This window comes from Rhipicephalus microplus, chromosome 7 (genome assembly GCF_043290135.1).
Source record: "Rhipicephalus microplus isolate Deutch F79 chromosome 7, USDA_Rmic, whole genome shotgun sequence".
In the NCBI taxonomy this organism is placed as follows: domain Eukaryota; kingdom Metazoa; phylum Arthropoda; class Arachnida; order Ixodida; family Ixodidae; genus Rhipicephalus; species Rhipicephalus microplus.
The window spans coordinates 44,543,414-44,615,502 of NC_134706.1; the positions used below are offsets into that span (position 1 = coordinate 44,543,414).

General features: G+C 45.9%; 1 long non-coding RNA gene across 1 annotated transcript; it reads left to right on the forward strand.

The window, feature by feature from the left end:
- The first annotated feature begins 10,932 nt into the window (after nucleotides 1-10,932).
- Nucleotides 10,933-37,018, forward strand: LOC142766916 (uncharacterized). The gene is made up of 3 exons (XR_012884659.1): nucleotides 10,933-11,062; nucleotides 24,865-24,988; nucleotides 36,865-37,018. It is a non-coding gene; the product is annotated as an uncharacterized LOC142766916 (long non-coding RNA).
- Nucleotides 37,019-72,089: the final 35,071 nt, after the last annotated feature.

Here is a 72,089-nt window from a genome sequence, read left to right on the forward strand (position 1 = left end):
TGCCACGCATCCTCGTGCTTGACGCTCTTTAACGTCGTCATTCTTGTTTAAGCAGCACCGCACGTGCACTCTGGTATTTCTCCTTTTGTTTTTTTTTTTTTTCCGTGACGCGCACTTTTCGAAGGCGCGCACTTTGAACGCGCACCACACATCACAGGGGCAATGTCACGGACGGCCATTTTTGGCGACACCGCGTCACGGCAATTAACGGGCGCCATACTCCCCGACTGACCGTGAGAACGGCGGCACATCAAAGGGAGCCGAGAAGTGCAGAATGGGGTGCTCTTCTTAGAACGTCACCGCCGACGTTTGATCCTTTGGAACTGCGGCGGCGTCTGAAAGGTCGTAGAAGGCCGCGGTATACCCCGAACAAGGATTAGACTACAAGATGCACCGGCTGAGAGCCAAACGTTTGACCATTCTCACGAGGAAAAGCGTGGGAAACGCTCTGGTGGCCAAGCCGTATGACAACAACCCGACAGGTTGTCACTCTCGCTAGTTGAGGGCCCTCTCCCAATTAAAAAGGGGTCGGGTCAAAATATTTTTAGGGCGGAGTTTCCCATCAATTAAACGCGCATGATTGGACCCAGGTAGAGGTCTTTTGTCCCCAAGGAAGAGAGCGAGGAGACACGAGGGGGATTTAAGCGCAGGATTTTGCCCTGCTAGGCAGACTAGTCGCTGACCAAGATGGTGTAGAAACAGATCAACAAGCATCTCTTCTAGAAGTTTTTAGTGTGGAGCTGTATCGGCTGGCCACCTAAACTTAGCCGTTCGTCTAGTTGTGACGCGATATTAACGTCTGCAACGTAGACATCGGGACTTCGCCTCGAGTTAGCTCAACCTGCTCGAAGTCACCGGCAAGCACTAGCCTCCCGGAGCCACCAGCGTTGCAACACCGCCGACATCGCAGTCGTGCCAGAACTCTCTTCGACTTCTCGCATCCGATCGTCGGGGACGCAACGCTGCCGGTCATCACACGTATGCCTTCACCTGTTTATATCTTCGAAATTTCTCTTCCGTCGTTCTATTCTTGTTAGTTTGTGTAGTTTGTAATAGTTCTCTTTCGTAAGCTGATTTATTGTTTCTGTTATATATTTTTTAGTTGTATCAAGTGTTGATGTAGTTTGTTAGTTGTATTGAAGTGTTGTATTAGATCCTGTGTGCTGCAATATCACTACAGTAAAGTTGTTTTGTTTTCTCACGTCTCTGATCTCTTCACTGTCTCTGCTTGCGTACGGAACGAACCAACCTGCTGTCATTCCCGTCGCTGACTTCGCGCTGGCGACGCTAGAGTGGCAGCTTGTAACACTGGAATACATGTTTCTTGTATCTCTGCCCACTAATCTATTCGTCAAGACGTTACGCCTTAGCTTTTATTACTGCCACCATGTCTTCAGCACCCAAATCGCTCAGGCCTAACCAACTATATCTTCACAACCAAGCACGATCATGCTACCTAATTCAAACGATGCCATCGCAGACCAAGCCTACACTTTATCCTCGACCTGTTTTCCCGCTGACCCCTGTTTTGCCACCGACTATAAACTGTGCGCTGCTTCTCTACACTGAGTTTTCGCCTTCGTTTTGCTACCCATCTTCTTCAAGGCCTGTGGTGTCATTGGACGCGTGACACGTCACTTATGCTGATCTTCATAGATACAGTTTAATGTTTACTGTACATTAGTACTGTACATTAGCTTGCGCAATGTCTTGGATGAATACACGTTGAAGCTTAGTCATGCGTCTCCATATGATCACTAACGCTTATTATTAATGATTAAAGAAACACTTGTGGCCAATGACGCTTGGGGCAGCTGGAGTAATTAATGGAGAGCGGAACCGGTGAAAGCGATGTGACAGCCACAAGAGCATGACTGACTGGCCGCCTAACTTGAGCTAAGCCCGCCTACTTACAGCGTGAAGGAGTTATTAAATGTCATTGCCCTAATAGGGAGAAACGCAACGCGCGTTGCGTCCTCGCACTTGGCCGGTCACGATATAACACAAAGTGAGGGAAAGCGGGGAATGCGCAGCTAAGCAAGGGGAAGCCAGCAGAAGTCGCAGGGCTAATTTTGGTACGGAGGAACGCAATGAGAGGCACCGACGCTTGGGGTACGGTCGCCAACCGAGAGGGAGCTAAGGCGTTTACGAAATTCCGCTTCGCAAGTTCCATAGACTCTCACGCCGCCCCGCGGCTGCCAGCGTAAATTTAAAGACCGTAGTCTTTCTTGGGGACTTTCGACGCAAAAAATTTGGTCTGTCTGTCTGTCTGTCTGTCCGTCTGTACATTTGTATGTTTGTCCACTCTTACCGGCATCGGGTACTTGAAGCGACCGACCCCATCCGCAGCGACCCCCAACGTTGCTCAAGGTTGAACGTTCATGCTTGTGCAATTGTCAATTAAAAAAAAATTGCAGCATATCCCCAAACTCTAACCAAAGCTCGCAAGTACTTCCCAATTGAATACACCCAAACCATTATCTGGGCGCCAGGGCATGAGGGCGTCACCGGGAACCAGTTTGCGGATGAGGCGGCTCGAGGCTTCACAGATTACCGAGCTTCTTTGCACACTGCAATAGAGGATCCAACGCCCCTAGACCCTAACTTTGGTGCAATTCGTCAGTATTACAGGGACAATAGAAAAGTGTATCCAGCAACGCATAAGAAACTCACAGCAATGGAATCGGTGGCATTACGCAGAATCCAAACAAACACATACACGAACTTACACAGGCTGCATGTATTCTACCCCACAGCATACAAAGATATATGTCCGTGGTGTGGGGCCACACCAACTCTGTTTGACATCACGTGGGAGTGTACGCATCACAATGAAGAACACCACAACATGAACAACACAGAGGAACAATGGGAGGCGCTGCTGTCCAGCTCGGCCATTGTTGGTCAGCGCTGGCTGGTCCAACGGGTAGAGATGATGGCTAGGGCCAGCGGAGCCCTGGAATAGGCGCCCGACCATTTGGAATGCTCCGCGTTATGCGCAAATAAAGTTTTCTCTCTCTCTCTCTCCACGGAGTTAATGATCGAGAGTGGGGCGAAGCATTCGTCCGTCCATGTATGTATCCGTCTGTGTGACCGTCCATGCGTCTGTTCGTGCGTTTGTCCCTGCGTTCGTTCATGCATCCACCCCAGCGTCTGTTCATGCGTCCATCCATGCATCTGTCTGTGTGTCCAATCGTTCATCTACTCAACACTCCAAGTCCCACCATCTCGCATCTTTTTATCATATATTCCCCATATAGAAGCACAGCCATTCAGTGGACATTCCAAGGACTAAACGAGAGGTGGCACACGCACACTTTCTTACAGCTTGCGCTTCGGGTCTACTTCCCACCTTCAACCACCTTGAGTTCATGGTATATACTAGTCCACTGTATTCATGGCACTGCGGCCCAATGCTCGCTAAACCTTTCTAAAACCAAGGAGGTTACGCCCAGCGGGTATAACGTAGCAACCTTTTACTGTCAGATAGTGCTCAATGTACATGCCAGTGGCTGCTAATGTGCAATGAGAGACAGGAGGATTCAGCTTTTAATTTCTTACGGCTTGCGCTTCGTATCTGCTTCCCCCCTTTAACCACCTCGAATTCTTTCGTGGTATATAATAGTTCAATGTATTCATGGCCCTGCAGCTCAACGCTCGCTAGACTTTTCTAAAACTTAGGAGGTTACACCCAGCGAGTATAATGTAGCAACCCTTTCTTGTCCGATAGTGCTCGATGTACATGCCAACGGCTGCTGATGGGGATCGCAGCGTGCGCGTTGACTAAAAGCCGAATGCTCCTGTCTCTCATTCCCCATTAGCAGCCATTGGCATGTACATTGAGCACTATTTTTTATTGTTAAACAACGCACAAAAGAAATCTTTCACCGGCACCACCTTGGAGGTCAAATGTCATACCTATTTTGGGTATGTGCCACTGGTGGTTACGTACTACGAAGAACGCCCAAGCCACGCCATAAGCTTCGCTTATGCGGGCTTCTTCACTCTCGGCTGCAGCTTGGCGCTGTAGACGTGCGCCCTGTGCGCACCCTGAGGTGCTAAGGTATGCACGCAGAGCTCTGCTTCGTCCTCCAGGCTCGCCTGCCCACTCGCTGAACTCTATAACCCCAGCTGCAGCGGGTACGCGCGACTTTCAGGAATTCACTCAACACTTTGAGTCAATAGCTAAATCTGGTGCTAATGTCTGTTACCCAGGATCCGTTTCTTCGCATCCTCTACTAACAGATTTACCTCATGATTCCAACATGTCAAATGACGTCCTCTTATCACCGCCATCTGATGACGAAATCAAGGGCGCATTAGACGCAATGAAAAAGGGATCGGCCCCAGGGCCTGACGGACTCCCTGCAGAGTTTTATGTACAGTTCTGGCCTATCATTGGTCCAACTATGTCACGCGTCATTCGCAAGTGTTTCCAAGATATTACGCTTCCAACTTCTTTCCACAAAGGCCGTATAACACTAGTTCCCAAGAAAGACCCAATGTCTACGCGACCAGAAGATTGGCGCCCTATTACCCTGCTCAATGTAGATTACAAGCTCTTGGCTAACATTTTGGTGCGCCGAATCAGTCCATTTCTTGCAACATTAATCGCTCCCCACCAGGTCTGTTCTGTTCCGGGCCGAGAAATACACACTCATACGTGGTTAACGCGTGACATCATTCAATACACCATTAGCCGATGTGCGCAAGGACTGTTGGATTCATTAGATCAAGAGAAAGCTTTTGATTTCATAGAACATGGCTACATACTAAATGTCTTACATGCATACGGATTCCCGGATAAGTTCATTGACCTTATCAACGCGATGTACACTAATTTAGAAAGTACCCTTTACTTAGATTCCCGTGAGAGTCACGCATTTAGAGTGACGCGTGGGGTCCGTCAAGGGTGTCCCCTCTCCCCAGTGGTATTTATCCTTGCATTAGAGCCCTTCTTAAGGGCCGTTGAACATCACCCGCAGATTCGTGGCTTACCTCTACCCGGTAACACTCAAGTAAAAGTCGCTGCATATGCAGATGATATCACTCTATATGTACATAATGAACAGTCGCTGCAGCATGCTCTTGATACATTCCATGATTTCGGTATTATCTCCGGTGCAAGGTTAAACTTTTCTAAAAGCCAGTATTTTTTCATTGGCAACCCCAGCGGTCGCATCAACATTACGTCGCCTTTACAGTGGTCTCCTGAGATTTCAATACTCGGAGTTACTTTCACTGTATTTGGTATACAGGATGGCATCTGGTCATCCGTTGTACAAACTCTTCTAAATGATATCAAAGCAGCCAGGTACTTCGAATTCCCCCTCTTGGAACGCCGATACTTAACTCAAACGGTGTACCTAGGAAAATTTTGGTACCTTTGCCATTGTGTTAAACCACCGCTCCACGTCTGCAGGAAAGTGCAAAGCTGCATCAGTTCATTTTTTTGGTCTGGTGGCACAGAATTGTTATCGCGTCCAGCGTTAGCTCAACCGCGAGATCAAGGCGGTTTTGCATTCCCCGACGTTTCCGTCACGGCTTCTACATTGTGCCTCCGCACTCTATTGCGAATACTAAGCAATGATGACATGCCCGCTCAGACACTGGCTCGTTACCATCTGGGGCCATCACTACGTGCCTTCTTGCCGGATAGCCAAATAAACAAAGGTCCCCAATCAACTGAATTACCATCTTTGTATCGAGCCCTTCTGGCATTTCACCGACGTTTGGAAGCTACGTGCCAAGAGATAGAGGTGACCGATTCTAAAGTGGTGGACACAATGGCCGCCCTTCTACGGCCCTTAGTGCCCCAGCATCGTCAATCTGTATTGAACCGCGCTTGGAAACCAATAACTGCCGCAGTGTTGCCGGGGCATCTCAGAGACTTTGTCTGGAGGTTGGGCTGGGGCTTGCTCCCCACGCGAGATCGGTTGCAGCGATGGCAGGTGGTTCGCACTTCCACTTGCCCCAACTGCGTCATGGTAGAGACCAATCGACATGCGACGTTTGAATGTGTGGTTTCCCGCCTTTTTTGGCGTGCGGTTAATGCTGGTTTTCGGGGACAGGGTGTGCGAACTTTCGTGTCCAACGGCCGATTTCCGCGTAGCCGCTTCTCCGCTCTGTTAATAGTTGCGGGGCTGTTCAGCCTTTGGAGAAACCGATGTGAGGCCGTAGCTGCCAATTGCCGCCGAAGTGCTTTGTGGCCGATACTGGGGAGAATGAGACGAGAGATCCTCGCGTTCCTCTCCGAGGAGCTTTTCTTCCTCGGGGAGCAAGAGTTTCTGCGGCATTGGTCGTGCCCTTTCGTCAAGGTGGAACACGAAAGGATACAACTCATTTTTCAACCGACTTGGTGCTAAGCAGCACCCGTTGAGTTGTTATATATGATTTCATTTATTACAAATTGTGTTTCATTTGGATCTATTGTATCGTTATACCCTTGTATCGTGATATCACATTGAATTTTTGTGTAGATGTATGCCAACATAATCATGTATATTAGAGCAAATGTCTTCAATGTAACGTAGTGATGGTAGTCGTGAAATATAGATGTGCCGAAGTGTATGTGCCCTGTTACTGGAATGGTATGAAGCCTTTGTGTTCTGTACATGCTGTAAATAAACTTTTTCTAAACAAGCTTCGCTTTGAGTCAATAGCTAAATCTGGTGCTAATGTCTGTTACCCAGGATCCGTTTCTTCGCATCCTCTGTTAACAGATTTACCTCATGATTCCAACATGTCAAATGACGTCCTCCTATCACCGGCATCCGATGACGAAATCAAAGGCGCATTACACGCAATGAAAAAGGGATCGGCCCCAGGGCCTGACGGACTCCCTGCAGAGTTTTATGTACAGTTCTGGCCTATCAATAATCCAACTATGTCACGTGTCATTCGCAAGTGCTTCCAAGATATTACACTTCCAACTTCTTTCCACAAAGGCCGTATAACACTTGTTCCCAAGAAAGACCCAATGTCCACGCGACCAGAAGATTGGCGCCCTATTACCTAGCTCAATGTAGATTACAAGCTCTTGGCTAACATTTTGGGGCGCCGAATCAGTCCATATTTTGCAACATTATTTGCTCCCCACCCGATCTGTTCTGTTCCGGGCCGAGAAATACACACCCATACGTGGTTAACGCGTGACATCATTCAATACACCATTAGCCGATGTGCGCAAGGACTGTTGGTTTCATTAGATCAAGATAAAGCTTTTGATTTCATAGAACATGGCATACTTATCCGGGAATCCGTATGCATGTTTTACATGCATACGGATTCCCGGATAAGTTCATTGACCTTGTCAATACGATGTACACTAATTCAGAAAGTACCCTTTACTTACATTCCAGTGAGAGTCACACATTTAGAGTCACGCGTGGGGTCCTCTCCCCAGTGTTATTTATCCTTGCATTAGAGCCTTTCTTAAGGGCCATTGAACATCACCCGCAGATTCGTGGCTTACCTCTACCCGGTAACACTCAAGTAAAGGTCGCTGCATATGCAGATGATATCACTCTATATGTACATAATGAACAGTCGCTGCAGCATGCTCTTGATACATTCCATGATTTCGGTATTATCTCCGGTGCAAGGTTAAACTTTTCTAAAAGCCATTATTTTTTCATTGGCAACCCCAGTGGTCGTATCAACATCACGTCGCATTTACAGTGGTCTCTTGAGATTTCAATACTCGGAGTTACTTTCACTGTATTTGGTATACAGGATAGCATCTGGTCATCCGTTGTACAAACTCTTCTAAATGATATCAATGCAGCCAGGTACTTCGAATTCCCCCTCTTGGAACGCCGATACTTAACTCAAACGGTGTACCTAGGAAAATTTTGGTACCTTTGCCATTCTGTTAAACCACCGCTCCACGTCTGCAGAAAAGTGCAAAGCTGCATCAGTTCATCTTTTTGGTCTGGTGGCACAGAATTATTATCGCGTTCAGCGTTAGCTCAACCGCGAGATCAAGACGGTTTTGCATTCCCCGACGTTTCCGTCGCGGCTTCTACATTGTGCCTCCGCACTCTATTGCGAATACTAAGCAATGATGACATGCCCACTCAGACACTGGCTCGCTACCATTTGGGGCCATCACTACGTGTCTTCTTGCCTGATAGCCAAATAAACAAAGGTCCCCAATCAACTGAATTACCATCTTTATATCGAGCCCTTCTGGCATTTCACCGACGTTTGGAAGCTACGTGCCCAGAGATAGGGGTGGCCGATTCTAAAGTGGTGGACACAATGGCCGCCCTTCCACGGCCCTTGGTGCCCCAGCATCGTCATTCTGTATTGAACCGCGCTTGGAAGCCAATAACTGCCGCAGTGTTGCCAGGGCTTCTCAGAGACTTTGTCTGGAGGTTGGGCTGGGGCTTGCTCCCCACGCGAGATCGGTTGCAGCGATGGCAGGTAGTTCGCACTTCCACTTGCCCCAACTGCGTCATGGTAGAGACCAATCGACATGCGACGTTTGAATGTGTGGTTTCCCGTCTTTTTTGGCGTGCGGTTAATGCTGGTTTTCGGGGACAGGGTGTGCGAACTTTCGTGTCCAACGGCCGATTTCCGCGTAGCCGCTTCTCCGCCCTCTTAATAGTTGCGGGGCTGTTCAGCCTTTGGAGAAACCGATGTGAGGCCGTAGCTGCCAATTGCCGCCGGCGTGCCTTGTGGCCGATACTGGGGAGAATGAGACGAGAGATCCTCGCGTTCCTCTCCCAAGAGCTTTTCTTCCTCTGGGAGCAAGAGTTTCTGTGGCATTGGTCGTGCCCTTTCGTCAAGGTGGAACACGAAAGGATACAACTCATTTTTCGACCGACTTGGTGCTAAGCAGCGCCCGTTGAGTTGTTATATATGATTTCATTTGTTACAAATTGTGTTTCATTTGGATCTATTGTATCGTTATACCCTTGTATCGTGATATCGCATTGAATTTTTGTGTACATGTATGCCAACCTAATCATGTATATTAGAGCAAATGTCTTCACTGTAACGTAGTGATGTTAGTCGTGAAATATAGATGTGCCGAAGTGTATGTGCCCTGTTTTTGGAATGGTATGAAGCCTTTGTGTTCTGTACATGCTGTAAATAAACTTTTTCTAAACAAGGAGCTTCGCCCCTAAAAGCAATTATTGCGCATGTCTGGGGCACCATAAGAACACGCATATATTTTGCATATGCATCTCTTACTAGATTTGTTGCTATCGTGTTCATTGCTTTGCCTTTGTAGCAAATCAGTTACATTTCTCAAAAATGCGTCAAAAATATCAGCTACAGACCTTCACGCCTCAACATGTGATGTCTTTGGAATCGAGGACCTCTTCGAGGCATTGTATCCGTGTTTCTGAATCTGAAGCGTCTAAGTGGCGCATAATATGCGACTGCAAAAAGAATAGAGTCATCACAAAACACCCACACACACACACACACACACACTCCGGGCAGGCGACATATTAGCTCATCGACTTCAACCCCAACCGATACTGTCTGTGGGCGCCATATTGAACCACCCTGTGCGCCCTCTATAGGCGATGAAATTTGCGAATTCGAAACGCAACGAATGGGATGGTTGCTTAGAAATGACGTGAAATGTTAATGAAATAATTGTTGAAAGAACGAAGGTGGTTCGAAAATTTCATAGAGAAACTTGTAAATTCGTTTGCAAAACGTCTGATTAGATAGTTCCGAACTTTTCATCAGTTAATTAACGGTGTTTTTTCTGCTAATTACAAAATAATACCACGTGGCAAATTCACTGGGGCCCTAATTCTGGTTCCCCATAAGGTTTCGCGGGCGAACGATATGCTTCCTTCGCACTAGCTCATGACAGCGATAAGCAGTCGCAATGACTATCGTAAACGTGTCCCTCGTTAAGCCACCACTCGTCGCGGCCGTGTCGAGACAGCGCCATTGGGAAAGGGCTTTGGTCATTGGTACGGGGGACTTTATGGAGAACTGGAAACATCGTGCGCACGGCAGCGCGAGCGGGCTCGTCACGTGATATTGGTTTTGTATTTCACTGGCATTTGTAACGAGCGAAGTTATAGCTAGCACTAAAACGCTAAAATATTATACTTAGAAGTTACATTCTTCTAAGGAGACGTTTTGAAGACCAGTGAACAGCTTTGGTAATGTATTTTCAAGTCTTGTTCAATTGCTTGAAAACAAAGTTAATAAAACTGGCATAACTAAGCAAATAATCACGGTAGAAAAAAATAATCCGACTCATTCTAGCCAACAGTCAGAAGGATGCATTGAATGGTGTCGCCATTGCGTGGGTCGGCTGTGTTTAAACTCTAGCTCAAGATAGCTGTGGCACCCCGCATATTATCATGCGTCCAAAATGCAGTATACCAGCGCACTTTGAATAATAACTACCGTAATAAGAACGCTAGGGTAGTTTTTTAGGAAGATATGGTACGGCTGATATTTCGTCATTCACCCCAAAAGCTGGAGCTCAGCTCTTTTGTAATCCCGCCGACCTTCGTGTCTCGCTTGACAGCACCATGACAGGTCTTACATCAATGACAATAGAGCTCATTTACTTTTTTTCACGTTTCGTATCAGTCGAATATAATAAAAAGATGCATGTACCCCATGTTAAACTCGTTAAATCATTACGATCTCTGATTACAAGTACACGCCGTTGTTTTTATTTCATTCTATTTATTTCTCATCTCGTGCTATTGCACAAGTGTTCCCGCTTCTGTTGAATCCCCTGACAGGGCTTTCTTGACTAGTACGCGCTATTGTGCTGCTTTCCTAGAGTTTTCGCAGATGTTTGCCATATCCGTTTGTCGCTTATAAACTTCATCGAAAAATAAATGACAAAATTACGAAAACTATCAAAAGACAGTCCCTATAGAAGGGCCAGCGAGGTATATAAATGCAGACGCTGCTTAGGAAGTCCTCTTGCAGCACGCTTAAATTCGAGTGGACATCAACATGGCCAAATTAAGCACATGCCTCTTGGTCATAATTGCAATGACGCTATTTTTGATCGAACTTTCTCAGCAAGCATTGGAGTACAGGTTTCTTCCTTTCGAAAACGGTATGTCCTCAGTGCCATTTCACATGTTTGTGGTCTGCTTTGACGTGATTTTACAATACAAATGGATCTCTATTACCTATGGTGATTGAAGATGTTATCGTAAAAAAAACATGAAACATTTTAACGAATGGTTTGGCAAACAACGTGGTTTTTTTAGACTAAGTGTATCAAGTTTGTCGATTTAGAAAGAGAGAGACCATTCCTTTCTTCAATTTATCACCTAAATGAGACCAGTTAAAGTGAATACACATTAGTGGTATCAAACACGCGGTCAGTTATCATTTAGCGATCTCCACAGCCCACATACGGCTCATTTGTCATAATGTTACACAAGGTAAGGTAACTAAATGGGGGGGGGGGGTTAATGGGCCCTGAGTCCGCGATCACAGTATAATGATGATGATCACCACCATGACTCGTACCCACTCAGGAAAATCGCGGTAGAGGCAACGTCGTCTTCCTTTTCTATCCGGGCTTCCCTCGTTTTTTCTGGTAGTGATACCCCGTATCATTCCTCCCGTTTCAGACGAAGCCCTCCGGGCGAGTCATTCTTGCATCCTTCGAGTAAACAGCTCCAGGCGGGCAACATGCGTCACCTCTGTCTTGCATGAACGTCGGCCACTAGTGGTGACACGTGCAATTTCATAGTTGACCTCGCTGAGACGACGGAGTATCACGAACTGACCGGCGTAGTGTGCCAGTAGCTTTTGGCTCAAGCCACGTCTGCGTATTGGCGTCCACACCCACACTAGATCATTGGGGGCATAGGTTACATGCCTTTGTTGACTGTCGTAGCGAATTTTGGAGGACTCTTGCACTGCCAGTGTGCGTAAGCAGGCAAGTCGACGTGTCTCTTCCGCACGACACAAAGTGTCCGCAATTGTTAAATCGTCATGGACGGCAAAAGGAAAAATAGTGTCCAGCATATGTCGAGGTGAGCGAGTGTAGAGCAAATAAAAAGGGCTGTAGCCTGTCGTTTCTTGTTTCGACGTGTTCAAGGCGTACGTGACGAATGGTAATACTTCATCCCAGTTTTTGTGGTCGGAGGCGACGTACTTTGACAACATGTTGGTCAACGTTCGCTTTGTGCGCTCAGTGAGGCCGTTAGTTTGTGGATGATACGCAGTTGAGTGTCGGAACTTGGTGGCACACAAACGAAGTAATGATTCGACAATATAAGCGGTAAATTGTCGTCCGCGGTCACTTATTATCACGCGAGGAGGTCTGTGTCGGAGGATGACTGAATGCAACAGGAACTCCGAAACCTGGAATGCCGTGGCGGAGCATATGGCAGCCGTCTCGCAGCACCGCGTCAGGTAGTCGGCGCATACAATCATCCACCTGTTACCTTTTGAGGAGCGTGGAAATGGTCCCATCAGATCAATACCGACCTTTTGGGAGGCTTTACAGGTTGCAGGTGACCAACTGGACCCGAGGAGGGCCGCTTGTGGCTGCTGGCCACGTAGTTCTAAATCGTTTTTCTCATTTTCGGCCAATAGAACCGCTCTTTCGTGCGACTAAGTGTTCGTACGGTGCCTAGATGGCCAGAGGTGGAGTCATCATGCGTGAGACGCTGAACAGACGTTTGGAGGGACGCAGGAACAACCAGCAGAAAGCGGGTGCCCGCCGTGGACAAGTTTCTCTGGTAAAGAAGACAATTTTGGACACAGAATCGGCCTTCGCCTAATGAATTTCTCGCTTCAGGGAAGAGAGCTTGTAAGCTTGGGTCATTACACTGCTCAGCGGCGAAGGTGACGGCATCGGGAAAGCCAGACGACAGAGAAGCGATAAGGTGGTCAAAGTTATCGGCTTCACAATCTGTCGATGGTAGCGGCATTCTGGAGAGGCAATCCGCATCAGCGTGTAGACGGCCAGTCTTGTATGAGATGGTGAAGACATGTTCTTGCAAACGAATGGACCATCGTGCGAGGCGGCCGAATGGGTCACGAAGGTTGACCAGCCAACACAGGGAATGGTGATCTGTGACGATAGTGAACGGGCGACCATAGATGTATGAGCGAAACCGTTGCACGGCAAAGACTACCGCTAGGCATTCCTGTTCGGTCATGGTGTAGTTGCGTTCAGGCTTGCTTAAAGAACGACTTGCGTAAGCCACAACGTGTTCCTTCTTGCCAGAACGCTGAGCGAGAACGGCACCGATACCGATGCCACTTGCGTCTGTGTGAGTTTCCGTGGCCGACGAAGGATTGAAGTGCCGAAGTATTGGCTGTGAAGTTAACAAACACTTCAGCTTGTGAAAAGCGGCATCACACTCGGAGGTCCACTGAAACAGGCTGTTCTTGCGTAGAAGGCTCGTCAGGGGGTGAACGACATCCGCAAACTTGGGTATGAACCGGCGGAAATACGAGCAGAGCCCGATGAAGCTACGCAGTTGTTTCACAGATTTAGGATGCTCGAACGATTCAACGGCCGCTGTCATTTGTGGGTCAGGTCTAATGCCATCTTCGTCGACGAGATGTCCTAACACCAATGTCTGTCGCTCGCCAAAGTGGCACTTTTTTGAATTCAATACAAGGCCAGCTTTTTCAATGCAGCCGAGCACGAGGTCTAGGCGAGTGTTGTGCTCATCAAACGAACGTCCAAAAATTACGACATCATCAAGGTAACACATGCATATATGCCCTTTTAAACCACGCAATATAGAGTCCATAAATCTTTCGAATGTCGCAGGAGCATTACATAATCCGAATGGCATAACATTGAACTCGTAAAGTCTGTCGGTCGTAACAAATGCCGTCCTTTCTTTGTCAGCTGCGTGCATCGGAATTTGCCAGTAACCTGATCTCAGGTCGACATATGAAAAGTAGGACGCGGAATGTAGGCAGTCTAGAGCATCATCGATGCGCGGCAGCGGATAGACGTCTTTCTTGGTAACAGAATTCAGTCGGCGGTAGTCAACGCAAAATCTCCACGTACCATCCTTCTTCCTCACTAGAATGACGGGAGCAGCCCACGGACTTGCCGATTCCTGTATTATTCCCTTTTCCAGCATTTCTTGGACTTGCTCGTTGATGATCTTGCGCTCCGATGGTGCCACTTGGTAAGGTTTCTGCCTAATGGGATAGCCGACTCGGTGTGGATCTGATGACGTATCCGGGACGCTGGGATTAAGGGCCTTTGGCTATGTTTAGAAAAATCGAACACTTTCGAGTGCTTAGATAGAACGTCGAGCAGAGTATGACGTTCGCTTTGATCAAGTGACTTGCTGACCATTTGTAGCGATTGGGCATCTTCTGAATCTTCTAAGCCTAGATGTTTATTTTGGCTTGTAGCATCAACAAGCGCAACCAGCGTCGTACATGATTCGGTCTAAATACTGCAAGTTTCATGCCACCAGGCAGAATTGCAGGCTCCATGGAATTGTTCATTGTCCACACACCTGCCCGTCCATCAACGACTGACATTATACAATGGGGAATGAGAAGGTTCTTTTTCAGGCATGCCAAGAGAATCGGTTCGAGCGTGGCGTCAAACGTGCCACAGTTGTTGCTGGAACATGTCACGGGAACACACATGGCAGAAAATGCAGGAACGACTGTGTCCACGGAGACGAAAAAGATGCATTCCTCCGGAAAGGAATTTTCTAAGAGCGCCGTTGGGAAAGTACCGTGTATAAAAAGATGCCCACTTCTGCAGTCTACAGTTGCCCCACACTCACACAAGCAGTCAATACCCAAGATAACGTCATGTGTAGACCGCGGAATAACCGTAAACTCTGTGCAAAACACCTTGCCACACAGCGAGGCGTTCACAGTACAATATCCCACCGGACACAACACGTCACCACTTACACCACGAAATGTCACCCCACGGTTCAGACAAAACATCACTTTTGGCCCTAGCAGGTTTTTAAAATTTACACTCATCACCGAGACTGTCGCACCTGTACCCACAAGTGCCATAGTACCACTCCTTCGACAACTACATGAACTTTGTTCTTCAACATAAACGCTGACGGGGGTATATCTGTAGATAGCACCTGTGATCTCGCGGCCGCACCCCCACTGGCCGCACCGACTAGTTTTCCGGCGGCGGTGTACGTGCCCGTCTCCGTGGCGACGGCGATCGTGGAGCACGGGGAGCTGGTGGTGGCGTCAAACTTCGATTAAAGGCTGGCGAGGGGTAGCGTGACCCGGTAGCTGCGCGTGGTTTCCGTGACGTGGAGAGCGGATAGTCGAAAGGTTGGTGAGACATGTGCCAAGACTCTCGCTGATATGGGCGATGGTCACAAAAACGTGCAATGTGACCCGGGATGGCACAGTTGTAGCATACCGGAATTGGTCGAGGGGCACGTGGCTGCTCAGAGTAACGACTCCTCTAGGAAGGCATGGGATAGTGGTGCCGCCCTTCGGGGGCACTGTAGGCAGGCGATGTTGGGTAAACAGGCGGGTGAAAACTTCGTTCGTAGTTGGGAGGTGTTTGACGGGGGAATCCAGCCTGCCGTGTGCCTTGATATGCATAAGCGTCTTCTGCGTAGATCGATGGTTGCCATGGTGGAAGAGAAACATGAGTCCGCACTCGTTCTGGTTCGCTTACGTACACGTCCTGAAAATCGCTGGGGCGATGATAGGTCTGCTGACATCGAAGCAGCTCTTCTCTGACAATCTGCCGTATGGTCAAAGCAAGGTCGTTAGGCGGCACTGTTTCAACACTAGCCACAGTGGGGACGTTGGACAGGCGGCCGAATTTCGGAGAAATTCGTCACATCTTGGGGGATTCAAAGGAACGACAGTGCTTCATCACGTCGGACACGGAGTTCAAGCAGTCTTTCCCAATTTAGAAATTGTACACGTCTTCGGCTATACCCTTGAAAACGTGTCCAATCTTGTCTTCTTCAAACATCCTCCCATTCACGATCTTGCACAGCTTCAATATTTCTTCAATGTATGTCGTACATCTTTCTGCTGGAAGCTGTGCCCTCTGAGGCAATGTCTGCTCTGCGCGTTTCTTCTTTGAGTCCGAATCACCGAAGAACTTATGCACTTCTTCAACAAAACGTTCCCAAGTCGTGAACATGTCCTCGTGGTTCTCGTACTACATGAGGGCGGTGTCAGTTAACGAGAATACGACATGATTGAGCTGTTTGTTCGAGTCCGAGCCATTGCTTCTGCTCACCCGCTTGTAGTTCTTGAGCCACACGTCGACGTCTTCTCCTGAGGTCCCGCCGAAGTTTGGTGGCACTCTGTAGTACGGCACGGAACCCATTTGAGTTGGCCTCGAAGCGTTGGATGGCTGCTCTTGGACCATTATGATCGGCGAAGGTGGAAGTCCGGCGAGGCGGCGGCTGCGACGAAGTCCTGGTATGGAAGCTCCCGTCTTTGGGTTCGTCCTACTCCGGCACATCCACCAAATTGTTACACAAGGTAAGGTAACTTAATGGGAATGGGGGTTTTTAATGGGCCCTGAGTCCGCGATCAAAGTATAATGATGATGATCTCCGCCGCCATGGCTCGTACCCACTCAGGGGAATCGCGGTGGAGGCAACGTCATCTTCCTTCTCTATCCGCGCTTCCCTTGTTTTTCCTGGTAGTGATACCCCGTATCAATATTTTCCTTCTATTTTCGTAATGATTCGTGACTTTCGAAGTCGCAACGATCATCTGCCAACAGTAGAAAAAAACCGCCAGAGCTGTGCGCAGCACTGTCATGGTGAAAGCTCGAACAGCATTGTATGAGAGCCTTTTTTAAACACTGTTCGGGTAGCTGCTGCTAGCATGCTTGCAGGGCACCCACTACGCTATAAATTATTATGTAGTAGGCAGACAAGGTCAGCCGTCAATCTTCGCAGATTCATGGTACCCGCTACACACTTGCAAGCATTTTTGGGCAGCATTTTGTTGTCTTGTGACGGTCGACGATGAAGATTTATGGCAGAACCTTTTGTAATCACTACAATTCCTCAAAGTGGGTATGCGCCACAGGTAATGGTGAACAAGATCAAGATTTTGTTAAGTAATAGAGCACTCCACTACCCACTAGTTGCGCAATTCGCATTGTGTTACACAAGGTCGTTCCTTTGCTGTTGTAAAACGCTTCATCGCTCCTAATAACAAGATTTCTTTCGACGACTTCAAGCCTGCCTAAGGTCAGTTTCCGGAAACGTCCGCAGCACCAGCGTGAATCAGGGGTTTATAATAGGCTGGCACGCAGGAAACCCGGTTTCGTATCGCGTTGTGTCCTTGTTCTTTTTTTGCAATTCTGGGCTTTTGTTTTCTTTTTTTCGAGTGATACAGGTTACGGACACTGATGGCGGCGGTGGACAACTGCAGCGCCGCACAAGACTGGTGTAGTGGTGTCATAACAGCTTTCACTGTAAAAAAAACGGAGTGCTATCTTGAACACTACAAGATCTATCTGGACTCCTTGGCTGGTTTCTGACCTGATCGCTTTTCCATCGACAATGTATGACCTCGTTTCCTGCGTTCAACACAAAAAGTCCCCGTAAGCTACTATATGGAGCTATGTTCCTTAAAGAGAAAGGCACGTACGACAACGTATTACATGATGCCTTTATTGATGACCTTGCGGTGGTTTGCCTCGGTGGCCGAGTTTTCTTAGTAGATTGCGAGTCATTTGGCTGCAAGGTGATGCTTTGTGTCAACAGAAGATGGCCCAACTTCACGACGCTATAGTACCAGGGCCGTGTCTCAAGACGTAGTTCTCTGTGCGACACTATTCAACCTCGCACTTGTTGGTCTTGGTGACTGCTTACCAACTGCCATCAAGCTTTGAACAGATCCAGACGAAATCTGTGTCTGAACTTCGGCAGTCACGCGTCCTCAGATACGTGGACGACGAATCAACGGGCGGCCAATTAGTTATGCGAAAACTCACATGTTTTTTTTTTTGCGTAACTATAGAGAGGAACCTCTGTTGGAGTCCAAACTTGGCCTGAATGAAGAAGCGCCTGACATCAATTTGCAAACTGTTCCATTTGTTGGCAGGCAATAGATGGAGAATGCCATAGAGGCAATGCTGAAACTCTACAGAGTGGTGTTTCACGGTTTTCTGAGATATAGCCTTCCAGTGCTGAGCAAGAATTACAAGAAAAATGTTAGGGTTTCCCAGGCACCACAAGCGCACGCGCTAAAGGAGTGCCTTAATTTGTCCGAATATACGTCAACAAAGGCAACTATTGCTATTGCTTATGACGGACGATCCAATGGAAACTCACAATACGGTGGAAGGCCTCAGAACGCACGACAGACATATTTTACGTGATCCTTGTCATCATCTTGCCACGCTGCCTTCAGACAGGCCTCAACCATCGTTCTCTCAAAAGGGTACTGACACAATAGCCTTGGCCTCGCGTTTTTCTGCTGCAATGCGTTGCTAGGAGCCTGTTAGTCATGACACGACACATTGTTTACTGCAGCACGCGACGGATAATTAATTACAGGCCCCTCAATATCAGTCCGTTTCAGTTTCGGTTTGAGAGAGTTCCAAAAACTGGGTGCAGTTGTCGCCACCTAGCATGTGCAGCTCTTGACCACGTCAGCACACAAAAATATAACGCACTTCCACACTGCCCGCATAAAGAATTACTTTCGAATAGATGGCGGAACTGCAATGTCGCCAAACACATACCTTTCTAAGCGTTCGCCACGGCCACGCACTTGCAGCCAGACGCCGAAAAATATGGACAGCGGGAACTAACGCGGCAAAAAAAAAATGGGGGCTATGACGTCGTCATAACTTCTCTTGCTGACCGTAGCATGGTGACGTGATGAAATTAGGGAGCCGCCTCGGGGTTCCCTCCGATGGTGTCTATAGCGCTACGGAGTCGGTCGCTCACGCAAACTTCAAAATGAATTTGAAATACCTTCCAAGCAATATTCGCTTTTGATATCTTGCAGATGATATGCGAATGTTCACGAGAATCAACCCCACAGGCTATCTCGGCCCCGAAATTTTCGCTCAGTACTCCTTTAGGCCATCGGGAAGTGTAACAAACTTCTTTCGTGCTTCAGCACTGCATCTAAACCGTCGGTGACTCTTGGTGTCTCATTCGGCCCGCAGTACATCTCAGTGTGCCAGGAATTCGAAAAAAAAATGTACTGTCGTCGCCTATGCTGAAACAACTGTCTCTGCTTCTCTTGCACGACAGGTATGCGGGCAGCTTACATATACAGAATGTTTGTTCCAGGTAACTTGAGCCAGAGTTTAAAAATATGCCGGCACACGCAATTACGACGCGACCAAATGCATCTTGCTCACCATTGTCTGGAGTTAGACTATTTTCAGCTCTCAAGTATTGTTTAATTGAATCGGTTTAACTAACTTTTCAAGAAACAAAGATTGTAAAAAAATTTGATGAGAAAGTCGTACATCGTTTCGCAAACCTTCCAATTAGATAATTTTGAACTTTATATCTGTTAGGTATTAGCGTTTTTCTGCTAATTACAAGTGTCCGCAAAATACAGAAATACCACGTTACAAACCCGCTTGTGCGTCAGTGCGCACGATGATTTCAGTGCTCCCTAACGTTCCGCGTACGAACGATCATAACATCTGCCCCGCGTGTTGTTCGTACTTGAAATGTTAGGGAGCACTAGAATGATCGGGCGCACATAGGCGCGAGCGGGTTTGTCACGTAGTATTTTTTGTATTTCGCAGGTACTTGTAATCAGCAGAAAAACACTAATACTTAACAGATATAAAGTTCAGAACTATCTATTTGGACGTTTTGCAAACCAATCTACGAGTTTATTATTGAAATATTTTATCCATCTTTGTTCCTTCAAAAGTTAGTTACTTAAACAGATCTAATCAACAATATTTAAGAACACAAAAATAGTGTGACTGACTCCAGGAAACGGTGAGCAACATGCAGTTGGTCGCGACTTCATTGCGTGCGCTGGCATCTTTTTTACTCTGCCTAAAGTTACCTGGGACACACTGTATATACTGGTAGTTCAACAATTCAATGTCCAGTCTTCGTCCAGTGCAGTGTTAGTCCCAGCAAAATCTATCATTATCAGCTTTAGGACTGACCATCCCACGACGTCAATAGCTGCTGAACTAGCCGCTGAGCACGCTGCACTTTGTGTCGTTCCTTTGGAACCACCTCAACAATGGTTCATCTTCAGCGGCTTGAAGGCACTCCTACTATATGCGCTATTAGCTCTACATTGCAGGTCATGTGAGCAGCTCGTGTTCAAAATTCGATGTCTTCTCCATACAGCACATGAGAAAAGACACCACGTGACGTTTAAGTGACTTCCAAGTCATTGCGGCGTGATTGGAAACGAACACGCTTATGATGCAACTCGAGCAGCTGTTGAAGGAACGCAGAAAGATACCATACCATTTTCAAGGTCTGACAGAGCCAGCAGTCATCGAAGGCTTCTACAGGAGATCAGGCTATCTCAGTGGTACCCAAGAAGCAGCGTGACTACACCGCCTGTGTTCTTTGATCAAGATTCATGTACTAACTGCACTCCGTCGGAGAGATGCCACACTGCATTGTCGTTTGTGGCTAGGTGTGGCGTTCACCAAAACTTACTCCTTTCACATTAAGATGGCCGACTACGCTCTCTGCGATGCTTGTTGTTTTGAGAAGGCGCTACACCACATGAGGCCTGACTGCCCAGTACACCATGTGGAGGGACAGTGACTGGCGTTTGTTTTAGAGCTCCGTGACAATATATGAATGCCTTTTCTGATCATTGTGTTGTGTGATTAGTCTTTCTCCGTCTCGTTTTTGTGCTGTTCCCTTCAGCATCAATAGAATAATGTCAGTTGAATGTATTCTTGGGAGGACATCACAGCTGAAGGCAACCAAGCAACTCCTGAAGTTGTTTAGAACAACTCATTTGGACAAGCGGCTGTAACAGCGATGTCTAGTACCCCACGAGCGTGATGGACCTGTAACTGACTGCATTTTTGTGTGTTTGCTGTGTTACTTGTTTCATTCATCTTTCTTTCCACTCTATTCTCTACCTCCCCTTCTCGTTACCCCGTGTAGATTGGCAAACCGGCTTTTCTGGTCTGCTTAACCTCCCTGCATTTCCTTCTCTACCCTATCTTCTTTCGCAATGCGTAGTTATTGTGACCACTACGAGACGCCGCCACCTTTCAGTTAACGCTCTGGCAATCATACAGAAAGTAGCTCGCTAATTCCACGAAAAAATGAGAAGAAGCTGCTCAAAATCATGAAGTGAGCTGGCGAAGAGGCACATTTCCTAGCCTTTACGTTGTTGATTCCCAGCGCGGTTTCAGTTTATAGCTGGTATGAAAGGATAGGTGAAACGTTTAAAGCGTACGGAAGATCGCTGTAACATCGCTCCTACTTGGCGGATAGTATATATGTTCATGGTAGACGCTATTTTGATCAATAAGCTCTTTTTATGAAGCCATTACAGCACTACTTGAAAAAGTGTTGCAGGTGCACCCTATGTAATGTAGGAAATATGGATAGTAGACGCATACTCATGACAATCAGCACAAAATTAAAAATCATATACACGGAAAAGCATGGTGTGGCACTTCCTTGCTTTTTTCTGTCTTTTTTTGCGCTGATTACCGCGAGGTCCGCCTTTAAAATGCATTTAGAACATGTGAAGGAAATAAGAGTTTCTAACGAGTGCAGCCTTATCTATCTGTCTATAATTATTCAGTGGTCAGGTCATAACAATCGGCTGAGGTCTAGTTTTTGTAGGCCCAGTTATCACGAGCGAAATGTATGTGCGCCTGGTTTTTTTTCGATACTATGCCCTCAGCCTTTCATTATAGACTGTTGCAAATGTTAAGTAGGACCCACACAATTATACGCAGTTTACCCAATAGGTTGCATTTGCGTTTGAGCCTACAGTGAACACTGGCACAGTTACACGCATTTGGTACTCGAAACGCCACTCTTGTTGTGTTAGCTGTATTCTTCTCTAAGTTTCATTCCTCGATTTGCTTCCTTACCGGGTGGGTTGCAGTAAGCGCAGTCACCACACGCAACTGCCAGCGAATCAAGTTACGTTTAATTTTTGTTCTCTTGCAGAGAAAGGGGACTGTGACAATATAGCTGCGTATCACATGTTTCTCAACCCTGGTTCACAACACCCTCTTCCACTTCATCCCCCCAAAGAAATGAGCTGATCAAAAAAAAAAAACTGGTGCAACTTGTACTCGGCCACGCTAGGTAAAAAGACGGTGATAATAACAATATTGGGGGTTATACGTTCAAACTTTTTATACGGTCATAAGAGACACCGCATTCAAGCGCTTCAGAAAATTACATCACTCTGGTGATATTTAACGAGCACTGACAGTGCCTGGAAGACGGACCTGTACCGTTTTCGCTCCATCAAAAAGGCAACCGATGCGGCCGGGATCCAACCTGTCACCTTTGATTCCGCAGGTCAGCATCGTCGCTAATATACTGCCGTGGTAGACCTTCGTGCATTTCTTATCTGTTGTTGAACGAACTCAAGAATTTTGCTGGTAGTGTCTCCGGTTTTTCTGGGAGTCTGTTATTAGATACCTTATTATATGTGATAGCGATTATATGAACACTCTCCAATAGATTTTGCCGCTGGCATCGGTGTCGCCGTCACTCACAATATATCTATACGTATCCATATGTATGAAAACGCAAGAAAGAAAAACAATCCAAAAAATGACTCCGGCGCATGAAATCGAACGTGGAACCTCTGAATCGTGAATGCGAGGCATTATCCACTGAGCCATGAAGAAGCACCTCAATTAACTTTCAAACAGCAAGCTACTTCTATCTATCACTTACCTCTAGTCGACCAAGTGCTTCATTCTGCTAAAGAGTATTGAGTAACCGTGAGTGCCCTCCGGCAGGCCACACACCTTCGGAACGTATCCTGACAGCCCCGTGGTGTTTAGACCGTCCAAACCTACGTTTGACAGGGCCAGGAATTTGAAACAAAGTCGGATCTCTTGACACCAGCGTTCAAACAGCTGACTCTACATATCCTGCACGAAGTATACAATTACCACGCTAAACTTTATACGGATTGTTCGGCAAATGTTAGGAGATCTGCAGGAGCTGTGATCTTCCCAGGAGAAGCCGAAACCATCCAATTTCGAACGGCTCATTAAACAATACCGACAGCCACAGAGCTCGCAGCACTCCGCTGTGCACTCGGCAGGATTGATAAAGAAGCACCCCTAAAATGGAGCATTTTCAACAATTCGAAACTAGCTGTGTATTGTATTCTAACTGTGCTACGGGGTGGACCTCAAGACCAATTGGTGGGTGGTGGAAACAAGACAATTGTATCAGCAAGTACTACAGAAAGGACACGATGTAACTTTTCAACGGTTACCAGGGCACTGCGGAATCATTTATAACGAGCGTGCCGACGCTGCAAAGAATGCTCACGAAAATGGCATGATGGATCGCATTCCACTGTCAAGAAGCGATGTAGCAGCAAGGATTAACACGCTCGCGCACGATGTCACCAGGTCTCTGTGGAACATGCCCAGATTTATACACACACGTCTTCACCGTCTGGACCCATACCACCGACTTTTTGTCTTTTTGTTTGTCACTATGTCCGTTCATCTCTCCATTCGTTCATGCGGCCATCTTGGTGCTTTGCTCGCTTGAGCTTGCTCGCTGGTCTATCCGTCCATCCGTCTGTCCATCTGTCTGTCTCTATGCCTGTCCCCCTGTCTTTTTGTCCGTCCCTATGTCCGTTCATCTCTCCATCCGTTCATCCGGCCATCAATTCATAGCTCATGAATGATACCAGACTTTGGCCGTGCCCTCAAGATAAAATAGAATATTGGCCAACATGAGCGTCGGGTCAAAGTTGTATATAGTGCACTGACCCGTTCGTATAGCTGAAGCCATTTTTCGACATCCTTGTCGTCGTACCCGGAAAAGGTGCTTGGGTCATGTGGAGTCGTCAGAACGACGGTGCGGTTCGTTACTGCTGGATGCGACGCTGTTGGACGCTGCGTGGTCTGACGAGGCACGCTTGGGGAAGGTGGCGACGAATGGTCGTTCTCGTCGCGATCAGCCATCGTAGAGGCAGCCAAGTAACACCCCCATTGTAGAATCGTTGTGGATGTTGATTTTGGGAGGACCCGCACTCTCCACCAAAATGTTACGGGGAAAAGGCGTCGGAGAAATATGTTTACCATCGAGAAAAACAAGCAGGCATACAAGATGGAACCCAGTCTGCACGAGAGCTCTGACATCGTCCTCTTCCTTGTCGAGTTTCGAGTTATCCGTGGCGCTACGTAGCAATACGTACATCCTGGCATAGGCGAGCTAAGACACTCCTAATTGTTTTTCAAGTTTATCAGACTTGTTCGACCGCAGCCGGGCTAGTGCGGCACGCGCACTGTGTGCAGGTGCCGCTCCTAATACACCGAATGTCTTACAGATGCGTAGCGGTGTCCACACATATACTCAGGAAGTGCTTTGTCTCTCTCACTCTTTCCAACACAACAACAAATAATAGAAAAGTTGGTGTTTGTCGCAATACTACTTTACAAAAACTGGGATTACTTATGGAATTATAACCGTACTGCTGGACGTTCCCCCCCAAAAGTATACAGCTTTTTCTGCAAAGGCCACTCTTCAAGGGTTTGCTGTAAGTGGCATAAGTGGCTCTTTTTTGTGAGCTTAATTTTGGCTGAAATAATTGAGTAGGTAGGCTGATCTTAAATTGTTTAAACCCTCTGTTTTTCTTACCAATTGCGTCTTTATTATTTCCTAAAGGAAAGTGCATCTTCAATGGCGAAAAAGTCGGCGTTGAACAAACCTCTGTTTTTCTTACCAATTGCGCTTTTATCATTTCCTAAAGGAAAGTGCATCTTCAATGGCGAAAAAGTCGGCGTTGAACAAAGCACGTACGAGATAAAGACGTGCATGCAGTGGACTTGCTATGGGAAAATCAACAGCACTCATGGCAAAATGAGGGGCGCATCGTGAGTCAATATTCAGTTGATTTTATATTCTATCACACACAGGCTGTCTGATTAGTCTTCTGACGGTTACAATTTTGAATAAACTGCGAGTTAACACCGTTTCAATACATTTGATCAGACGCGATGACGGTTTTGTGACTACTTTTCATTATAATTTTGCTGAAAAAAGCATTCACCTTCACTTGTACGCACCCTTCACCTAAAAAAAAATCAACTTTTACGTGCGACTTTTTTTCCCTTGAACCAACTCGAGCTTCACGCGAAAGCTGTTATCATTTAGGTGTACCTGCTTAAATGTATTCAAACGTGTGAACAATCTAGTTAACAATAAAAATTACAGCATGTATGCCGTCATAAGATATAAATAGGTCACGAATTCTCATAAGAAATACTTTTTTCAGGTTGTCATCGAGAAAACATAGTGCCGAATAATGCCAGCCACATTTTTAAGGCATCAGAAAACTGCGAGTGACATCACAAATGTGGTTGTGTTTTGTTTTCTTGTAGTATGCAGCAGTTTCAACACTATTGAGAGCTAGCTCTTGACAATAGTTACCTATATCACTGCTATTGCTAATGAACTATAGAAATTTTACTGTTTAAGGAAACAGTGAACTTTCCCTGACGAATATAGTTACCTATATTACTACTACTGCTAATGAACTATAGAAATTCTTTTGGTTAAAGAAAGAGCCTGCTTTTTCTGACAAATTCAATCCTAAAACTGGTGGTAAGGCATTTTGACTCAATATATGTAGGTGCTAGTTTTATCCACCGTATTGTTTCTGGTAGAGATTTGTTTAATAAATTACTATATGCATAGATACACGATTACGCGAGGTCACCTGACTCAGTGACTGCGAACCCTAGCTTTTATGCCACTAGCGTGATCTTCAGTGCTAACCAAAGTGAAAAATATGCTTTGAGTTTCTTCCTGCTGTTTTGAGAGAAAGTGTAGGAGCCCGAAGCAGAATTCGCTCATATAGTCAAAATGGCTTTAAGTTGTGGAAGTTGGTAATTTCCTATACTTAGCGTACGGGTGTGTATTACAAAGAGGCGCTGAGGAAGGTAAGGACAAGCGCATACTACCAAGCGAAAGTTTATTCAGAAATCTGTGACATATATCCCCTTATAGATATTGGTTTAATGAAAAAATACTAAAACATATACGACAAAATGAAACAAAAGGTGGCGGCTTATCTGCGTGTTTCGCTGGAAAAGGTCGCCGAGAGACAATAGTCTTCTTAAACAGCTTAAGCGCAAAAAGGTAACAACGAACTAAGAGAACAACGAGGACAAGCTAATAGTCTTCTGTCTAACAAGAGAGCATAAAAAGGACGTTCTGCGTGAGTAAACAATTGAGTAGGCGCTGCGTCATACATGAACGACCTCTAGAAATAAATTGGAGTAACGTAGTTTTTTTTTTTCCTAAAATTCGAAGCCACTGGTACGTGGCAGCACCATGTAGTTATAGTGAAGCGTAGGAAACATCCGTTTTCTCGATCGTAATAACGTTGCATTGCCAGCGTCACGTAATAAGCAGTGTGGTCCTTACGATTACGCATATATGCATTTTAAAAATGAAGTAACACACCACCTAATGCTCCCGTATTGATTGTGTGCCTAAACATCTCCAATATTCGTGTTTAGATTGACAATCTTGACTAGTATGAATCAGGCCAGCTGATATAGATGGGTAGTCGTTCAGAAAGGATTTAAACTATTGCTCTAATGGCTGGATTGAGTGACAGAAAGAAACAGAGGACCGGCCCACAGGTATAATTTCTGCGTCGTAGTATCCGAAGACTATCGTCTTTAAACAACCAACAAAACCACAAATCCTCTTTGAAAAAAGGCCTCATTGCTGCTAAAATAGATCACAACCAAAGTTTAATGACTCCAATATAAAAAAATGGCCCCGTATCTGAATGTTTCACTGCGAATTTCATTGAAAGACGATAGTCTTGCTTCTGGAGAGATTGCGAAAAAATTGGGAAGCTCCCACTTACCTGGGAATGGACGTTATGCGAAGCATGCGGATAGAAGTTGACCAGGTTGCAATTTTCTACTGAGTGATACCACATGAAATGACGCTAAATATATGTACTAATGCTGCACGAACAGACATGTGTTGAAGGGTTGCAGATGTTTATATAACCAGTTGTTCACACTTGCACAACGATTCCAACTGAAACATGCGTAATAGAACACCAGAAGCTGATATGAAGCGCTGATACTCGCGAAGATGCTGGCCTGGACGCTGCTAACTAAATAAACTTCAGCGCATACCAACTAACCACAACTGACGTTAACCCGACGTGACAGCTGTATCAAAGAAGTACATATGTAATCTTTATAAAATTGGGTAGGCTGCACTGCAACCCCTATTGACGTTTCACGAAGGTTAGCGTATACTTAAAACGTAGTTCTCGGACCTGGCTTAGCTCTGTGGTAAAATGCTTCATGGCAACGCAAAATTATCGGATTCGACTCCAGCTGGAACCCTGACATTTATTCTTTGCATTCGTCGGGTCGACGCTCCCGCTGTCGGGTGTTTCTTAACGCTCGCGTGTTAAAATTGTCCACGTGTGTTTTCGTCGTTCCTAGGTAGATTCTAAGCGTCAATCACCTGTGGCACATACCCTCATACCAGCGGCACGTACCCGCCCATGGGTTTGTGCCACTCTCTGGCGGGAAGTGTTGGAGGACGTGCGTGACAGGATTGTGACATTATTCGTGTGTTGGTCAGCGCGTCATATTCGTTAAACCACCTTACCCTCCCATGTTAATTTTGGCTCACGCCAAGTTAAGGCAGTAATCACGAGGGCACCCAAACATAAGCGGCTAAATAGATAGATAGATAGATAGATAGATAGATAGATAGATAGATAGATAGATAGATAGATAGATAGATAGATAGATAGATAGATAGTTAGATAGATAGATAGATAGATAGATAGATAGATAGATAGATAGATAGATAGATAGATAGATAGATAGATAGATAGATAGATAGATAGATAGATGATAGATACACTCAAAGTCACCGAAGTTCACCAAGAAATGCTTCACATTAAACGTTTATTATATGTTCTGCGCGAAAAATAAGAGAAAAAAATTCGTGGCCCCACCGAGGTGGTCTAGTGGCTAAAGTACTCGCCTGCTGACCCGCAGGGCGCGGGTTCGAATCCCGGCTGCGATGGCTGCCTTTCCGATGGAGGTGAAAATGTTGTAGGCCCGTGTGCTCAGATTTGGGTGCACAGTAAAGAACCCCAGGTGGTCAAAATTTCCGGAGCCCTTCACTACGGCGTCTCTCATTATCATATCGTGGTTTTGGGACGTTAAACCTCACAAATCGATCAAAAAATTTGTGAACGGTATTCTAGAGACGCTACGTGAGTGCTTCGATGCGTGTAGGGGAGGCGAACGAGCGCATCGAGGCACGTCACACGTGAGATATCAGTGCTATCTGGCAGTTATCTTAAAAAACGAAGCGCGCGGCGTGCGCGCCCGTCCCAGAGGCGATAAAGTGTAGAACGCAAAGCAACGGGTAGGTGTCATCACCGTGTTGTCTTGGAAAAGCGTTGGAAACACTTGCCTTTTCGAGCAAGCGTTGCATTGTCAGCACAGCGTGATAAATGATATGGACCTTAAGATTACTTAAGTATGCTTTTTGTGTTGTAAAGCCACACATACACAATATTGACGTGCTGTTATGGTGCCTCATATATGCGCAATACTCACTTTTATTTGACAATCTCGCAAGTATTGATTGATTGATTTGTGGGGTTTAACGTCCCAAAACCACCATATGATTATGAGAGACGCCGTAGTGGAAAGCTCCGGAAATTTCGACCACCTGGGGTTCTTTAACGTGCACCCAAACAATCTCGCAAGTATATACGCTGAAACTTGAGCAATGCTGGTGGGCGCTGCGGATCTGGTTGGCCGTTTTAGATATTGTTTGGGTCATTTGGAGAATCGTTACGGCGGACAAACAGGCAATTGTACAGACAGAAAGACAGACAGACCGAAATTTTTGCGTCGAAGGTATCCAATAAAGACTATCGTTTTTAAATATGCCCATCCCAGGTATACGTTCTTTAGCGTACATTATGCGTGCAAGTTTTCCTACGTGACCACACTTAGTTTTCTGCTTCAAATGCACATTGAACAATACTAAACAACATCCACACTTTACCGAAACCTGCACTGTTTCGCATGCAATAAAGGCTCCCGAGAAGTAGAGCAAGCAGTGGGCGGTAAATGTTTGCTGCAAGGAAATTCCAGATTTCTTATGTATGATGCTTATGACATGTGTCATTTTCCAGCAGCCCGCGCTGTCTGCAAGGCAACGCCAGCATCGTCAAATTGGGCAGTTATACTTGTGTCAACTGTTCATTTGGTATATTTTTCGATGTCTTCCCTTTTCGTATGTTCATATGGAAGTTAACCTGTCAGTATCTACGTGTGACAGTTTTCTGAATAAGCTTTCATGTGGTAGTGTGTGACCACAGACATTGTGCAAGGTTTTAACCTCTTCCCTATGTCCAAACCTCCACAAAAGTATACCATTTAAGGCAACAAGAGAGAGCAACACTAAAACATTTATCGAAGATAATACCAACATATCCACAACGTGAGTTAAGTTAGACGAACTTGCTCGCAGATGATAAGGTAACCCGTGAGTCCTCGGTACACATTCCCACCTCCATATATAGACCTGACAACGTAGATATATGTTTCGGGACGTAACCGCAGCGTTTTGGCGGTGAGCCCAATCAGCTGCTGCGAGTTCACCGCACTGCTGCCTTGGCTTCGGAGGTGTTGATGCGGCCTAGCGGTAAGCGAACCGTATTCACTGCGTGAGTTCCCGTCGAACACTAAGAAAGAGCATGGGCCGAAAGCAAACGTGCCGTCTTGAGTGGTAGCGCACCATGTAGTGAGCATTCCTGAGATCACTAGAAAGCAGATTATGATGATGATAATGATGATGATGATGATGTGGTGCCGTTCCCTTTATAACAGGTTGCCGCTTGTGTGGCGGCTTCGCAATAAAGAAAGAACAGGAGTTTAATCCCCCAGCTAATGTAAAAAGAAAAAATGGGAAAAATAAACGATTGAAGAGGATGTGAAGAACGACCTACTCTAATAAAAAAAGAAAAAAAGAAAAAGAAGAGGGAAGGAGTCCGTTCATTTCACGACCCTCTGAAGAGATACGCTTCTCCACCTTTTCAAGCGCCGCTTAGTGTGCTCCCCCGCTCTTCTGTTCATCTCCCCCCGTTCACCCTCAAAACTTAGTGCGACATGCAACGGAGTGTCTCCTCTACGTTCGACTTCCTTGCACTGCACCACAATGTGTTTGGTTGTTTCGCTCACGCACTCACAGACTGTACACAACAGATCCTGCTGATCACAATCTATAGTCAGCTGGCGCTCCAAGGTGCATAGTGTCCTAGCTCGCGCCCCGACGAGAAGGCTGATTTCAAGGCTATTCTTATATATGGACGCCCTGCCAACAGTAAACTTGTGTTGTCCATATAAGATAATGGAGCTCCTATACCTTTCCCCTGCAGTCACACCTCCTCTTCCTTCTCCTCGACATAGTCGCGCACATCCTTCACATATTGCTGCCATGTGTCCACCTGTATAGGTGCCGTAAAGAAGCTATATTTCTTCTCAAGGCGGTATATGCGGTTTGTCCAATTGGTGAGCATACACGTCGCTGAGAGGCAGTCAAATACCAGTCGCGCGAGTCGCTCTTTCCGCAGAAAAGGCAAGTGGTCATGGTAGGTCAGTTTGTTTGCCACCTTCCGTGCCTCGAAGGTGGACCACCGAAAATTTCCTTGAACATCCTCAATAGTTACTGCTTCATGCAGACCCAAAGCAGTGCGGCCGACCTCTCGCTGCCATCGTTCCAGCCATCACCTGGTCACTTGGGAGAGGCAGACAACGCATGGCATCGCAAAACGTTAGTGCCGGCACATGCGCAAGCTTCCACATGTCGCGAATTATGAGATATCTGTTGAATCCCCATATACTTCTGTACCGAAGAACACACTGTGCCCACAGTGTGTTCTGACTATTTCATCGTGTTCCCTATAAATGTCGCCTTCTGCACACAGCGTCACTCCGGGATACTTGTACGATGAGGCAACCCCAGTGCCTTTCCAGACAGCGTCAAGGTTTCGTTGCCCAGTGTCACACCCACCAGCTGTACTACAGTCGTCTTCTTGGCGTTTTATTGAAGCCCACCTTTTCGACTTCCGCTGCACAGGCTTTTAGGAGTGCCTGCATGTCTCGATGATTTTCCGTCATTAAAACAATTTCATATGCAAACGCTAGTCCCGGTATCTTGCGATTTTCGTCTGTACATGTAGTACTGTATTTTAAACTGAAGCCAAGGGAAGAGCTCTATATCACTCGCTCAAGTCCGGACACAACAATAGGTATATTATCAGCGATAGTGAGCAGCCTTGATGAAGTCTCTTCGAAACCTCTACAGATTTTCTCATGACCCCAGCAAAGAACGTTGTAAATGTGTTATTAAGTAATCTTTCCGGGAGACCCAGGTCTCTCAGGCAGTTAAAGATACTGGCATGCGGAATATTGTGTCACATGCTTTCTCTACATCCAGGAAGCAGCAAAGTAGTCCACGGTTTTCTTTTCTGGCAATCTTGGCGCACCGCGTAATCACGAACAGGTTGTCTTTCAGCCGCCTGCCCTATCAGAAGCCAATCTGTAGTTCAGAGAGGAAACTTTAAACTCCGCGCACCCGCAGGTGATAAAAGACCTAGTCTTTTATCACCTGCGTGAAGCCTCTTTATAGCGTGCAGGTGCCTGACATTGGTCTGTAGTGACTTAGACGACCTGTCTTGCCTCATTTCTTGAGGATCGGCACTACTCTGCCGAGTCGCCATTCTACGGGTACAAAACCATCCAACATGTTGGTGAAAAAAACTGGCCCACTGTTCTTTACACTCCGAGCCTAACCACTTAGTTAGGGTAGCTGGTACGCCATCCGGTCCAGTGGCTGTGTGCGTCCGAAGACGGCAGATTGCCCGTTCCACACTTCTGTATGAGAAAGCCGAGTTTGTCTCTGAGAGGTGCGGAGTGGTCGGCACACTCAGAGTCTTAGTTGTACGACTGTCTTTTGCGCTTGCTGGACTACACAGGGCCTCTAAATATGTCATCACATGCCTTTTAAGGTCTACAACCTGTTGTCCTGTTTCACTGCCCATCAATGGAGCTCCGGCTGCTCTTTTCTATCAAGCGATTGGACATAGTTCCAGAATATTGCAACCGTTGAGTTTCCCTCCTCTCGCAGGTCCTGTAACATCTGTCTATTGGCATTGACTAGCTTCATTTGAACAGGGCCTGCATTCCGAGATTCAGCTTGACGTAGTGCTGCATTTTGTCATTACATACCTTGGGCTCTTTTGCCTTGACTGCACGGTGGTGGGCACGGTTTGCCTGTCGGCGTGCCTTCCATGTCTGAGTGACTTCGTTGTCCTACCATTGTTTGTGCGCGTGGCGCACGGGGTTCGTGTTGCGGGACATGTGCCATGGCACAGTGCTGAGCCATATGTCGATGTATTCTTCGTACGTTTTTGCCTCTCGTCGCCGTTCACTGTCCTCAAATGCTGCAGCCGCCGCTTTTATACTTTTAGCCGGAAGGTGCATTTGACCATCGAATGTGATGCGGCGCTTCGTTTTGAGGTGTTGTGTGCGAGAGGAATCAATTCGAATACGATTATAATCGATTCCAATGGAATAACCTCCTACTTCATCGATACCGATGGATTCGAGGAGACGAGTTAGGTTTTGAGATAAGAGGACAAAGTCAATAGATATTGCACTGTCTCGCGCACACCATGTGTGTTTTCTCTCGCATCTGGAATTAAGATTTTCAATATCCAGTTGTAGTCGTTCCGTCAACTGCATCAAAAGGCTCCCATTTGCGTCCGTGTAACCACTCAGTTAAGACATATGGCCGTTAAAATCTTCAAGGATCAAAACTTCCCGGCTGTTGGTCATGCACTTTGAGTCCTCGTACACACACTCTATCAGCGCCTCGTTGGCCCCTAGCCGAATACCCTTGGCCCCTAGCCATCTCTTTGTGAATACCCGCCAGGGCTGCATTTGTCATTATTGATAGCATCACTCACTCCAGCATGTAGAGTGACTAATCTTCCGGCCCACCATAGACGCCTTTAGCGCCAGTGCTATCTAGTGAGCATTTCGAAAATCACTAGAGAAGTGGACGAGCCATCGACACTGCCGGACAAACAAGCCTTTGAAAAGAGAGTTTGTAGGTCGAAGCGTCACCCCGCTAGATGCTCTGCATGCTTTGTCCGGGACACTGAATGACGATGCCTCATCTCGTACTCGTCTCACAGAGTCAAGACTTCTACCAGGAGCAGTTGGCACAGGCAATCTCCAATGCAACTCTGGATGAGGCGAAAAAAGGGGTGGGTTGGGATTTTCGTGCACGCCCGGGCCACGATAATTGCAGGACAGAGTAGTGTACCTGTCTACAGCTGTGGCCCCGCCACGGTGGTATAGTGGCTGAAGTACTCGGCTGCTGACGAGAAGTTTGTGGGATGGAATCCCCGCAGCAGTGACTGCATTTCCAATGGAGGCGGAAATGGTTTAGGGCCATGTGCTCAGATTTGGGTGCACGTTAAAGAACCCCAGGTAGTAAAAATTTTCGGGGCCCTCCACTGCGGCGTCTCTCATGATTATATGTTGATTTTGGATGTTAAACCCCACAAATCAATCAATTATTCAATCAATCTGCAGCAGCTATTAGGTTGGCTACTTGGACCTACTCAGCCGCTTTGCAAGAGCGATAATATGAAATAATTTCGCTGAAGAGCAGCGGTGGTGTTTAGGGCTCCGTGTCAAGAGCTGGGGTGAGAGCCCGGAGGCTAAGCGCTCTGGCGGCCACGACAGCAGCCTCATATCCTCATAAGCCCTGCTAGTCAGGGGCACGAATGATATTTTCAAGGTACGAAGGGCGGAAGTCCGTCTTGTAATTTGGCTGGCTAAGGAGGATCTCTCCTCGCCCCGCCGCGGTGGTCTAGTGGATAAGGTACTCGGCTTCTGACCCCCAGGTCGCGGGTTGAAATCCCGGCTGTGGCGGCTGCATTTCCGATGGAGGCGGAAATGTTGTAGGCCCGTGTGCTCAGATTTGGGTGCACATTAAAGAATCCCAGGTGATCTTAATTTCCAGAGCCCTCCGCTACGGCGTCTCCCATAATCATATGGTGGTTTTGGGACGTCAAACCCCACATATCAAACAATGAGGATCTCTCCTCTACTCAGTAAATGGCACATGGTTCTCCGGAGTCCCTAATTATGATAAGCTTTTCGAAGCATGACCCATTGAAACTTGCGCCGACGACCCTTGCGGGGCTCACCGCACAAACAACAGGATCGGGCTGCAGCGTCTCCGCTGTGCAGTCCCTGCAGCGGCAAGGTGCCGTGCGCTCCCTTCCGTATTATGGCATAGTGGCTGGAGTAAAGCACCGATTGTTGATTTGTTTCTGTGACTAAGCCCCTGCCACGGGCCAGGCCAGAAATTCAGTCAGCGGAGCTGTTGGCTCCACGACTGCCGGGGCACATTATCGCGTCTTGTTGAACAAATGACCGCCCGTGGCATTTAAAGAAGAAGAGGTGGCGACAACTAAGAATTGCGCGGAAGACGGTGGATTGTACGCGTTGAAGACTGATCTGGACGTCTAGTCTTTAGCTTTCGAGAAAAGTGGGTCAATGGAGACCGCTAGAGGCTCTTCTGCACAGTTCTCAAAGCAATGCGTGTTGGTCATTAGCAAACGGTTCGCTTTGTCGGAGCATGACCCTCATAGCCACCCATGTTCTACGCGTCTTGAAGGAGCTGGCCCGTTGCCCTCTCCCAAATTTTTGTTTGTTTATTTGTTGCTGCACTTATCTAGGAGCAAGGTTTTCCCACTGCTCTGGACTGAAAAGGTGGATGTCCGATCCCGGCTGCGGCGGCTGCATTTCTGATGGAGGCGAAAATGTTGTAGGCCCGTGTGCTCAGATTTGGGTGCACGTAGAAAAACCCCAGGTGGTCAAAATTTCCGGAACCCTCCACTACGGCGTCTCTCATATTCATATGGTGGTTTTGGGACGTTAAACCTCACATATCAATCAATCAAAGGTGGCTGTCAGGCTGACAGGTTCACTGACAGGAAAAGATGTGTCAACAGTCACGATTGCCACAAAGGGGTGAAATCGAGACCAGCGAAAAGCGACCATGGGACCATGACCGCGAAGGCGGCTTGAGGAATGAAAAATTGATGTGAGAGACAATGAGATGACTGAGACATATGATGGACGAGATGGTGACGAGGCGCCGAAGTTTTGGAAGGTGATGGCATAATTTGTGGTTTTAAAGACGATATTCTTGTTTGGGTACGTTTTCTTAGGTATTCTACTCAAGTCAGCCTGGCTTGTCTATTTGCAGACTTGGTCAGCCTGGCTGGTCAATTTTCAGACTATTTACTAGGGCGCTGAGAGAGTAAAAAAGTGTGCGATGACGACCGCTATCGCAAATCTGTTTTATGTCTAGCTGGTGCTAGCTATAGGCGATATGGGAAAGGATTTATTGGCGAAAAGGTTGTCTTTACTTTGCAATTTCCAAGCAAGATACTTTCGTCTGCCTTTTATTACACGGTACGTAGGGTTTTTCTTAACGACGAAATCCACCTGTGTCACTCCCTCTTTGACTGCGTATTGCCACGTTCCATTTCACAAGTTTTTGTTATCGTTCCGAAACACCACACGATTCTCGGCGCAAACCGCGCCTGCAGGTTTCGAGAAGGTTCCGGACTGTAGTAGATCATTTCGATAAGATCACGCCCACTGTGCGAACGGTACAGATTGTTCTGGGACCTACGCCACCGCCAGCGATAACGCTAGAACATTCGACGGCAAGGGTATAAATGCCGACGCGCTTCGCCGCTTGTCAGTTGTTGATCGAAGGCCGACGCTGCGTTCGCCGCTATCAGTCCGAGACTGCTATCTGTGGAAGACTGCTGCTGTAATTAGACTTTCCCTTTACCGGGCACAGGTTCGCCCAAATAAACAGTTAAATCCCAACACGAAGTTTCCTGTCTTTGGCCACGTCACGACCCCGTGACAGTATAGTTCTATCCCTTCCGAACAAGTCATCGCTCCGTATTTGTACGTTCTCAATCGATTTACTTAGGCTAACTCCAACAGATGGGTTGTCATTTCTGCAAATTCAAGGGTGTAAGCCCTATATATATTCAACGATTGAGGGGGCACCTCATTAGATTCTGCAGCTGGGGTAGGTCTTCTTGGAATGGCCATTTTTTAATCTCTCTGTCTTGGTGAAATGTATATATATATATATATATATATATATATATATATATATATATATATATATATATATATATATATATATATTTGCATGGGCTCTCTGTACCCGACGTGGTCAAGTATGCGATCACTCGAGTGATTCGCAAAAACGGTACTACTGTTATTACCGAATCGCAAAGACGTCAACAAGTGGTCGCAAATCGTGACCGGTAACTGTTGTCCCGAATAATCGATGGTCTTTAGGGCTAGTCTAACGAAGCACGAGTTTACCACCAACCACTATGATCACTAAACAAGTTCGCTCATTACTCACTGAACATTAAAGGAATCTTCAATACGTCACAAATTTGACGATAACAAAAAATGATGGTCAATAAGCATCACAAAAAGAATCAAGTGGATACTTGTGTCATTCTTACTGGTTTAATATGTAGGCAGACAACAATTTCATGGTAATGATGTTTCATTGTTTTCCTGCTGCATATTCAGCATTTTTTTCTTTGCAGGTGTGGGGCTGTGTGGGCTCCACCACCATGTAAAGTAATACCTATGAGGCCAGGTATACACCCGAAATGTTGTCCGAAGCCATCATGTCCCGACAAGGTTATTGTATAAACTAGGCGCATATGAATAAAAAAACGTTGAAATATTGTGACTTTTCTTAAGTGTTATGTGTTTTTACTTGCCGGTGTAGGTGTCGTTTCAGCATTGCTTTTTAATGCACTTTTATTTTTTTTGTCGTTTTGGTTTCTGACGGTTGGTTCGTTTATTGCTTCAAGAAATATAGCCCAACATAAGGGTTGGTAATACAAATCGGGGGGAATAATCGACCATTTTAGATTCCGCATGCAAACGTCATTCCCGGGAACATTTTGATAAATGTGTTCTATTTACCTAAAGTAGTGGTCTCCAAGTCGTTTCAGCCAGCGGACATCAACAATGCAATTTAGACCCGTAAGGGACTGGGTCGGGAAGAAGGTACGAGTGGTGATGGAGGGGAAAGAGATAGATAAAACACAGCGTCAGCATACGCTACAATTTGAAAAAAAAGCCTCTCCTATATCTGATATATGGGTTATTTCTCAGCGTGACAACAATACACCAATGGTGATCTTCGAAATAATTAATATGTATACGCCGAATTTAAAATATAGCCTTCGTTTCATGATTACATTTCAAGACATGTGACTGCATGAACTGTACCACAAAAACAACGCTTAAGACCAGTCGTCTCTGTGTAGATGATGTTACGTCTCTACAGTCACTGGCGGTAGAATTTTTTTTTAGGTACAAGAAACACGAAGACGTTAACAATTGTAGCTCTGGTGTTCGAGTCACTATTAGCCAGCGTTCGACCAAAGGCTCGCGCTCGTGCCACAGTGCCAGTGTAGTCGCGTGCGTCTTTCATTGTTTTCCTTTTTTAAAGCGCTATCTTGGCCCACATCATACGTATTGGTACATGTCGATGTGTATGAGTCATCTGTTGTGGCATGGGCTAGCTTCTAAGCTAGTCCATGCCACAGCATAAGGGGAGAAAGTAGGAAATGTTGCTTTTTCGTTGCTTTCTCTTCTGGTTCTCGGAAAAGCTCCTAAAACGAAAAAAAAACGTGTCTAATCCAGTTTCAGTTCCTAAAGAGGGTATCCTAGAAATAGCTGTGTCTGAACTAATTCGCTTATCACCGTTGATACTTTCAATGTTGTCCAGTGGAATCGTCGTTTTCTGTTTTTGGCCTCTGCTGATTTACTTCGCTTTGTTATTCACTTAAATCCTGGCATAATGACGATACAAATAATAAATATTTCCCGGACATTTCGGTTAGATCGCCCTTCTTTAGCAGGTGATGTAATGATACTTATTTCGAGCAAATTTTGCCCCACAGCAAACCTGGATTTTCAGTTAATGCCTCCGGAATGCGAAATTTTGTCAATATGCCAATCATGCCAGGATGCCGCCCTTTTAGTAATATAAACGCATATTTTTTCTCGGGCGTGCACAATATGCAACGGCTAGTGTGTAGCAGTTTGGGCTAGTTGGTATGACATGACGATAATTATGGCACGAGAACAGAACAACGACAAAAGTACAAGAAGGAAATGAGCACTAGTCTCCTTCTTCTCCCTTTGTCTTCATTCTGTTTTCGCACTATAACTATAGATGGTCTGTGTTTTATTTAGCTGCAAAATTGAAATAATTTTTACAAGGACTTCCGTTGCCATCACGTTTCTAGGGGTTTTCAAACGAACTTTTCTGGTTCTTCACTGTGCGACTGCATTACGCCTAAAAAATTTTACCTGCCTAAATCTGAAGCAGCCTACGTTTGTTCGCAGTCAAGCACTATCAGTGTTAGACCTGACGTTTTGTAGTGCAAGTGTTCTGCTGAAGCTCTGGAGAACAATTTAGTTCACTTCAAACCGTGACCACATTGTTGTGTAGTTTGAATTAGTAGGTCCAATAAAATTGTTTGAAAGAAAAGCGGGAACTTTGAATAAATGTAAAAAGCTTAAAGATTGCTTGCACTCTAACATTGAGGTAGCAGGCAGTAGTAAAAATGAAGACCTCTGTAAGAGTGCTCTCTCAGTTTCAAGATTATGAACAAACACTTCGGAGTTTCTAATTGCATCGGTGTAAATAAGAGTACTCCGCCTTGTCGGTGGCAGAATACTAAGTGTACGCAGGACTACAGAAGCAGAAAAGCCGCATTGAAAAGACGTGTACAAAATCGGAGTCCACAAATTTGGAAGGATTATCAATTTCTTGCGGCAACAAAAAAGTTACTATGTTTCACGCAAAAGGGGAATATGATAAGAATCACATCGGCTACCTATGTAAATAAAGAAACTGTCGAGTATTATTCAGTTTCCTCTGTTGTACAAAGACAATTCCAATGTCAGGAAATGTGAACTCAATAAATTATAGCTTACGAGAATTACAGGAATGATTAACTCAATTAGCTGAAGGAATAAAAAGTAGATTCAATAATTGCCTTCCAAATTATGTTTGTACACATGCTCTTCTTAAGTAAACAGCAGTATTGACTTTCGAATTAGATCAGGCTATGTTCAGGTTGGCAATCGCATCCCCAGGGTCTCATGGTATTACAAACGCCGTCCTAAACATAATATATTAGGAATTCCCCAATGATCTGTTGGGTCCAACAAGTAGGCATGGATAGCTAATTAGTGAAAGATAGCTGAAATTATACCGTGGCCTAAAAAGCAGGGGGCTGGCTTTATTAATATATAAGATCAATAGTACTGACATCAGATGTAGTGTAACTTATAGAAAGGGTCGTTCTTGGTTATATATCATTTATTCATAATCAACAGCTGTTGAGCCCCAGGCAAATTTGATTTAGATCGGTACATTCTTCTCGGTACATTCGGTACTGACCCGTACATTCTTTAGATCGGTGCTACCATTCTATATGCTGGCTCACCAACCTCAGAAGTTCTTCAGGTCGTCTAGCATGGCGGAGCCTCGGCTGCAAGAGTTTGGCGTTATAATCATTCACAAATCAGGACAGAAACACTCCGACACTGGCTGTCTCTCACGTGCGCCGATTGGAAGAGACGTGAATACAATACAATTCTTTCCTCTGTATCAGCAACCGACTTGGCTAAACAACAACATGATGACTTGGAGCTAAGCCTACACATTGACTACCTCGAAGGCCACAAACCCCGTCTTCTTTGAAACTTCAAACCCTTGTTGGCCTCCTTTTGCATCATGGACGGAATCTTATATAATAAAAACTTTGACCATACGCAAGCTACTTACCTACTGGTGTCGCCGACCTCGCTTCGTGACAACATTTTACATGCTTGAAATGACGAACCATCATCCGATCACTTGGAAAGAATTTACTGCTCTTGTTACTGGCGACGTCTTGCGAAGACAGTCAAGCAATACGACCGCACATGTCACGACTGCCAACGCCGTAAGACTCCACATGTCCGACAAGCGGGACTACTTCAGCCTATGCCACACCGAAAGCAGGAATGCATGAAATTGGCATGGACTTGCTCAGATCATTTCCCATGTCTTCGTGTAGAAATCGGTGGACTGTGGTCACCACCAATTATTTAGCGCGTTACAGCGTCACAAAGGCCCTGCCCAAAGCTACCGGAGGCAAAACTGCCCAGTATTTTGTCATCAGTATTGTCCTTCGTCATGGGCGCCAGCAGTGATAATTACTCATCGTGGGACAGCTTTCCCGCAGAGGTCATACCAGAAGTATATAGACCAAGTCGTACAGAATATAGGAAAACCACAAGTTATCATCCCCCAAACAAACGGACTCACTGAATGACTGAAGAAGACCATTGGCTCATGCTGTCAATGTATGTGGCCGTTGACCACAAGAACAGTGATGATATTCGTACCTTCGTAACTTTTGCTTACAATACCGCAGCCCAAGAAAGCACAGGTTTCACCCCTTTTCACTTATGGCGAGTTACACTCGTCGAGCGGGAGCAAGTTTTCTTGCTCCGCGGCTGAGAATCGGCATTCCACTGGTAGATCCGCTGCAAGTTCACGTTTTCCACTGGCCGAGTCGGAGCAACCGACTCCGTGGCGGAGCGTACCGCGGGCTCCGTGTTACAGAGACGGATTTCGCCGGAACTCTGAGAATGTGTTGCCGTCATTTACGGCGCAGGCGGGCAGCTAGGCTGTCTTTGGCGTTTTTTGAGGCAATGTCTAGTCACCTTGTGCACTTGTTTAGATTTAAAACTGGCGTCGTTTGAATCAGCTGGACGTGTTGCTGCTGGTTTGCTTCTCACTTTGAGCGACAGTGAGAGCACTAGTTCTTCTAGCAGTAGCAGCAGCGAGGACGACAATCCGTACGTGCTGTACGAAATGATGTATATGCAAATGTTCGCTATTCCACCGTGTACGCGGTCGAAGATAATAGGCTACGTCGAAGAAGTTGTGCACGCATACTCAGAAGAACAGGTATGTATACTTCTGAGCGATGCATAACTTTTTTTTGCGTCATAATTACTGTGCATTTTGAAACGGTCCCATATTTGTTTATATATTTTCGCAGGAACTTCAGAGTCTCAAGGGTTGTTGCTGACGACCTGTACAACGACTTCTGTGCTTCGCCGATGTATCCTCGCTGTAACAATGGGGAGGGGTCACCAGCTAAAACATCCGAGGAGCACATCCTAGTGTTCTTGTAGTGAGCTTCAGAACGCACTTTTACTAGCTGAATTCACGCTAATAACTTCAGTATGGTCCTGAAAGTGACTTCTGCGCCCGCCGACGTCTGTATTTGTTAAGCTGAAAGTTTACTTGGATGTTGTTTCCAGGTATGCTGCAGATAAAGCCTGCGTCCGAGATGTCACCGGTCGCTTCGGGTTTGGTGAAACAACCGTTTTCGGAGTCCTCGAGCGTGTGATGGACCGTACCTTGTAGAGCTAGCCAAGACGGTGGTAGCCTTCCCTGATGACTTGCAGGGCCTGTCCACGAAGTTCGAGCATGTATGAAACGGCGTGGAAATGAACGTGTGAAATTTCTATACATAGTAGTGGTTGTTTCTCGGCTATGCCAAAAGGGGGGAGAACGGTATCGAACATGGTTGCGGCAGCAGGAAAATACTCAACACAAGTACGCTAATGTGACACCCAAGTATTTGAATTAACAGCATATTAACATGCTAAGATGGACGGGATATATAAAGTGATCGCGTCTTTCTAAACTTTTCCAATCCTGTTCTCCTCGCAGCACATCGCCGCTTTATTTTCAAATTATCTGATGTCAAACTAGACCATTCTCCCCCTATAATCAATTCACAATTTTTTGTGTAATCATCAGTATTTCACACTAAGTAATATTTTCATTTATACTATTATTACGTTACTTCAGGTGCATCCCACCGTGGCATTCTTGGGCTGTCACCGTTTCACGTACGCAATAATGACTTACCAAATAATATATATTGCAGAAATAATTTAAGCAAAGCTCACAGGCCCTTGAAGAGGCATTGGGTTAGGAGGCAATAATAAAATTTACACAATGCCTGCTTTGTAAGGTGAAAAGTTTTTGTCAATAAAATTTTACATAGCTTTAGTGCATATGAAACATCAAAACAAATCTTTTTTTTTAATTTTGTACAGTATATTCAATATAGAGAGCAAGTACCATATTGTGAAGAATTTGAGCTGGTGGCTAATTATTGATTTTATTTGCAGTTGTCTGGGGCGCCTGGTGTCACGGGATACATCGCTCGCAGTTACATAACCATTCACTCTCCAGTTGATAAGGTGTGATCAACGTACATTATTCGGCACAATTATTTATCGATAACACTGCAGGCAGCCTGTGACCATGAGAAAAACTTTCTGGATGTCACTGTTGGAAATCCGAGTAAGCTTCGTGATGCCAGAGTATGTGAAAACTCTCAATTATCAGGAAAAAAACTTCCTCGAGTTTGTGCCCAAGGAAACTTCCATGTCTTAGGAGACGCTGCATATCTCTTGTGGGAGTGGCTCTTGACCCCAATCAAAGACTATGGCAGCCTCACGGATCAGCAGAAAAAGTTCAACGCAAAATTTTCCGCTACAAGATTGCGGATTGAGAATACTGTTGCTGACATTAAAGCTTGTTTCCACCAGTTTCTGCATCTTGACTTTTCTTGTTTGACAAGATGAATGAGTTCGTGCGCATCGTGTTCTGTTCTGCACAACTTGTGCATAAATGCTGGAGTTGGGAATATCCTATTTGACTTTGGTGATACCACCTAAAGTAACCCCTGAGAAAAGCTTTCTGAAGATACCGCTGAAAGCTGTTGGCCACAGACGGCAAGTGATACATTGCTGCGCAGAAATGGAGAGCACAAATGAGAGTTTTCTGTTTTTCTTAAAATGCAGCTGCTGTGGGTTGTGTAGCAGGTAGCCACGTTCTCTTTTCTTGTAGGGGTGGCTAAAGAATGCATCGAAGGCTGCCTATTTTGCTTCCTTATATTGTTATTTATCAATAAAACAATCAGTAAGTGCACTGCAAAGTACTACAAGGCATGTTGCTGTATGTTTTACATGTAAATAAGTTGGACAGAAGACGTGTGAATCGCCACTTTTTACTCCCCATCTGTGCACCGCAGTGTGGGAAGTAGGAATAATTTATTTATTCTTTAAATTCAAACCTAGTTAGCTCACAGGTGATGGATTTTTCTTCAGTTTATCTCTGCATCGTTTCGCTTTATCGTATTGCTTTTCTTTCCCTGTTCTTCAGTAGTTTTATTTTTATGTGCCTTGGTTTTCAATTTCTTCAACCATGCCAAGCGTTTGCATACCAAAGAAGGGCCAAATAAAACAGTGCTTTAGAGCGTTTTATAGAGTGTTCTTGATCAAGCTGTTGATGTTTTTTTTGTGATACGAAGCCAACAGAGCCTCCCACGAAATCTCTTGCTAAACTAGCGCTGTGAAATTGAGTGTTTCCGAGCTCAGCTTAAGTTGTACGACTTGAAGGGAGTTCTTAGATTTGTTATTCACAACACAAACCTTTCTTTTTGCACACAGTTTTGCTGCATGTGCCGCATTAGTATACACACAGCACAAACTGCAGCGCATGTTCGTTACTTAGCCATAAATGTTCACTTTCTGTGCCCAACTATTGTAGCTATTGTGCTTTATTAAGTTATGCAAAAGAAAGGGCACCCTAGGTGTTGCCAAGACTATGTTAAATTTTTGCTCTTTAGTTACTTTTGTAACTAAAGAGTTTTGTAAATAAAGCATGTCAAGCAACGCAATGCATAGAACAAACGTGTTTTTGATCCTTTATTCGTCTTTTTTCATGCCAAAAACTTGACGGAGAAGGCTCATCTTCTTAGCATGCATTTCTTCCTGGCTCAATGCCTTGTCGAGGCGCCGTTCTTCATTTTCAGCTTTTTTTTCCAGCTTGTTGTTTTGAGTGACGTTCTTCTATTTCTCCCATTCTATCAAAAAATGCTTGCATACAGAGTGCCCTAGCTGAATTTGGGTGCTTTTTTGCATCTGCTGAGTCATCTTGCCCAAAAGAACCGGATGTGTTCTCTGTACCATTTTCTGGTGACGGGCTCGAATGTTCTTGAGAGACGGGCTGAGTCGGTGTCTGTGGGTATGTCGTTCTTGTTAAAACGCCACTTGCTTCTCTCACTAGCTCCGGCTCTACATTGTCATATAGCCACCTATTTTTTTTCCAATTCATCTTCACACAGAACTTCTTCCGGGGAGTTGCCAGAGGTGTTTTTTCTTTTGCTGCCATTTTTTAGGACAGTCTTATACCTTGAGCAGCACTGCTCGCCAGTGTGCGTTACACCTAGTTTTTCTTCAATTTCTCCGGAGCTTTTATCAAAAATGGCCTTCTTGTTTCGGAATCTTTTCATAGGGCCGACTTGAGGTAAATACGAGGCGTTCAAGTCGAGCAGCAGCTTAGTTTCGCTGCTTGTCCCCTCACAGCCCGCAGCTGAAATATTCAACACACGAGTTGCATTGCTCAGTAATCAAACACCATTTCCCACTCTGCACTGATCACTACCGACTTGTAAAGTAGAAACACATCACTGCCTTAGCGCAATGAACAACACATAAAGTTTGTAGATATTCACGCCAACGACAATGCTACTTGTCCACAAAAACTGTTCAGCAATCACCTATAACAAAAACACGCAAGAACATTAAGAACTTGTTAAGCTGAAATAAAGAAAGCAATTATTTAACACCAAGGGCAGCTTTCTAAACTTTTCAGGTTACTGAGAAATTTACCATATTGGCTAAATATTTCTCTCCTTGCTGATGACACTAATGGCCTTACACATGCAACATTTAGCCGCAATTCCAGTCTGGCTCAATGAGATGAGATGATGTATAAGGCTGCACTACGTGGACCTATTGGTACCTAGGCTGTGCTTTCTGAGCATTGAAATGCTTATTGTTGGACTAGGCAAGGAGACGAGGAAGAATAAGTGCGTTCGGGCATAATTCTGCCTTGAACAACCATCGTTTTTTCTTAAACTGTCAGAATTTCTGACTTTCCCTGAACAAGCGGAACAAAAGACGTCGCCCCCCGGGATGGGGGACCCTCCATCCAACGAGACAGCGGGCCCTAGCCGTTTGCATAAGGATGGACCGAATGTGGGTGACTGCGTTGGCGCATCTGCTCCTTGTGATGATTCTACCGAGAGCTCATCAGTGGTAGAGATAGAATCGGAAGCCGACTTCAGGACATTCTATACCCGCCGGTTGAAAAGGAAGCTTCGCAGGACGTCATCAACGGCAGAGCCACAACCGGCGCTAGACAAAGGCAAGCGATGTTTCACCATCTCGTATGTACCCATGTCTACATCAGACAACCTGAACTCACTAAACAGGCAGTCATTGACTAATTATTTCGAGCGAGTTGCACCTGCTCAAGTGAATGAAATTCGCATAAATAGCAGGAAAAACATATTGTCAGTTGATGTGACAAACAAAACCATTCTTGACAAACTGAAGGCCGTCACGCAGCTCGGAAGTATTTAAGTTCGCGCGTTTCTCGCTCACGGGAAAGGAACAACGACTGGCGTGATAAATGACGTCGACGCTGACATCACAGACGCTGACCTGCAGAATCTTGTGACGTCGACAGTCAAAATCGTGACCATACGCCGCTTCGGGCAGTCTCGCTGCATCAAACTAGTATTTGATTCTGAGACTCTGCCTCCTAGCGTGAAGGTTGAATACGTGAGACATCCCGTGCGCCCTTACGTGCCACGGCCTTTGCAGTGTCACAAGTGCTGCAAGTTGGGACACGTCAGCGCAGTGTGCAAAAGTGAGACAACTTGCCAGCGGTGCGGCGGGTCTCATAAGGTGGAAAACTGCGATACTGCTGTTCCATTGAAATGCCCAAACTGCTCTGGTGCACATGAAGCAACGTCGAAGGAGCGCCGAAGATCAAAGAAGAAATTCGCGTCCTGCGGAAGATGGTCAGAGACAACTCGACACACAGAGAGGCAGTCACGTCCATCCGCCGACACAGACGTCGTCCAAAACGTAGGCACCAGCGAAAGCATAGTGGACATAGGAGTGATGCATCACCATCAGCAACAGATAAACATACGCGTACGCATTATCAGGCCGCTACACCCATGTTGTATGCACCACGTCCCAGGGATGCAGAAAGTGGACCAACGCCCGCGTTGCACGCCGATTCTTCAGATACTGAGTGGCCTTCACTACCGACTGGAGCAATAAAAAAGACCATATCATGGGCTGCAACTTCAAAGAGGGCGGAAAATGATAGGCAAAACACTGAGAAGAGCCAAACTATGCTGAAGAATCTATTAAAATCTATTCGTGCGATTCTCAACGAGCTACACACACCAGGAGCGAAAACAGCAGTGCAGATCCTCAACGTGCTGGAACCGCTACTTCTGACCCTTCCATAAACAATATGGCGAATTTCTTCGATGAACGTGTGCGCACCTCTGCCATAATGCAGTGGAACACACGGGGTTTGCGAAGCCGCTTATCTGACTTTCGACAACGGATGTTTAAATACAAATTTCCGTTGGTTGTAATATGTGAGCCGAATATGCTGTCGTCGTTTCGTATTTCCGGATACGTCACTTTGTGGTCACGTGATGACCGAAATGCGAGCAAAGTAATTATATGCGTACGTCAAGATTTAACGTACGTGAGACATGCCGTGGCTCCTCATGCTTCTAACGACTATATTTGCCTATCTATAAAGCACAAGCGACGTTCAATATCAATCATTGGTAGATGGATACATTCCTCCTAGAAGCCACGTGGACTGTCCCAATCTCTTGTCTGTTCTCCAAGCTTGCCCTGGACCACATGTATTAGTTGGGGATTTTAATGCACATTATCCCATGTGGGGTTCTGCCTCAATGAACACCCGCGGCAGGGACATTGCCGATTTTGTGCTCAATCAAGGCCTTATGTCCATTAACGATGGCTCACCTACTTACCTCCGTGGCGCATCGTACAGCAGCTGTCTAGACGTATGTTTTGTGAGCAGAAGTCTCTTGCCTACCGCCTGTTCGTTTGTAGACGTTGAAACACATGGAAGTGACCATCTCCCTACATATATACAGCTTAAAGGTTTCCATCGTTCGTCTCCCCGGCCTGTGAAAAGCGTAGACTGGCCAGGATTCCAAGCTTCTGTAAATGCTCAGTGCGGGAACATTCAATCTATATCTGAAATTATGCCTAATTGCATCAGCCTTAACAACGCATACGAAACTTGTGAATGTGTCGCTACCAAGATCACAACTTGACGCACAATATGAATGCCTTCGTGCAATTCGTCGCCGGGCAGAGAGAAAATACAGGAGGACGAAATCACCAGCTGACCTATCTACAGCACGCCAAGCACAACGACATGTATTGCGACACCTCTATAAGCTCGATAGGCAACGGTGGAGGGTATTTTGTAGCTCTCTTGATCCCAGAAAACCCCTGTCTCGAATATGGCAAACTGTCCGAAGCCTTCAGACGCCCACTCAACAGTTGTTCCCTTTCCGATCTTTGGCTCTAAAGCAAGGTCGACCTGAAGTAGAGGTTGCAGAAGGTTACTGCCACTTACTCGTAGGTATGTCCTCCTCGTCGATATCACCGTCGTGTTTAGCCTCACCGCCATCCAGCGACGATCGCCTCGACTTGCCATTCACAATGCACGAACTCGACGCTGCGATTTCTACGTCCCGATGGTCGTCCGCACCAGGGCCTGATGGAATTACTTATTCGGCTCTATATCACCTCAGCCAGGAAGCAAGGCAGGCTCTCTTGTCGTTCTACAACTCTACGTGGGAAACAGCGACAGTACCAGAGAGTTGGAAGTGCAGCCGCATAGTGGCCTTACTGAAACCAGGCAAGTGTTCACACGAGTTGTCTTCTTATAGACCCATTGCCTAGGCCGGTTGCATCGGTAAGGTGATGGAACGCATGGTGCTGGCAAGATTGGAATGGCTGCTGGAGAATAATGTCGGCTTACCAGATTTTATAAATGGCTTCCGTAGAGGTCGATCATCTATAGATGGTGTTGTAGATCAAGTTTCTTCTGTTGAAAAGGAAAGACAACGTCGGAGATTGGTAGGGGCCATTTTCTTAGATATAAAGGGCGCGTACGATAGCGTCTACCATGAGGCCATTCTTGACGCACTTGAAGACATCGGCGTAGGTGGCCGACTACACGCATGGATAGGGAGCTATCTCAGAGGACGTACCATTTTTATGTCGACATCCGACGGTGACACGGCCAGGCACCTCGTAAGCCGTGGAGTTCCGCAAGGCGCCGTCCTGAGCCCCATGCTTTTTAACATAACACTCATTGGCCTTGAAGCTGAGCTTCCCGACGTTGTCAGAATCAGTGCGTATGCGGACGACATATGCATATGGACATCTGGAGCAACGCGACCACAACTGCGAGCAAGGCTACAACAAGGCACATCAATAACATCTAAGTACTTACGTCGTCAGGGCCTGGAACTTTCAATAGCAAAATGTGCTGCATTGGCATTTACGAAGAAATCAATGTCGCGGTACCCAATCTTCGCTCACGGAGCAGTGATTCCCGTGGTTAAGCACCACCGCTATTTAGGGGTCGTCATTGATCGCAACCTGTCCTGGTCAAATCATGTGACTGTGCTGAGAAACAAACTAGTCAGTTTTGTGTATGTTCTTCGTGTTATAGCAGGACTGAGATGGGGCCCTTCGGAGAAGAGTTTTCTGCAGTTATACAAGACATTGTTTGTGGGCTATATAAGGTACAGCTCACCTGTGCTTTCCAGCATGCGGGCAACGTGCCTTCGTACTTTAGAGAGCCTTCAGGCACGAGCACTGAGAATATGCCTTGGCCTGCCACGGTGCACATCTACCTCTGGCACTATAGAGGAGTCACGCACATACCCTATACAGGTTTACACGTCCTGTGAGCCTCTTCGAGTGCACCTTCGTCTGCTGACCCGACATGCACAGCACCCGTTATCTTCGCTACAAGTGGACCGACCAGGCTGTACCTATTCGCGATGCCTCGATACGCATAGACACATGATCCCGTCAGGCTTTGCACTTGCCGTAATCCCTGCAGTGCCTCCATGGACATTGACTAAACCGCTGGTGTGCCTTCACATACGTGGAATTTCGTATAAGTCGCATGTTTCTTATATTGCCCTCAAGCAACTCACCTTGGCACATTTAGATGACCGATACAGCGACTCTGTGCACATTTACACCGATGGATCCGTAACTTCATCCGCCTCAGCTGCAGCCTTCGTGATCCCTCAACTTGGTATTTCCCGACAGTACAAATTAGATCATAGGTCATCTTCGACAGCTGCAGAACTTGTTGCTATACAAGAAGCCATAAAATTTGTGAACAACCAAGCACCGCGTAAATGGACGATTCTGTCTGATTCAAAATCAGCGCTTCAAGCTATCCATTCTTGCTTAAGAAGAGGCCAATTTTACGAGTTAACGTTAGGAATCGCCCAAGCATTTGACCTAACACACAGGGGCGGTCACTTGATTACACTCCAATGAATTCCTGGACACTGCGGCCTGGTTGGCAACGAAACAGCCGATAGCGAAGCAAGAGCGGCAATATACAATGCTCCTATGTACGTCAAAGTACCCTACTCGCGAGGTGACGTCAACACATTGTTGAGATCACTCATGCGCGAATGCGCTGCCACTTACTGGTTGCTACCAGATCACCGGAACAAGCGCCTGCGGGAAACAGACCCCAGTATGACTTTTCGTCTTCCAGATAAAATCAGCCGAAGACATGCTAACATACTGCACCGAATTCGCCTGGGCGTCGCCTTCACTCGTCACTACATCCACCTAATCGGCCGTGCGGACAGCCCAAATTGTGAACGCTGCCAAGTTCGCGAAACAATAGCTCACATATTTTGTGACTGTGCATTATACGTGGCACAACGAGAAATGCTAACTGCAACGTTGGCAAGCATTGGACGAACACCATTAAGCGAAAGCCACATATTGTCAGCAATGAACGACCAAACAGTGTCAAAAACTGCTACAAAGGCTGTTCTAGACTTTATAAAAAGCACTAGGCTAGAAACTAGACTGTAGGGTACTATATTAAGTGGCTACTGTACATACGCACCACCTCTTCTTGTCCCCATCATCACCCTTCATCCCTCTTTCTTTCCCCTTTCCCTTATCCCCTGTGTAGAGTAGCAGGCTAGAGCGAACTAGCTCAGGCCGACCTCTCGGCCTTCTAATAAATTCTCACTCACTCACACACTCTTATTGTAATTTTAGTAGTCAACGCATTTCTGACGCAACATATATTGAGGGTAGGAGATAACACTATTCAAATTGAACAGTAAACATAAAACGCCAGGCCTGCACGGTAGGCGCAGCACAGTCACAGCAAAAGCTAGAAGAGCGGCCTTTCAGGGTTTTTTCAAAACACTCATTTGGTAAATACTGCAAGCACACTTGCTTGGTACCCACTAGGGCATTAATAATAAACTTTTGAGTGTTAGGCCGGGATTAGCCATGCTATTTTTTTAGTCATTCTTCGGAGGAGCGTGATATCCGCTAAACACTTGCAAGGAATTTCGTGCCAATCATCCATGTAGAGTGGCTGACGATGAGGAGGAATTATGGCTGTGGGGGGTATGCACCGCGGTTAATAGGGAAACAAGAACAAGCTTTTGTAATCGATTGGAGCATTGGACGACCCACTTGTTATGCTAATCGCATTGTGTGACGACTGACTGTTTTTTAGTTGTTTTAAAATGCTTTATAAATCGTAGTAACGCCATTGCTTTCCCGACATTAAGCCTGCCTAAGGCTAGTTTGACATTGGTGTAGTTTGACACCGGTGTAGGTCAGTATGTTGTGTGTACTTTACTGGTGATAATTTCATTCATTAAATAAAAAAAACACCGGTGTAGGTCAGTGGTAGAATACTGGGCTAAGATCCAGCGAACCCGGGTTCGAGCCCCACTGCAACTTTGGTGCTAGGTCATGGCTGCCTAAGGCAAGTTTGACACCACTAAGCAGTAGGATATTGAGCTGGTACCCAGCCATACCCGGGTTCCTGCCCCACTGTGTCATTGGTGCGAAGTTTGTTTTTCTAATTTTGCGTGATGTTGTTGCGAACACCGGCGACGGAGGCGGCGGTGGACAACATGCAACTGCGCGTGGCCGGAAAAGTGATCTCATAAGAGCTTTCACTGTACATAAAAAATGCATTCACACAACTTGGTGATATTGCTACTGTTGAGATTATTTTTAAAGGCGCAATTCCCTTAGAGTAAATTTGAAAACATTTCATATAAACATCACATCTTTCCATGGAGATGTCAACTCATGGAATCAAACTCTATTCTGCACCCTAATATTCAAGACATGGAATGAAAAGTCATCAAACTGCTTGGAGTAGTTCGTGGTTCATGTTTATTGGGTGCAATAATCTGAACTACTGCTGCTCCTAGGACCACTGCCATAGTGCATACATACTTACCACGTACAGCAGCCCTTAGCTTGCCAGAACTACAACACGATGCATCACTGAATGCTGTAGAATCTGCATTGAGAAGTTGCAAAGTGGAGTTCAACGTTACAATTTAAGCAGATTTACCAATTTTCTTCAACTGCAGTCATCTTATGTTGGTCAAAGGATTGCCCTATACATATGTAAGCAACTGCATACACAATAAAAACTGGCTATATTCACACAGCTCAACAGACAACTTGCCATTTCCCAAAGGTGTGCTCTGTGGAGGTGTCAAAGTGTCGGTGACGTCAAATTCTCGGTCGCACCTGCAAGTACAGAAAGAAAAAATAGTGCGTGTGCATCATAATAAATGAGGTATATCAGCACTAAGAAGAACTGATGTTGCACTTTTTTGTGCCTGAATGATCGTGAATTCACACGAAGCTCACTGTGCATATTTACAAAGGTGGTAAAGGTATTGGTGAGTGTGGCAGATTATAAATAAACAGGTCTTTGGCCCAGCCCTAATAAATAATTATTACAATTACGTGCAGAAATTATTAGAAGTGTGTGGCACTTACCTGTGCACTCGTTCCCACCGTTCGTAATCACGCCCAGCAGCAGCCGACGCACAGCTGGAGAGATCGCGAGGCACTCGTCGATATTCGTCATTACAACACAAGAACCTTTGCTTTAAGCGACGGCGTGGTTGAAACGCGTGCTTTGCAGTGGCGACAGAGTTACCATAGAAATCTAGAAAGCGGAAGCAAAATAGTTTTCGGTTCCGGTTTAGTGACGTCTGCGTAAACAACCTCCGGAGCGACACCACGTGGGGCATTCACGTGTTCCACTCGCAGATCTGGCTTGGCGCAATGTAAGTGCTCGCTCCTGGATTTCGGCGGTCGTTCCGGTTCTGCAAGAGGAATTCGCCATTAGTTCATGGTAGAGAGGTCCCTACAATGTTCCCCGCAATGCTCCACGCAAGACTCCACGCAATGCTCCACACAATGCTCCACGCAATGCTCCACGGAATGCTCCAAGCAAGGTAAGATGGCTTGACAAATGCGACTGTTTGATAACCACATTCCTTACATGAAAATCACGTTGCGTACGATGTCAAACTCTTTCCTCCAGACATGTGTGGCATATTCCCGTGTACCACGGACCATGGTAAGTGAATACACGCCACAGGTGTTTGGCAGTTCATTTATCTCCTGTGTAGAGTAGCAGGCTAGAGCGAACTAGTTCAGGCTGACCTCTCTGCCTTCTAATAAATTCTCTCTCACGCACTCATACTTGCTGAGCAAGGGCAACAACAGGCATTGCTAATTTAAATGGGAAACCGTCAAGACATACTAAAATTGGCAGCGTTGACCCGACGAATGCAAAGAGGCTAATGTAAAGAGAAGCATGCAAAGAGGCAAGGAGGCTTTATGCGCAACCAGAATGAACAACAGTCTGACTAATTCAAGGCAACAGTCAGTAACATGCATTTCATCGGGTCATCAGTGCGTGCGTCTACATATCTTTTACACTATGGCTGAAGATAGCTGGGGTGCGCTGTTTAGTATAGCGTAACAAGGGATGGGAAAATGAATTAAGGGTGAAGAGAAGAAGGAAAGAGGACAGCAAAGCCAGAAGCTCCGTTCTTTCCCGAGTTATGACACCAATGTTGAGCAGCTGTCTCACTGTTTTTTTTTCTGTTGTCGAATGAGTGCACAAGCTTTCAACGTAACCAATAACAAAGACAGTTCTATATGCTACTAAGGCACTACTGAATATGCATTCCAGAGTTTCTTATAGCTAAACATAATAAAGCAACCAAAGCCAATACCTGAAGGTTAAAAACCAGTGGGCCTTAACTTTCGACACAGAGCTATCGATTTCGTACAGAATTGTGTGCTGCTGAAAGCATAAGAATTTCCAACGTCCTTTCAAATAATGTGCAGGTTAAAATTATTGTTTTTCCTATACTGCACACAGCAGCTTACGTTGTGAGTTAGTTAATATCATGAAGTATTTACTAAACCGTTGAACAGACTTAGCCACAGCCGGGGGCCGTATAGAGACTGTTTGTCATGGTAGCATTGCATGGATGGCTATTTTCTTGTGAACTACTGTATATATATATATATATATATATATATATATATATATATATATATATATATATATATATATATATATATATATATGAGATATGGCACAACGGGAGCGTTGTCAACAAGGATAAATATATTTATTTCCCAACAGTTTCGGGAGGGGACCTCCCTTCATCAGGGGATGAGTTATACTGACATGAGCTTCCAAACTTCATTGCTGCCGCGTCCCTCTCGCCCTGAAAAATGTATGCGAGAGTGAGAGGGAACTAGAAAAAGGAAAAAAAACAAAAAAGGGGGAGAAAAAAAGACGAAAAGAAAAAGAAACAAAAGAAAGAAAGTAAAAAAGAGGAAGAACCACTGTCAACACTGAGAACGAAGCCAACTGTCCGTCTACATCCACATACGGTTCTATCACGTGCTGTTCAGTTCTTGACGTGTGTCGGGCCACCCAAGATTGTCGCCGCGGTGCCGGGAGGGTCCGTGACGGCGTGCTTGAAGAAAGGGGTTTCCCCGTAATGGGTCGGTCGGTGGGCGGCGTGCGTAAAGGAAGGAATTCCCGTTAATGGGTCGGTCGGCTATTTACCTTTAATCTTCGTCCGTTTCCCTTCAATGGTCCTCAAGTGGTAGGCGAACGTAAATCTTTTGTATGTGCATGTGGAGAAAAAAAAAACCAGAAAGGACAGTGTACACGTACGAGTCAGTCAGAAAAAAGCATGGTCTCCAGCTATCAATCTTTGTCACCAATTTTCTCCTGGCTTACTTCTCGGAGGCAGTTGAGTTTTCCGGGGTCCTCGTTGATGCCGGCTACTACTGTACGAAATTTGAAAATAAAATATGCCTCACGCTGTTCGCACTCGCGTCTGTTTGAGAAACTGGACCGCAAAAGAGTTAAGCTGATATTTTCAAAACTGTGGTTCGGCAGGCGTAGATGTCTAGATAAAGGTAGCTTCGGCAGTGAAGTGGCGTGGTACCGGTGATTATTGAACCGCAGCCGAAATGGCGTGTCTGTTTGGCCGATATATTCTTGTCCACAGATGTTTCAATGTAGCATGTATATTACGTTACTGGAGTCACAATTAAGGCTTTCAGTTATGCAGAATTTGAAATCCGAGAAGTTCGCTTTGGATTCACGTGTTGTGAACATCTGTGGGCATACCTTGCATCGAGATTTTCCGCAGGGATGGCACCCTGATTGAATTTTGGAGGTGTTTGTTTTTGCTCTCACAAGAATGTCCTTCAGATTTTTATCCCGGCGGTACACCTCGTGAGGGGGCTTCACGAAAATAGAAGTTAGTCGTTTGCTTTGCCTAATTATGTTGAAATGGCGGGAAAGTATGTTGTTGATTCGTGGCGCTGATGAGGAGTAAGTTAGTACAAGGTTCGTTTGGGAAGTCGTTTTAGATACTCTGTTTGGTCCCTATATTATATCATTCCTGTTCACGTTGCGAGCACGTAGTATGGCATCGTCAATATTGTCTTCCAGATTATTTTGTTTCAATAAGGAATGCTTTAGGTGTTCCGCGTGTCTGTAAAATTCCCGCATATCGGTGCATATTCTTCGGTACCGGTAGGCCTGAGAATATGGAATACCCGTTATGCAATGCTTTGGGTGGCTGCTGTTAAAATGTAGGTACATTTGACGGTCTGTAGACTTTTTGTAAAGGTTTGTTGAAAAGCGGTCATTTTCGACCATGACAGTGACGTCCAAAAAGTTAATGCTAGTTTTGGAAATTTTGTGCGTGAATTTTATTGACGGGTGGCATTTGTTAAAATCCTCTATGAAGCGGAAAAGACTTCCCTCATCATGGTTCCATATCATAAAAATATCGTCTAAGTATCTTCTGTAGTAGAAAGGTTTCAAGGTGTGTCCCTCAATGAATGGGATTTCAAGTGAAGCCATAAAGGTGCTCGCGAAGTTGGGGGCCATTTTCGTGCCCATTGCAGTGCCACTGACCTGAAGGAAATGCTTGCCGTTGAACTCAAAATGGTTATAATTTCGTACAAGTTCAAGAAGTGTAAACAGTACCTCGCCACTTACACTAGTTGATGAGTCAGATTTTACATATTCAGAAACCATAGCGGCTACTCCGTCATGGTGGGGTATGTTGGTGTACAGTGAGCAGACGTCCATGGTCACCAGACAACTGCCGGCTGGGATGTCGAGACTTGAAGTTTCGCAGATGAAGTGGTTTGTGTCCTTTAGGTAATAGGTAAAATTTGGGGGGATGTTTTTTATTAAGGAATTGATGAATTCTGATATCTTTTCTGTTGATGTGCTGTTACTGGATACTATCGGACGTCCCGGATTACCTGCCTTGTGTATTTTGGGGAGCAAATAGAATCGACCGGGAACAGAATGGGTCGGTAACATTGCTTTTAACATTTTGCCGGTAATTTTCTCGTCCCGGCGGCGATTGTTTACAGTTACTTTTATCTCCCTTTCAAATTCGGGAGTCGGGTCCGTTGGAAGTTCTTTGTAGAATTTTGTGTCTGATAGCTGTCGTTCCCCTTCTTTTAAGTAGTCCGACGTGTTTAGAATTACTATGCAGCCCCCTTTATCAGCCGGTTTGATAGTAATTCCAGTGTTTTTTCGTAGTTCATCGAGTGCCCTTCGTTCTGACTTTGATATGTTGTTTTGAAATGGCCGATTTTTTTCATACGCTCTGATGATATCTTTTTGAACTGCTGATATATACATATCGAGGTGTTTGTCCCTCTTCTCACTCGGACACCATGATTTGTCACCACTAATCACTCTATTCTCGTCCGCACAGTCCCCGCGATCATGAAAGTATTCACGGAGGCGGAGATTACGCGCAAAGTTATCGAGGTCTTGGTAAAGTTCAAATTCATTGAATTTACCGGATGATGGACAAAAGGTCAAGCCTCTCGACAAAAGTTGAAGCTGAGCGGGTGTGAGTGTTGTGTTTGACAGATTGAGGACATTTTTCTCATCAGTTTTTGGCTGCTCTTATATATATATATATACTATTGCATGCTGTTTTTGTTACCTGTTTAGCAGGTGTTGAGCAGGAATCGGCATACAAAACTCTTCGCAATAAAAGCAGCATAAATAGTATAACACAGGCATAGTGAGATCAGTAATAAATGCAAAGATCTACTCATAAACGTCAATGTGAAATGCGAATAAAGCATAATTAAAAATCTTTTTTACATAATAATAAAAATTTTCCTTGATCCCATGCATCTAGTAATTGGAAACATTCGGAGGGAAGGTGCCCGCGCTTCAAATGTTTTATTGAGTGACACGTCATGAAATGACGCTAAGTATATGCACAAATGTTGCACGCACAGACACATGTTGAAGAGTTGTGGATATTTATATAACCATTTGTTTGCACTTGCATAACGATGGCAACTGTAACATGCATATTAGCCACACCAGAAGCTGATATGAAGCGCTGATGCTCGCGAGGATACTGGCCCTGGACACTGCTACATAAATCAACTTCAGCGCGTGGCAACTAACCACAATTGACGTTAACCCGACTTGACGACTGTATCAAAGGAGTACATATGTAATATTTATAAAATTATGTTGGCAACACTGCAACCACTATTTCACGAAGACGTTTCACGAAGATTAGTGTCCATTTGAAATGTAGTTTCGAGACTGGCATAGCTCTGTGGTAAAATGCTTCATTGCCACGCAGGATGCTTGGATTCGATGCCAGCTGGGACCCTGACATTTATTTTGTAGCGTTAGCTACACTGGCCTCACTCAGCCAATTTCGCGTGGCACTGGTCTGCGCATGCGCAGTGATACTCCGCCACCGCGCGCGCGGCTCGCCGCTGGTGTGCGCGCAATTCGATGCGCTGCGCAGACGATCAGTGGTGTCGCGCACCGGAGCCGGCACCTCCCTCGCACTCAGCCGCGGCCGCGCGCGATTCGCCGCCACTGGTGTGTGCTTTCTAGAGGAGTGCCGTCATAGCCTTGGTAGACATATGGACGTCGATGCACACGCCTTCCCTGTGCAGTCGCCATCTGACACTGCGCTCGAGCCACGTGAAAGCGCCTCTGACTGTCGTTTGCCACTGTGGTATAGCCATGGAGAAGGAGAGTGGAAATGCTGCTCAACGGTGCAGTCAGTAGAGCGGAGAAGCTTAACTCATCGCATCCAGAAGTAGTTGCCCGGCAAAATAAATATACATGTGCCACATAATACGTATACCGTAGATGTGTCATTGGAACAGCTGTAAGCATGATAATCAAGCTAATCTATACACTCTGGAAAGCTAAGAATAATCAGCTGAACATTTTCTAACGCTACGTATATCCTGGCTTAGCTCAGCTAAGCCAATGCCATTTTTTTGCATTCGTCGGGTCGACGCTACTGATAACGAGTATTTCTTAACGCTCGCACGTCAAAATTGCCCATGTGTGTTCTCGTCGTTCCTTGGTAGATACCAAGTGTCAATAATTTGTGGCACATACTCGGATACCAGCGGCACATACCCGCCCGCTGGTACGTGCCCGTGTCTGGTGGGAAGTGTTTGACGACGTACGCGACGGGATTGTTACATTATTCATGTCTTGACCAGCACGTCTTATTCGTCAAACCATTTTACCATCCCATGCTAATTTTGGTTCTCGCTAAGCTAAGGGGGTGACCACGAGAGCATCCAAACGTAAGCGGCTGGGTGCTCTCGTGGTCGCCGAAGTTTGCTAAGGAATGCTTCGCATTTTAAACACAACAAATACACTACAATAAATACCAGAACTTTGTTCACTGAAACGTACTGACTACAAAGAGAGTCATTGCGTATACCTGGTAAATGCATAAATATACAACTATTTTGCACTCTCATCACAGATTCCCCAATACTGTTCTTTTTTCGGTGGCCTTCTTATCAGGTTCTCGAAGGCCGACTAACTTGCCTAGCTGTGCAAGGGAAAAAAAATATACTTTTGTCTTTTATTCTACTGCGCGCTTCATTCACAGCACACTCCTCAACTATTTGACTTCGAAATGGCACGGCCCGCTCAGGCAATGTTCGCCTTTAGCTGTGTCTCCCTGTACAATTTATGTTATTGTTCACTCTCACGCTTCTGCAGACAAAGCCGTATCCCACACTCTCCGTCTTCAGTAGGTACACAGAAGTCTCCCCTCTGTGTCCCGACTGTGGGGCGGTTAGCGACTTGCTCTGAGCACTTGCTCTGAGTATGTGCTCTTTTTGAAGCACCACACAATCCACGGCTTGACAGAGGAAGCCTTCTCTGCTTTCCACACGAGCCACGACTGATTTGACCAACTCCGGGCTGTCCAGAAGGCCCACGATGCGCCGGTGAGGCTTGGCCTCCCTGTCCCAACGTGGGAGCGGCCCGCAGTCTTGCCACTATAAAAACGGGGTGAAGATTCTTCCGGACACGAATAAAGTTATCTATCTATCTATCTATCTATCTATCTATCTATCTATCTATCTATCTATCTATCTGAATAAACTAAAAAATAGCCTCGCTTTTCTTCTTATAGTTATACATAGTTAGCGTCAGCCAGAGTAAATTAACGAAGGTGATTCTAATTTATAGGTGGCATCATGATATGCACAAGTTCCCTAAGGAAGGAAAGTCTAGTGATTTGCTCTTCTTTCTGAATCAATTGCATGTTGTCGCAGCATACGCGAGGGAATCAATCCTAGAGCAACAGTCATGGCTTGACTAAAGCGTATTTTTACACTATTTTCCGTGCAAATTCCCACACATTTTACGGTCTGCCTCCCTCTGAATTTTATTCGGATCACCAATGTTTCAGGGAAGTCGAATAGTGAGAAAAAGGGGCCGATGTCGACATTTAGGCAGCGAGAGCTTTTTTTTTAAGCGCTTCACTACCGAGCCATATTATCACTGAAGCAGCGTGTAGGCTTTGCTTGAATTTATTATCACCTAACCTCGCACATGCTTTGTGATATTTATTACTGGCACACTAGTTCAGGCTGAGGTATCATGGCAAGCACTGTACCATGACCTGAGTGCTTACAAAAATGGTACGCCTAACACGTCTTCATGTTTTTTTTTTTTCTTTCTTCTCAAGTAACATAGATTCAGGTAACCGACCATGATAGATTTGCTACGATTTAAGACGCGTATTTGTTTCGGAGTCACAGGAGCGTGAAATGAAATTGCTCATATCAAGTGCGAAAATTTCTCCGTGCTCATAGATTTAGGCGCCCTTTAGCAACCACGTGTCCAAATTAGCATTACTCTTCCACAGCGTACCCTTTTCTACAGTGCGTCTTGTGTCTGACAATCAAAGCCTAACTCATTAAGTTTAAAGAGTGGTAGCTTGGCCGTCGTTGTCTTAAGGGTGGTGGCCGTGCCCTAGTTGCCCTGCCCTATAGACCCTGAAAGTAAACGTAATTCTGTCTCAAAGAAAAAAGGCCACTTGCCAGTGTTATTTACGATTCTCGACACAATATTTTACGATCGGAGTCAGAAAACCTAATTAAGCATACGGTAAATTGATGGCGCTAGTAGGCCGCGCCGGGGACGGTATAGAGACCACGTCTGCTGACTATAGCTTCACGGGCTTGCAAAGCTCCCAGATTAGAGTCCCCAAGTTATGAGCCAGCCACTGGGACTCCACACCATGTCCTTAGTTTGTGTAGGTGTGGTTCCAGGGCAGATGTATTGACGCTCTCCTAAATACCCTCTGAAAATATGTAGAACATTCTCGTTATTCTCCCTCGACGTCTCCCATCTTTGCAATGCAATTCGTGACGCCAGCTGTTGGTTCACATGACGTCACGCTGAAATAGGTGCTGTATTGGCCAATGTACGATAAATACCTATTGTCAATTGTCGCCTACTCCGTTTTGACAGGCATACGTCTTCCCATTCCGCCTTTTTTTTTCGCATGTCTTTTGTGCGCGATAAATTCATTCACTTTGTTTTCTGTATTTGCTTTTGTCCGGGGAGAGATAGTAGCGTGTGCTCAAAAGGCGCCATATTCTGACTGGCTCCACTCTTTGGGCTTACATTGCAGGTAATTAATAAAGAAATACGTGGCAAGCAGGAGATAGCGCTTGTTGAAAAGGTGGTGAAGGCGAGGAAGAAACTAATGTATCGTGTTAAAACGTGCTTTGGTTTAAGAACTTTTTAATTGTGGGTTTCCCGTTTTGTTAGGGTCGTAGGCTTCTAAGAGAGTAAACTCAGTTGCTTATATAGGCGAAGTAGGAAAACTGTGTACTTTTTTTGTTTTATCGAACGTTATTCACCTTCCACACTTCTCCATTGTTCAACTTAGAAATGACAGCAGGCCTCGCTTTTCTATTCTTCGGTTTGCTATCTTGACTTAAACTGGGCCACGATAGAATGATAGACGTCCTTCGCATTTGACTGGTGGCGTCAGTATAAGTGCAGAGTTGTTTAAAAAAAAAGAAAAGTTTACTGCACTACATTTTCTTTCTTTCTTTGCGATCATGGGTCGTCGAGGCGACGACAAGTTTATCAGTTCAGAAACTGTCAAGGTACATTTTCCAATAACTCATGTGAACGTTTCCCCGCATCCAAACACCTGTTTCGTTCATAGTGTGAATACCTTTATAAATACGCGTGAAGGAAAAAGGTTGGTACATATGACGTAACGCTTTTTTTAGTGGCTCGCTAGTGGAAAACTTTAAAACGACACGTAGAAATGGTTCGCAGTTGTCATGTCGAGATTTAACACATGCCTTGTGATCGCTATAGCTGGGACACTATGCCTGGCGGAACTATCATGGGAAGCAAGGTTTTATAATCCCAATGCTTACATGGATGGTACGTCTTTAATTTCATTCTGCTTTGATTTTTTCCATGTAGTTACAACAAGTCTCGGAACCCACTATAGTAGTTTTGTGGCTCAGAAACTACGTTGCGATGAAGAGAACGTGGATTCATTTAGCAGCCAGGGTGGCCGTACTTGAATGAGGGCAAGAGTAAAAGAACAACATTCTGAGCCTCGACATAAGCGTACGCTCTAGTGCCACTTGTTATTTTTCAAACACGATCTAGAGTTCCCCCACGACACGCTGTACTCCAACATCATTTCGTGGTGCTGGCACTTTAAGCCGCGGTACTTTCTATTCCAGCTCCTTCAAACCAAAAAGGCGTTACAGAAAGGAATCATTGCAAAACATACTGTATCTTTGTTAATGACCACCTACATTAAAATTTTCAACCATGGACTTAAGAGAACAGGGTGAACCCCATATCCGTCGCGTAATTTAGGGGAAGTTTGTGTGCCTTTTTCTCAATAACCATAGGAGCTAAAGTATTTTTTTCAACTATCATTGGAATAATGAACCTTCCTTTTTCTTACGGAAGCAAATTTAGCACTGAAAATTGTAATGCTCATTTTCAGTATTTTTTTTACTTCACTTACCTAATTATCACTTGATAATAGCTATAAGCTGTTGTATTGCAGAAGAGCACTTCCTCAATCAACAATAATCGTGCTTAGGTGTATTTCTTATTACGTGTTCTAAATACTGACTGAAGTGCATGATTCTAAATACTATCGTTGCTCAGAAAAATGATTATAGGTAAATACAGCATTTTCCAGATCATCGCATGCATTGTTGAATTTCTGCGTTATTTCAAAACTACAACGTGATAACACAACGTTGATGGACCAATTCAATAGGTACAAGCCAGTTGTACATCACGAATAAACTTTTTATGTGTGTTGTACTCTCATGCTTGGCCAGCCTCATTTAACGACTGCTATGCTTTCGTGTCAGCACCGTACTGTCGACGCAATTTAAAGGTGCTTAGGCCCTGCACGGCGCAGTGCCCTAGCGAATTTCTAATATATTTAGGCACAGTCACAGGGACTATAGTGTCATCATTAAAAGTGTACACGCCATCAGGAATGCATATGTACAGCGTTTGGTGGCCAATGAAAACGATTCTCTGACACGACAGTCAAATGACTCGCTATGGCTTTCACATTTCCCACGGAGGCATTTAGCGAGCCGTTCTAGATGAGCTGGTTCCAGATAACTTGGCTTGATATTGATACTGGTAGGTGTCCTTTATGAACGAATGGTTAACCATTAAACTAGGGTTTGATGAACTTGCAACAAGTTTCGGTTTCTTTCAAGCAGAAACTGCGGCATTGATTGGTACCCTCTTATGCCAGGTGAAAATATGCGGACCGGACAGCTTTTCGCGTGTGCTCCAAGCAGGCTGTATTTAATTTATTGGCCCAACAATAACAGTTTTGGTGCCTGCCAGTGATGACACCACTAAGACGTTCCCGGCTCGCTATGGATTTTTCAGCAAAAAGCTCGATTCTTCCTCGTTTTTTTTTTTGTTTTTCCACTTCCAGGCCAATTCTTATCTGAGAGTGCCAAAAGCCCTCAAGCTTGCAAACTGACTTTTCCAGGAGGTTATAATGCTTGAACTGCAAGGAATTCATTGCTACGTAAGAAAGGGGAGAGAGAGAATTATTTTAATGGGAAGCTGGAGAGGTTTGCCTGGTTTTTCACCTGATAGGGTGAAAAGCAGCCAGAAGTTGAGAAGTATGTCATTTTCAGCAAAACTGAATTGTACTAAGGCAATGAAACGACTGATTCTGGTTCAGAAACGGCTGCAGATTTCAAGTAACGCAAGAAAATGTTTTTTATATTTTTGCTTTTATGTCCCCTTAAATACAGAAAGGATTTGACGTGCGGACAATAGATGTAGGCATGTGGTTCTTTTCTTTGGATGACTTGGGCAATAAAGCATTGGAAAGAAAGTACTTTAGTTAGTACTTTATTTAGTACTACAAAACAAGACTTGAAGCATGCCTATAACATGGCTCACTAATGTGTTCCATCTTCGGGTAGTAGTTATGTAAAATCTCGAGAAATAGTACATGAGGCAATTTTCTCTGAATGTAAAGGTTGAGTAGTTGCTGGACGTGTTTCGTGGATGACATAGGCAAAGCGGAAATAGTTACACAAAATTAAACGCTCGCTATGGCAGAACTAGAATATTTCACAATACAAATTATCAAAATAAATGACCCAGGAACACTACAAAAGTAACAAATACAGTATAAAATTTCCGTTCTCATAAAGAAAGAAAATTAAAGCTGGGGTGCTGGTTCAACGTACGTGTCATGCAGTGAAGCATTGCTTAGTTTCTTTTATGAGGCAAAAGTGCACTCCTAGGCTTTTCTCAATAATTTTTAGTTTTTTTTCAATAAGAGCTTGCCGCTGTTTCAATATAGGTGGATGCTCACGACGTTACTAATCCATCTACAAATGAGATGTTCAATGAACTTGACTTGAAAGTGGGGATGTCTAGCGTCACCACTTTTCATGAGCCACCTCTTTCCGCATATAAGTCGGCATTCTACCATAGACATTCAAGCATATTCCTTTGCATTTTTATGCATCGTATAAAAAAATAATAATATCGCATGGAGATTCCAAATGTTTCGCGTTTCTCCATAGTCAGGGTCAAGATGTCTCCGGTGGCCTTCTTGTCGGGAGAAGAAGCTTGGCAGCCTGTGCCAGCACACCGAGCCTCAGCGGCATGGGGACCTCGAACGTAACTAGAGTACTTATTAGAATGTGCTACATGTGCGAACAAACGCCACCCCCCCCCCTCGCCAAAAGAAATTGTGAGGAAATGCGAATGCATAGCGTAGCGTCCATATTGTGATTTCGCACGTGAGAACCCAGCGCTAAAAAAATAATGTTTTTCTTTCTTTTTCTCACACCGTTCACCGCACGTGGCGTTTTTTTGTAGCGCAAGAAACGTGGTATGTGTTTCCAGCTCTAGTAGCTAGCAAGCGCGGTAAAAAAAAAACGCTACACAAACGCTGGCAGCACAAACACTACAAACGCGTTTCAAACGCACTGCTTGATGGGTTGGCAAGTCGCGTTCAAGTCAAGAAGGAGGAAGCCCCGGTTGCTCGGAACGACGATAAGCGCGCGCGCCCAAAGCTGTTGCTGACAGCTGCTGACACCGAAGCGTGACATGGTGGGAGCTCCGATTGTTTGGGACGCGAGTACACGTAGCTATTGCTATGGGAGAGAGCGGTGGACGGATTCCGAAGGACGCCTGACATAGCTTAACTAAAAAATTCAATCGCATATAAAACAAAATAAAAATCCTAAAATCGATGACACAGAGCGTTTATTGCTGGTGATCGATTCAAAAAGGCGTGTGGTCGAAAGAATTAATAGAGCAGTGAGTGTTTCTTCCACTCAAATTTTCCCTGCATACTCAGCTTTTTCAAGTACAATCATAGAGAAATATAGTAAACATTTACTGTTACTCCATGGTACAATCGTCTTCGCTGCGCTAGTTGCTGGCATACGTTTATTTTTTTAAATCACTGGCAGCGGCCTTGCACGGGGAGTTGCTGGTGCCGGCAATTGTACGAAAATGCAGTCCACAAAGGTGCACCGCTAATACGCGTATTTGCATGCACCGTTTTACACTACTCAATGTCCTCTGTGATGTACACCTGTAGGCGATCACTCTCATCATAAGATGACAGTGATCGGAAGGCGGCTTGGAAGGCGGCTGGTGCATCGCCTTCCAAGCCTTCCAAGCATCAACCTTTCTACTCAATAAATATCCTTTATAATTGGTGGAGCCGTGCTGGGTACGGTTTCCTATACTGTACTATCCTGGAACTCCGTTCTCGACGGCTACCTTCTGCTATGCCGGACGCCGATCAGCAGACGCTTCCATCTCTTCCGGCCACCTGTCTAGGCAGTGTTCCTCAGCGGGAGCCTCCAATTTTCAGTGGAACAGACGACAACGACGTTGAAGATTGGCTCTCGACTTTCGAACGGGTGAGCGCTTTCAGCAGATGGACGGACGTGGACAAGTTGACACGCGTGTCGTTCTGCCTCGCGGGTGTAGCCAGTCTTTGGCTTAGAAACCACGAGACAGACGTCCGAACGTGGCCGCAATTTAAAACGTCGATTGTAGCAGTCTTTGATCGACATGCCATCCGAAAACTTCGTGCCGAGCAACGTTTACGCACACGCGCACAAGAAACGGGTGAAACCTTCACTAGTTACATAGAAGACGTCGTCGATTCGTGCAGACGCGTGAACGCCGCATTGACGGAAGCTGAAAAATGTAAGCACATCCTCAAAGGGATTGACGATGACGCTTTTCGAATGCTTTTGGCGAAAAGCCCGACCGCTGTTAACGGCGTAATTAGCCTCTACCAAAGCTACGATGAATTGTGGAAGCAGCGAGCTCCGACAAGACGTCCTCCAGCGCACGATTTGGCATCGCTGTCTAGTGTGATCAGTGGTCATGACCAAGCATCACTAATAGCCGAAATAAAAGCATTTGTCCGCGAAGAAGTCGCACGACAGCTTTCCTTGGTGCCTTTCACATCAGAACCTACCACAACTTTACTATCGTCTCTACGTGGCGTCATTCAAGGAGAGGTCGCCTGGCCTTACCAGCTGCTCGCGAGCCTAATCTTGTGGCTGCTCCTCTCACCTACGCTGCGGCTGCAGCCATGCCAACTCGCAAGGCGCCTGCGCCTCCGTTCCAGCCTCGCGCAAGCTCCAGTTCCAGCCCCAGCTCCAGTTCACTGGACCAGCACTAACACCGCCAACCCGTGGCGCACCTTCGACAATCGCCCGATATGTTATGCTTGTCGATACCCCGGATACGTCGCAAGGTATTGCCGCCGCCGGACGCATATCACCAATGAAAACCGCCGTGCGCCTTTCTTCCCGCTTGACTCCAACGCGCGATACGGTTCCTCCACTCCAATGCCAGCCCGCTACCAGGACGACCACCTCCCTTGGTCGGTACGTCTTCTCTCGCCCTCTCCACACCGCCACTCGCCTTCTCCTATGCGTCGACGGCCCGCGCCTAACGAGGAGGAAAACTAGATGACACAGTTCCTGAGGCAAGAACTGCTCAAGTTTCGGTTTGCCCAAGTCCTCATTTGTCACCTACCAATGATATTGATGTGTTCGTTGAAAATATCCCTTCTGTTGCTCTTGTAGATACCGGTGCAGCTGTTTCTGTTATAAATGCTGAATTTTGCCGCTCAATTCGTAAGGTTACGACGACTTTCTCTGGATTATCGCTTCGCACAGCCAGTGCTCAACCTGTTCAACCGACCGCAGTATGTACAGCCCGCGTGACAATTCAGGACGTTCTGTATACGATAGAGTTCACCGTTCTTTCATTGTGCTCCCATACTATTATCTTGGTGTGGGACTTTTTGTCGCGTCATAACGCCGTAATCGACTGTGCTAGGGCTGAGGTTGAATTTTGCTCACTGGATGACCAAGCGTACGTCGACAACCACTCTGCCACTAAAGTCGTCGTTAACGATGACACCTACACCCCTCCATGCTCTTTTGCGTTCGTGCCAGTTTCATGCAGCGCCATATCCGACGGCACGGTCTGCTTCACACCGTCTCCAATATTCGTCGCCCGTAGAGTCTCCCCCTGCCTTTTGCTGCTCTCGATCTTGTAGAAGGCTCAACCACAATGCCAATTTATAATCATTAGTCGTCGTCTTTATCCCTACTTTGTCACGAGTGCCTTGGCCACGTCGAGACAATCAATTCTACCAGTATTATATCAGTCTCCGATGAGGTGCCTTCTACCTCCGTCTGTGAACTGGCTGTCATCTCAGCGGCTGGCTCAACGTCGGCAAACATATTTCAACCATTCATCGCTGCAGATTTGACATCTTCCAACGTTCACAACTCCTCATCATTCTTCAGTGCTACCGCCATTCTTTCGACGTTGAACAAACATCTCTCGGCCGTGCCTTAGCAGTAGAACACCACATCGACACTGGGTCCCACTCACCGCTGCGACAACACCCATATCGCATGTCCGCTACAGAACACCGCGTCATTGCTGACCAAGTTGACGACATACATCGCAGAGGCGTCATTCGACCTTCACATGGCGTATGAGCCAGGCCACGTCGCCCATTCATTATAGCGTCACACGAGTCGACAGGATGGAGACTTGCCTGCCCCTTCATCAGTCACTAATTATCGACGCAGTTCCCCAGAAGACGCCCTCACCATACATTGACTACCGAATCATCGCCTAGGAGGACAACGACCAGCACCATGACAGAACCATCGGCTGATCTCGACATCCCCAAGTACACCGGATCAGCGAACGATGGACCCGTACAGGACTGGTTCAACCTGTTCGAACTCCACGCTACCGCTGCATCTTGGTCGGAACGGGAGATGGTTACGAACTTCAGTGACTACGTCACCGGTGGGGCATTTAAATTTTACCTAAGTAACATATTCGAGCACGACGAGTCATGGCAAAAAACCTAAAGAGGAGATGATTACCTGTTTTAACTACTATAACCAAGACCTACTTATTGCCAACCATCTAGAGACAACCGCACACTGTCGTCAATCTCCTAAGCAGTCTTCGACCATCTGACCTTTTATTGATATTTCTTGCATTTCACGATACCAACGTTTCTTGTTATCTATGTATGAATGCATGACAGTCGTCTGTAGCTACTGAGGCGCCACACCTTCAATTGTAAGGGTTTAGCGTCTGGAAACCCCAATTTGATTATGAGAGATGCCGTAGCTAGGACAGGGTTCCGGAATTTTCGACCCCGTGGGGTTCTTCAACGTTCATCAACATGTAAGCACATGGGGCTGAAACATTCTCGCCTCCATCAAAAACGCAGCCGCCGCAACCGGCATTCCACCTCGTGACCCACGGGTCAGCAGCCGAGCACCTTGGCTTCTAGACCACTGTGCCAGGTATTCCGTGCTTACAGGAACGTGGATGAAATTGGCCCCGCAACACTTTTTCAACATCGTCAGAGAATGCTGCCGAAAGTATACATGAGCCAAATATAGTGCAGCACGGGGCGTGATTTACAATAAATTCTATATATCTTTTGCACAAGTACAGCTACGTGCTTGTCGAAGTCAGCTAAAGATCGCTTTCTCTTTGCTCGACCAATGCTGTTACTGAGAAATCAGTGCGTCACAAGCTCGCACGCTCTGGAATAACTGCGACTTCCGTCGGAGGGCCCCACATGTCCTTGCGCGAGCGCGCTACCACGCTGAATAACCGCGCGATGAAGGAGAAAACAGAAAAAGTTTTCCAAGACTCGAGAGGCACGTGACGTACTTTATTCCCCCGTGCCAGTCCTCTCTGCTCAGCTTCCAGTGCTTGCGTCGGAACGAACGGAGAAAACGAATTATAGCGTGCAAGATATATTTGTAACTTGGCCCATACTAAACGAATTTTAAAAAGTTGCGCCGGACGATTTGTGAGGCAATGCACTCTTTTCGTGAAACGATTTCGTGGCTACTTGAGAAAAATCACAGCATGTCGACGGAGTGATTGGTGATGAGTTGGGCGAAGCATACGGACGTACGGATGTACGCAGCACAAACTCCCATTTCATTACTTTCTGGCCTAGAGTGAAGCACTGGCGGCACTACACAAAAATCAGAGGCGTTCAGATGGGTTTGTAGTCCTCAGAAAGCGCAAGACGGCTTTGACCGCTTTTTGAGCTCACGAAGGATGAGGGCGGTGCTCCAGCAGCATCTGCAAAGAGAATAACCGATCGTATAATTGTCGCAATGCGTTAGAAAGCTTTTGTCTCTCGGAGGCAAATCGAGGGCAACGGCATAGCAGACGGTCGATGTAATCTTTGGTGCCACAGACATCGCATTCCGCCCTGTCGATCAATTCGAAGAGGGTTGTATATGCTTTTGTTAAGACTACCCCCAACTAAATCTGACAAAGAAGCGAAGCTTCGCGTTGACGAAGTCCAGATGTAAGTTGAATTTCCAGTCGAGGCTTTATTTGGTAGAGTCTCGTATGTCTTATGCTTGGGGTGGTCCACTGAAGCAGACAAAGACTGCGAGCCAGGTGACGAATTGTCCATGCAGCGTCTGTCCTTGACTTTTTTAAAGACGATAGTCTTTTTTGGGGACCTTTGACGGCAAAAGTTTGGTCTGTCTGTATGTATGTACATTTGTCTGTTTGTGCGCTCTGAACGATACCTCAAACGGCCGACCCCATCCGCAGCGCCCACCAATAATGAACAAGATTTAGCGTTCATACTTATGTGATTATCAAATAAAAAGCAATCATTGCTGATATCAGAGGTACCATAACAACACGTCGATGTTTTGTGTGTATGCCTTTATACTAGAGAAGGCACACACAAGCGATTCTAAGGACCGTAGCGTTAAACACGCAGCGCTGGCAGCGCATTGCGATGCTCAAAAGGGCAAGTGTTACCAACGCTTTGCTAAAACGACAGGGTGGTGGCACCTGTTCCTCGCTTTGCGTTCTACACTTTATCGCCTCCGAGAATGGAACGCATCTTTCTGCACAGTGGCGCGTGCCTTCCTTCGATTTTGAAGATAAATGCCAGATGGCGCTCGTGTATACCGTGCCTCGATGTGCTCGTTCGCCTCCGCTGCACGCTCGAGGCACTCCAACGCAGCGCCTTCAGAATACCATTCACCGATTTCCTTGCGCAGAACATCGAAAAACGTCTTGTACACTCTCTCCGGTTATGGTCTTTCGACGACCTTTGCAGTGTAAAATGCAGATCCCGGGCCACTTTTTTTTGTCTCTTTCGCTTCTCTGTCTTCTCTCTTTCATTTTTACACTTCACTGCCCTTTCCTCCAGCGTAGGGTAGCAAATCGGTCACGTGCTTGGTTAAATCACCCCGTCTTCTCTCTTGTTGTTCTTGTCCTTCCCTTCTTCCTTATGGGAGTGAAGCATAATTTCAACCGGACGTTCTTTTTCGCTGTTAATGTCGGGAGGACCCTAACTATGTTATGAAATTAGCTAAAACGTGCTGCTAGACATAGCTCAAGTAAGTTCATACATCCGGTTTCACACCATTGTTGACCTTAACTGTAACATGTGTTCAGCTTCAGTTAATGACCCAAGACATGTCGATGAGCTGAATCATTTTTAGTAAAACTGCAGATATAGTGGCATGGGCACTACTTCGATGCGGCCGATAACTATATTTGAGTGCGCTGTTGAGACATATTGGCCTTGTTACGTATAATTTCTCACGTATAAATAGCTGTATTTTTTTTCTCAGGTGCGCAACACAGGCGGCACCTCCTCCGTGCGAGGTCACAGTTATGACTGCAGGCTTATATCCAGCGTGCTGTCCACAAATAGTCTGTTCCTAGCACTGAATTTGCCTTTGACAAAATAAAGGTTTCTGGACAAGACGAACGTTGTGAAACTTATTTTCTCGTCGTCAACACGGCAGTGGCGGTCAGGGGAGATGGTGGCCTAATTGCGTGCTGCACAGTACTTGGTGTCGAGACTGTAGAGGCCGAGGAAGTGGCCATAGCTTTGGCCATCAGCCAAAAGGGGATCAGGGTGGTCATCAGCGACTCCAAAAACGCTGTGAGAAATTACGAATCGGGAAGGGTGATGGAGACTGCCGTCCGTATATTAAACATGATAGGAGTACCCAAAGAGCAGATTCTGCTTGTCTGGGCTCCAGCTCACCAAGGCCTTAGAGGGAACGAGGAGGCTCATTCCGTCGCCCGAGGTCTCACCTACCGGTCGACCCCTGGAACCTCCCAAGTTACCGAACAAAGAAGCGAGTATATGCGCACATACCATGAAATCATCGCACACTACAGGCTGAATCGGCAAGTGTACCCGAGAGCGGACAACTCACTAAGTAAGAAAAACGAGATTTTGTGGCGAAAGTTACAGACCGGGGTTTTTCCAAACCCCGCACTTTACAGCAAGTGGCACCCCGCAGTTTTCCAGTCCCAGTGTAAATTTTGTGATGAGGTAGCGAATTTGGTCCACATGGTGTGGACATGTCCAAGTCGAAACGATGGTTCTCGCACTGTAGAATCCTGGGAGGCCCTGCTCTGCAGCCCAGATCCCAACGTCCAGCGCGACATCATCAGTCAAGCCCTTGCTGCTGCCGCGTCCCAAGGGATTCCGGCCGACAGCTAGGGGCAACGGGCCATGCCTGAGAAATTGACTGACCTTTTAATAAAGTTTTCTCTCTCTCTCTCTCTCTCTCTCTCGTCGTCAACTAGAAAGCCTTTCACGAGACAAAAAAAGTAGATCATACACTTAGATCACGTGGTCCCACGCCACCAAGTACCATCACACTAGGTGTTTGCCGTACGACGAGGAACCTAATTTCTTCTGGACACGAGGCTGTAACA